Genomic DNA, 60,948 nt, shown 5'->3' with positions numbered 1-60,948 from the left:
AAGCTACAACCACCACTGTTTAAGAATCCAAGATTTATTTTAATTCCCCTTTTTCTTTTTGCTTAGGTATAAACATCCAAATGATCTTTAAAGGGGAGAAGCTGGATGGAGAGTATCCGCTGTCATCTTATGGGATCCAAAACATGTCTACCATTCAGACACTGCAGATAGTGCCTGGGGGATAATAATGTGAAATGTAATGTAAAAATATTTCCTCCTCTTTACACTCTATATATACATTAATATATATATGCACACACACATATATATGTATATGTATGTATATATGTATATATATGTATATATTACTCTCCTTCATAGGGTCCTGAGGGGTCCTTACCGGTTGCTACAGCAGACTTCCTACGCGCCTCCCCAAAACGCAGCTTCAACGATGCTTAGCAATCATTTTTCTTAATAAATTGTTTAAATGAATCATGTTGTGGGTGCTGTCCTTGTTAGTGAAACATATATTATAGCACTGCAGGAATGAGCTGAATTTAAAATTCAGACTTTGAAGCTTTGCAATTGACTGACTCACACATACACATATACATGTTGACACACAACATAATGCAGTGAAAAGAAGCTACATAGGTACATGAAGATTTTTTCCAGGTGTAAAACTCTAGACTCTAGACATAGAGTCTGAGATATCAAGCTAAAGGAATGTGGATAGGTGGATCTGGTGGCTAACCATGTCAAAGACAGCTACACATCTAGCTGCAATAGAGCTGAGAGCTAACCAGCTAGCAGCTCTAGCTGAACACAGTTATTCCGACAGGAGAGCAGTCTTTGTAGAGTGACCCCACTTAAAGCCAGACTGACTTGGATCATACAGGTTGTTTTTAGATTCAGAGACTGTGTGGATGTTAGAGGGCAGAGATTGTTCAGAGAGGAAGATAGTGAGGAACAGAGTGTGTCTGTAGCCCCACTGACTAGGCCTGGTAGCCAAACCCTTGGAAAGTTGAGTTGATTCGGATGATTTGGCAGAAGGAGGCCAACTGCAGGGGAACATGAGGATGTAGTGGTAAGAAGACTGTGAATCATGTCAAATTGAGAGTATTGTGCCGTTTGTGTGTGGGAGGGGTGGAGACCTGTTTGAGGTCGAATGAGGACAGAAGTGACAGGAAGTCAAGTGCTTGGTGTGATGGAAATAATTAACCTCCGTGAGAAAAAACAGAGCAAGCAAAAGTATTGAAGATTCTTTAATAAATTTATAAACAAAACAGAATTACACTCTTGCAAGGGTGAGTCAGAGCAGTGTTCAAAACTGACAAAGGGGAAAGTTGGATATTTGTATTTATATCTAAGTGAAAGTGACCTAACCTGGCAGAGGAGGTTAGTGAGACAATAAAAATATAAAACAAAGTGCGCCTTGCAAATTAGGTAGGAGGTCTCTGAAATGTCATGCGCAAATATTTGAATAAGACAAAAATAAAAGAACCGGATAAGAGATGGTGCTGTGGTTAACGTGTGTGGGTGCAAGTGCGCTAGGTCAAAAGTGCACTTGCACTAACATTGGTGCAGAGTCAAAAGTCTACATGCAAAATATTTACAAATCACAGAGCAAAACAAACAACAGCTCAAGTACACAACAAACCCACCTACATACAAAAATGAACAGAAAATTGATTCACACATGATTAACTTAAACAATTTCTTAAGAGGAACGATTGCTAGTTCGTCTGCTGTGGACTGTGTTTTGGGGAGGCTCGTAGGAAGTCCGCTGTAGCACCGGGACAACGAGAACCCCCTCAGGACCCTATGAAGGAGAATAAGAGAGTAAGGAAAGGGAGGAGAAAAATGGGGTGGGGGTGCAAGACATATATTTATATATATATATGTATATATATATATATATATATATGTATATATGTGTGTGTGTGTGTGTGTGTGTGTGTGTGTGTGTGTGTGTGTGTGTGTGTGTGTGTGTGTCTGTACACATATACATAGTGTAAAGAAAGACAAGAAGAAAAAAAATGTTTACATTACATTTCATATTTTTATCCCCCAGTCACTATCGGCAGTGTCCGAATGGTAGACATGTTTTGGATCCCATAAGATGACAGCGGATACTCTCCATCCAGCTTCTCCCCTTTAAACATCATCCGGATGTTTTCATCTGAGCAAAAAGAAAAAGGGACATTAAAATAAATCTTGGATCCTTAAACAGTGGTGGTTGTAGCTTGTATGGTGCCCTGGGCGAACCCCTTTCAGCCCCCCCTCACCACCATCACCCAGGGCAGCTGCCCATATCTAAATCCCCCACAGTCCTTAGAGATGATCAGAAGTCACTTACTGACCATATCTGCTCCTAATACAGAACTGATAGAGAAGTGGCCTATAAAGACATTCCTCTACAGATGATCAGTATAACCTGGATGATGTTACAATCATACGCAGGATACATTTTGCTCTGTTGGCCGATTACACATTTTGATGTGAGACTGTGTCGTTCTGTGTAATTAAACAATAAAATAAATTCATAACTACCTGCATACCTTACTATTATGTAATTAAAGATATATGTATATTAGGCCATTACATGACATGTTTTCATCCTCTAATCACAATACAGGCCTTCCATAGCTGTTCACATGAGGGAGGTAAGTTATGAGCTGCTGCAGTACTAGACCATCATGCCTGCTAGCATCTTCAAAAGTGTAGGTCCAGTTGTTTTTATTCAAATTCATACAACGAAGTAGAAGACAAACATTACAGATCCACGGACTGTAAGTGTAACTTGACAGCCAAACACACATGCATAAAAATGACTGTTATAACTGCCATGAGTAAAGGACAAAAATGTTTAATTTAATTGTACAAATAGTACATATGTTTCTATCATATGATTCTTGTCTTGTTTTCTTCCGCTATACCTTCATTTAAGTATTAAGTATTAAATATGTACGGATTTATGGGAGGAAATGACACTGTGTGACAAGTGAGAGGAAGTTACCCCGTAAAAGACAGTTTGTATTACCGTTTTTTTCTAATTTATAAAAACAATCCCAGAATTCGACATACCTTTTCTAGTTCATAGTTTTTCTAATTAAAGAGCCTTTGAACATACCTCTCATCAGTAGTTCTCCAATAATTTTCTCCTTCAGCTGCGTTGCAGTGATCTGCTTCATCTGCTCTTCATTGTCGCACAGGTTGATGCGCTTTCCCAAACCTTTGGGATCAATTACAGTCACATGGATACACATTTTCCCACCGAAGCTGGAAAGTGTGGATTTGAGGCAAAGTTAAGACTGTAAATGTGACGACGTTCTTCAGATGTGTGTGATCTGTAATGAGTGAACCTCATTCATGCAAACAGAAACTAAAACAGCTGCTTTTCTTCAGTGCCTATATACTCAGGCCACACACAATCACATGACTTCTCATAAACAGGAGTGGATTAAACTGAAAAGCTTGGTTGCCATTTGTCCCTAATTTGACTTGAGATTGGCTCAAAACTAGATATACATTTTAGTCTACACTGACAACTGATGTTATAGATGAAAAGAGCAGTTTCACATCTGAACAGAAGGTGGATTTAAAGTGTTATGATGACCCTACGTTACACTCTACACTAAATTTCCCAAGCAGTGATATTAATCGACACTCTATTATTTATTGATAGGAGTTATTGACAATTGGTCCACAAATTGTAACACTTAACATCTTTTCTTGTTTGTGTCTCATAGTTGAATATACACAGAGCTCTGTATTAATGTAACATGCACAAGTTGAACTATAGACTATATCACTATATCATTTCTCTCTGTAAGTGAGTTCTCAAAACCTTAATTTTCTCGTTAAACATATGAAAAAGTGCAAGTGAATGAAGAATATTTCAAGAATATTTCAGTCAGAAGTTACATATCAGGCTGTTTTGGCTCAGCTGTTTAGTGTTTATGGGAACATCATAACGCCATAGACACGTTTTGTTTCATGGGAAATTCCAAGCCTTAGAAAACCCCTTCGCTAGAAATAAAACAAGGAAAGGAAGGGGGAAAAAAGAATAAAATCGATTGATGACAGACCTTGATAAGAAAAACAACTGGAATCTTCTTAAAACACTGGATCATTTTCTCACATATAGGGAAATGCTTGGAATTACAAACAAAAATGAATAAATAAAGATATCTTTGTAGTTAAAGTGACACTTTGACACATTAGACACGTTGAGCCACCTCTTCTGCCATCTTCACTTCATGTGGAGTCAACAGGCGGATATGCAGACAGCATCACTCGGTTATTGCAACCCACTTTATTGTTGGAGGAGGGGGATTACATGCTGCCTTCAAATGCTCATCGTAAATGCCATTATTATTTGGAATCTGTATTTTTGACGGTAGCCTATATTGAAAATGCTGTGCTGTCAACTGACAATCATTGATCATCATCTGTTCGTTTCTCTTTCTGTCCTATCTGAAAGTCATAAAGATTACACAAGTCATTAAGACTACTTAGGCCCTAAATTATATGGGATTACCGAAACCATCGTGAATTAAAGTAATTGTAGACAATTATTCTAAACTTTGAAACATTCCTTCCCTGCAGGTGTTTATTAAACAGGTAAAAGGCTGCAGAGAGAAACACTGCTGCTCTGGCAGTGATAACTGTGAGGCTGCACAGTGTGCATGTGTGCAGATACGTCACTACAACTGATAAAGCTGACTGACAGCTGATCCAGCTCTGATAAACTCCGGGATTTCCCAGGATCATTTCTTTACAGCAGGAAGTGGCTTTTTTGGCTGTGCTGTTGGATAACTTTCATAGCAATGAGTGGGATCTCATATCTGACCCTGTATCCAATCCTCTTTATACATCCGTGCATCTGACCTCCTAATTGAAAAAAAAGTCAAGTTGAGTGCAGTAAAGTTTTATTGCCGGCAGCAAAACGTGAGACTAACACACAAAGTCCATGAGCAATGATCTAACATTCAATATTAGGCCCTTTTTTATACCTACATACTTGTTGATGTTTGATGGAAAGTACCTTGATCTCCTTCAATAAAATCGTCTCCACCTTCCAACCGAACCTTGACACTATTATTTCCCTTTCATACCTATCCAAGCTTTATATTTTGGCACACAAGATATCATCCCCACCTGCTAAACTCTCTCTGACACTGATTATCTCTCCACCACGACCATCCTGGCTAATACTGACTACTTTTCTTTTTTTACACACACATTTTCTGCTGACACTATTATTTTCAAACCCCTCTGCATTAGATTAAAACAAAAAACAAAAGAAAACAACATTCCACAATTATATATTTTGTATTTTCTCTTATTGCATTTTCAAAAAAGAATGTAAAAGTGATATACAGTACTGTGCAAAAGTCATAGGCCACCACCATCATACAAACAGAAAATACAGAAACGAACCTGGCTCTCTTAAACCTAAATGGTATGGAGCCTCAATTAATAATAATATTTAATAATTAATTAAAACATTTTACATCTGTGTGTTATAATACAGCAAACTCAATCAGTAGCTACGCTTTAAACCAGCCAGTGTAGAATAAACATATTTCATTCTTAACCATTCATCTTGAGCTTTAGTACAGTTATCATTAAATGCAATTATCATTATGATTATGAATATAATATTTACACCACACTTGTTCATGTTACACTCAGACTACAGCCATGTAGACTGATCCGAAACACTCTGTTAAAGCAGCAGTAAGGCTACAGATGAGACTACTCCCTTTTTAAGATGTAGGCCTAAAAGTCAAAGGTTCAAGCAGCTACATTTCCACTAAACACATCTAAGTTAAACATGGATAAACTTTAATCTACATGATCATATAGCCTATGCACTAAAACTGTGGCTCCAAGTTACACTTTATTTTATTATTTATTTATTTGTTTATTTATTCATTTATTTATTTCTATGCAACTACTAAATAAACTAATAAACTACTACTACTATTAAGGTTTGCAGTCCTCATACAATGCAGTACAATTTAATTCTGCACGTGTAAAAAAAAAAATTGCCCTAGTCAACCAAAATCCTGATGTCTGTTCTAAGGCACTCCAATTATGTGTGTGTGTGTGTGTGTGTGCGTGTGTGTGTGTGTGTGTGTGTGTGTGTGTGTGAGAGAGAGAGAGAGAGAGAGAGAGAGAGAGAGAGAGAGAGAGAGAGAGAGAGAGAGATAGAGAGAGAGTGAGTGAGTGAGAGTGAGTGAAAGGGAGAGAGAGAGAGACAGCGCTGTTTGGAGGGATATGATGTAGCCTACACAGCCTTGCATTTCAGTTTTAAGGTTCAGGGTATATAATGTGTCAGCTCCGGGATTCGGGTCTTTATGGGCAATTATCTCTTTGAGGTAGACTACAGTACAGTGATCTTTGTCATCTGTTCTTCATTGTCGCACAGATTGATAATATCTCCTCTCCTCTGGCTCCAAATATATTTAGTTGTATTCTCATGTTCCCACTGAGTCTGTGCAGTGTGGATTAAATTGTTCAGATTAAAATGCTAGTCTGTAACAAACGATCCTGATACATGCAAACAGAAACTAAAACACAGCGCTGCATTTCAGCAGTGTTATCGAGCCACTCAGAGTCACGTGACCTCAAAGTCGAGTGGATTAAACCGAACACCATTTTTGTCATCCGTCCTTACTATGAAGGAGGAAATCGGCAGGTCTAACTCAAGATGGGCTCAAAACATACAAAAAGGAAACATCCACCGATAACGCTTACTAAATTTGTAAAGAGAGATTTCACACCTGAAGAGATGATGAACGAAAAGTGTTTTGACCCTGAAGACTCCACACTTAGATTTGTTGATCGGGAGGATGAAATGGATTGTAAGTACTCATCGATTGATTATACTTTTCCTGAACAGTGATCTTTATGGAGTTGAATTTACTGTCAATTGGTCCACAATTATAACACTTAACATCTTTTCTTGTGTCTCATAGTTTTGTGTAATGACTACAAGTCTCTCAGAGCTCTGATGTCCTGTGATCATTCTGTCACTCCGATGTCTCTCACTGACTGGTGTCGCTACCTGTTGGATCAGGTTGGTAAATGTTGATTATTATTGTAGACGATTACCTTCATTGCGAATTTGAAATAAGTTTGAAATAAGTTATCTGTTACACATTAATTAACTTAAGTAATATTAATGAATGGCAGTAGCACCATTTGTTCATACATTTCTCAAATGTTAATAAACAAGTGTAGTTTCATGCAGAACTACAACACAAACAGCAAATATCTCCGTCTTATCAAGTTATTTCTCTATAAGTTAGTCCGCAAAACATTAATTTAAGTGTTAGAGGAGTACGAATATTTCAACCTGGCTCCGGTGTTTAAGATGTTTTAGGAGAAATTGGTTTCTGTATTTGAAAGAAGGAAGAAAAGAAGACAATGAAATGACTTGTATTACAGCTGACTGATGACAGAAGTTGATTTGTGTAATAAACCAGCTGAAATCTTCTCATCACACTGGATGATTTTCTCACTTGTTTAAGAAAATGTTTAAAATTACAAACCCAAATTAATTGATAAGAAAGAGATCTTTGCAATCAGTTTTCTGCACAACATTCAAGTGAATCAGGCTGTATCTCTATACATTAAAGTTCATATTTTTTTTTACATGTGAAGGTTTTGTTTTGACTGATTTTCTTTTTAATACTAAAGGGTGAGACCACATTTGTTTGTGGCCAACCTGACTGTGGTGCTGTGTGGTCCTTTGATGAGGTTTGTAAAATGGCTCTTCTGACCCCTGAAGAATTGAAGGAGTTTGAAGAGAAAATGCTCATCAACTCCAAGGATGTCCTTGAAGTTGAACCAGTAAAAAGCGAATACACATTGAGAATGGATACTACAGATGTAATGAACGATTTCACACCTGAAGAGATGATGAACGAAAAGTGTTATGACCCTGAAGACTCCACACTTATATTTGTTGATGAGGAAGATGAAATGGACTGTAAGTACTCATCAGATGATTGATTATACATTTCCTGAGCAGTGATCTTAATCAAGTCTATAATTTACTGTTACGAGCTACTGACAATGTCCTGAGAGACAATCGGTCCACAGATTATAACACTTAACATCTTTTCTTGTGTGTCTCATAGTTTTGTGTAATGACTACAAGTCTCTCAGAGCTCTGATGTCCTGTGATCATTCTGTCACTCCGATGTCTCTCACTGACTGGTGTCGCTACCTGTTGGATGAGGTTGGTAAATGTTGATTATTATTGAAATAGGCACAAACAGACAGCTAATATCTCCATCTTATCAAGTCATTTCTCTATAATTTAGTCCACAAAACATTTATTTTCTTGTCAAACAATTGAAGAAGTGTTTAGTGGAGTACGAATATTTCAGCCTGGCTCCAGTGTTTAAAATGTTTTAGGAGAAATTGGTTTCTGTATTTGAAAGAAAAAAGAAAGAAGACAATGACATTACAGCTGACTGATGACAGAAGTTGATTTGTATAATAAACCAGCTGAAATCTTCTCATCACACTGGATGATTTTCTCACTTGTTTAAGAAAATGTTTAAAATTACAAACACAAATTAATTGATAAGAAAGAGATGAGATAATCAGTTTTCTGCACAACATTCAAGTAAATCAGGCTGTATCTCTATACATTAAAGTTCTTATTGTTTTACATGTGAAGGTTTTGTTTTGACTGATTTACTTTTTAATACCAAAGGGTGAGACCACATTTGTGTGTGGTCAAACTGACTGTGGTGCTGTATGGTCGTATGAGGAGGTTCGTAAAATGGCTCTTCTGACCCCTGAAGAAATGAAGGAGTTTGAAGAGAAAATGCTCAACAACTCTAAGGATTTCAAACCAGTAAGTATTTAAATTATGCAATTTTAAAATATTTTTTCTACGGAGCCCCTCTGGTGACATGGTAAAAAAAAAAAAAAAAAAGATTGTGGCCACAATATAGCTATAACGTTCTCACAAAATACTAATTAATAATATTAATATCATTCCTGGACAGCTGGGTAAGCAAATCAAGGGCACCTTCTCTAAGGTCTAAGGTAGAGGCATTCGAGGGGCTAAAGCTACATGATTTAGGTTGGGAATGAGCTACAAAGACATTCTGAAAAGCCTGGCATTGCAAGGAACCATCATTACCGAGACACATTTAAACAGGATATTGAGAGTCAGGTTCTAGAGAAGGTGCACTTAAGGTGCAAATACTTATTTCATGGCCACAAATTAGTATTTTGCACACACGTTATAGGGGCTCCGTAGTTTTCATACCATATTTGCTGTTATTTAAAAGCAGTTATACATAAAAAAACCCAAAAACTTGTCTTTCTTTTCATAACCCAATTTAACAGTGTCCTGGCTGCAACTCTTCTGTGGAGAGAGCTGATCTGAATGATCTGAGTGTCCTCTGCTCAGTGTGCACAGCTGAGAAAAAGAAGGACTACAGATTCTGCTGGCAGTGTTTGAGGGAGTGGAAAGGTCCAACTCCACGTTCAGACCGCTGTGATAATGATGGCTGCATCAATGATACACTTGAAACACTGAGAAAGTGTCCAGAGATCATCTTTGAGGATGTGAAGGAGGTCACTGGATGTCCTTCTATCCGAGCCTGTCCCACATGTGGTAAACTGGTGGAGCACAGCAGCAAACAATGTAAAAACATCGTCTGTCCCCGATGTCGTGTGCAGTTCTGCTTTGTGTGTCTAAAGGTCACTGAAGAATGTTTGGCTACAAGTGACTATTATGAACCTTGCTCTGATGGAGTTGCCCCCAGACAAACCTCTGTACCTGTGTGGCAGAGGAGATAATCTCAATAACACCAGACTGTTTCTGTTGATGCAACACTGTGGTCTATGTTAAATGTGCCTATGTGTGTTTTACTGGAGAGAAAATTGCAACATTGGCCATCATCATCATCATCATCATCATCATCATCATCATAACAGCTGTTAGTTTGAATGTAAGGCACCGAATAATGAAATATTCCTGCTTCTATTGTGATAGGAGGACAGATAACATGATTCAATATGAAATGAGAACTGTGGGAATGTTTGGTGTTATAGTATATTAAACATCAGTCAATCATTGTCACATCAGTTGTGATGATATACAGTGGGGTTCAAAAGTCTGAGACAGCTTTCCCATTCACTTAGATGGTCTCAGACATTTTGACCCCACTGTTTTGGTAAAATCACTGTAAACTAAATCTGAATAGTGCAGAAAGAAATGCAACAGTTAACTAAAGATAAGCAATTACGTGTCAAACATATTTACATATTTATGATTTGTTTCAGTATATTAAATGAAAGAGTCTAGACCTGCTCTATGTGAAAAGTGCCTTGAGATGTCTTTTGTTATGATTTGGTTTGATTTTGATCTCTTCTTCCAAGCACAATATATTTTACAATCGGTTAAAGTGAGCCAGCATGCTCAATACAGTGACTGAAATTTGTCATCATCAATCATCAACTTTTTAGACATTTACACTTGTGCTTTTCCTACTGTCTTCCAGAAAAAGAAACTATCCATTGGACAGTAAGGTGGACACTTTTCCATCCATAATCTGCATGTATTACTCTTTTTTTAGCATGCATTATTATTATTGCTATTATTAACCATAGGCTACTTCTGAATAGTTGAAGTTCCTGCTTTTGTTGCAGGCATGTCAGATCATATTATCATTTGTTTGAACTACCAGAAGCTAGCACGAGATATTTTGGCCTACCACTACCTATAATAATGGCTGACATTTTTGGTGGTAAATCATGATTTCAGTTGTGTGATGTTCTTAATTGATTTACAGACCTGAAGGACACACATACATAAAAACATCCAGATATACAGAGATGTCTTCTTTCATATCTTAGGTAGAGTAACATCAACAGGGTGCATGTGTATGATAAAATAAGGTTATGAAACAACTTTACCAGATAGAATTATTATTACTATTATTATTATTATTGTATATTACTATTATTATTATTATATATTACTATTATTATTATTATTATATATTATTTTTTATTATTATTATTAGTAGTAGTAGTAGAAGTAGTATCATTATGGCCTCCTTCAATGCTCATTGGGTTTATAATTGTTTTTTTAGTCACTATCAATGCTTCTTGCAGTTATTGTGACGGCTCAATATGAAAGTGAAACGTTTAATTTGAAGAGAAATGCGGAAACATAACTAGGCTTTTGTGTCGTGAAAGCAGGTGTTAAACAAGCATGTAACCACATGACCTTGACACGCTGTCTAACCTCATACTGTTGTGACTGTATCATGAGGAAGTGCTTCATTTCGAAAAAACCTGCTCTGACTTTTGGTTGAAAATGTCAAACAGTTGGAAAGTTTGCATGTAGGTAATGTCCTCACAGTACCTGTCGCTGTCCAAATAAAGAACATGGTAAACTATTAGAGGCATCTGTTACTCAATCATAACTATATTTTGGTCGACTGACATTGCTACGTTAATGATTCATGATAACATCGTCTCTTTTCAGTTGTTTCAGTGATCCTGAAACTATAACTTCTAAATTAAATTAGGCCATCATAAATTATATTATTTACATCTGCGCATTTCCTGTTACATTATATCTTGGTATCCATAGACAGTAATGTGAACATTTTCTATCATACCCTATCATACCTTCCTATAGGCTACTAGTTGACATACTTTTGGTGCTAAATTGTCCTTGTCTTATCAATATGTTTCTGGAAGTGTTTGCAATAAAGAATTTCATCGAAACTTTAACTTCCCAAAAGTGCAATATTTAGCCTAAAGGTTGAATATGGAGAATGGGCAGAACACCGCCATCTAGTGTCTCGAGATCGTAGTCGCAACAACCAAAAGTAATTCCAGCAGTCAGGTCCGGTGCCGAGTGCGTCAGTCGATTAGCCAGCGTCATGTCAAGTGATGAATCATACAGGGTAACGACTAATTTCGACCAATTAATTATACAACAGTATTTAACGTTAGCCAGTCTTCAACTGGAAGTCTTTCTTTGACTGGTGTGTAATCGATTAGCTTGCTGGCTCCCAACTCAAAACGATTCCTCGTTTCTGTAGCCTGATCAGCGTGAGCAGACCAGCAGCTTCCACAGCAGTGACAGTGAGGCTGAAGGCAGATGGAGAGATGGAGAGACTGAGGTTTGCACAAAGATAGAAGTCAGACGTGGTGTGGTGATAATGAATATAGAGATCGGTAAACTGATAAATATACTGGCAAAATATAGTATGGTCATAAAGCGGAACTAACGTTGCCAACATTGTTACATTGTAATCCAAATTTGGACTTGTAGCTGGGTTCTTAAAAATACAGCTTTTTAAATATTCTTTAGGCCACAGCTTCTCTAGTAATCATAAATTGTCTGCCAGTAAGTTGCACACAGTGAGAATAAACCACATCCTCCTCTGAACATTAGTTTCATTATATGATGGCCTGCTCTCAGTAAGCTACTCAGCCCACTACATTTTTCTCTATTGTCTATTTCTCTTTTTCTATAATGGTTTTAGTTTCTTCCAAACAGCCACCTGTTACTGGTGTGAATATCACTCAAAGTGTCTGTGAGTTTATAGACACAAAGAGCAGTGTGTAAAAATAGGCTACACAAAGAAAATAACAATTTATAATGTGATCCAATCACTAGAAACAAAGTTCATACACATTAAACTTTAACATCAACAGGAAGAGATTTTGTTATAAAATGAGATTTCACAGATATAAAAGGAGCCAAGTAATAGGCTAAGATTAGAATGAAATATTATAAGGAGAGGTAACTTCAGGTACTTTTTCTGCTTAGGCGTGACTTTCACTTCTCATTGGAAAATATAAGTATGTTTTTTTCAGTGACTGTAAATGCTCCTTGCTGTTTAGTAGATCTGAAAAGTTGTTATAGATTAGTAGATAAATGGCGCCATCTCTTGGATTAGACTGCATGTCATAAAACTTTTGGTTGAATTGTATTGACATTTTAAAATCTCATCCTAAGAATAAGTTAGATAGTTGTGCTTTTTATACCACTAGGTGGCACAACAAGTGTTAATGAAGGAGGTCAACAGGTCAAAGTTAAGCAGAATGAAACCAGCTAACCCAAACTGTAATGTCCCCATATAAAGATGCACGGTTTCTACTGCACTGTAACTTTTTTAAATTCTGCATGTTCAACAAAATAATCAGGAATATACAGCAAATATTTGTTATATGTTACAGCACTGGGATTCACACTTCAAGCAGCAAACCCTTAAAGATGCATTTTTTCTGATCAGCTTTAGATAAACATTATTGATACAGTGCAGCACTTTTATTATAACACATGAACAGAAAGAGTCTGCAATCTAACCACCAAACCTGTGATTAATGGATAACCGTCTGACAGCCAAAGGTTCCTTACATATAATTCACTGTTACAGGTTGAATCACATTCATTTGTGGTTTAAAGTAAATCTTTATCCCAATTTACAAGTTACAAACATTTTTATCTTGTAGTCATTATAAGCCACATCATGACGTTTTTGAGACAGATACTACCTCACTAGGAACAATTGTATTAATTAATTAAAGTGGATGTTTGTGCAGTGTTACCCGGCTTATCAGTAAATGACTTACCAAAAACACTATTGCCAGTATTGACTACAGACAAGTTCAAATATGCAGTTAAATAACTGAATACCTGAGTAAAGGAGGAGGAAGTGCATCTAACTTTTGTAGGTTTTGCTATGTATTTTTAGTGGAAAAATACATTGTCTTACCTTGGTGAGACAAGATGTGTCACCAAGGTAAGACAATGTATTTTTCCACTGAAAATGTTTCGTTCATCTGTTTCGTTTAAAGACTTTCCCTTTAAAGTCATGCTCTATAATATTTATGCTATAATTGTTTCATGCACATCAATTTAAATCTTTAAGGGGGATGTGGGTCAGTTTTTCCCATATATGTTAATTTCCAGCATAGATATTTGCATTATTCATCCTTCTCAATGGACTCTGCTTTTTGCCTTTATTTACATAGTAACTGGCAGATCTGAGCTGCTTACAGGAAACAGGGAGAGAGAGAGAGGGAATGACCTGCAGCAAAGGTCCCTGGCTGGGTCCAGGGATGCAGATTAAAGGATATTAGGATTCAGTTTTCTGCCCTGACAGGTTTTGTCTGTATGCTGACGTTACTCCCTCACATGATGTCAACACATTTTCTATCACAAGGTTAATGACATGCCTGTAGTTGCATGTTTTCAAAAGAAACCGCAATTTGTTATCATGTAACTGTTTTTGTCAGTGATCCCTTCCAGACTTCACCCTCAGTCCAGGATGGGACCTGGTCTTCCTTCAGACCTCCTACAGAGGTCACTGTAGTCACAGCGCTCTGTTTCACTGCTGCTGTGTGTCTCCTGGTTGCAGTCATGGTGTCTTACAGGAAATGCTGCTCCTACAGGGTCAGGATCCACACTGAGGATCATGGTGGTGATCTGGAGCTGTGAAAACCTTTTAATGTAAACCTTCACTGTTGAGTCTTCAATAAATTACTTTGTTGTTTAACTTATTATTTTGAAATGAAACAGAAATAATTTATTCAATCAAATAGTATATTTTCACTTTTTATTTAACAGCAAATTGAGCAAAGTTAAATGACAAAGGAGCCGTGAAACAGAATAATAATAATAAACAACAAACATTGACATAAACGGTAGAAATAGATGTGATAAATAACAGGTAATTTAAAAAGTCTGTGCTGCTAAATGTGTCAGATTTACAGTATATGTTACATTTCATCACCTTAATTTCAAATAAACAGCAATGATGATGATGATGATGATGATGATGATGATGGCCACAGTGTTTCACAAAACAACAAAAGTACAGTGTGGTGTTATTGAGATTATTTTTTCTGCCACACAGGTATGGAGGTTTGTCTCGGGGCGACACCGCTGGAGCAAGGTTCAAAATATGAAAGTGTTTTAAGTGAACACTCTTTAGTGACCTTCAGACACACAAAGCAGAACCCCACCTTACATCGGGAACAGACAATGTTTTTACAGTTTTGTGTGTTATGCTTCACGCTTAGGCCACAGGTGGGACAGGCTCGTATGGAGGGACAATCAGTGACCCCCTTCACATTCTTAAAGATGATGTCTGGACACGTTCTCAGTGTTTCAAGTAGAGCATTGCAGCCATCATTATCACAGCGGTCTGATCGTAGAATTGGACCTTTCCATTCCCTCAAACACTGCCAGCAGAATCTGTAGTCCTTCTTTTTCTCAGCTGTGCACACTGAGCAGCGGACACTGAGATCACTGAGGCTAGTTCTCACCACACGACACTTGCAGCCAGGACACTGTTAAATGATGTTTTATAAAAAGAAAGAAACCAGCAATATATTTTAATTTAAAACTTCATTTTCTTTTTTCTTTTACAGCAAATATGGTATGAAAACAGGTTTATTAAAATACTTACTGATTTGATTTTAAACAGAACCTCACAATTTTTAAACATCTTCTCTTCAAACTCCTTCATTTCTTCAGGAGTCAGAAGAGCCATTTTACGAACCTCCTCATACGGCCATTCAGCATTACAGTTAGTTTGACCACACACAAATCTGGTCTCACCCTGAGTATTACAAAGAAAATCAGTCAAAACAAAAACTTCATGTGTTTGTAAGTGTCTAAAATAAAGTACTGACTGCTGTACAGAAAACTTTCTCTACGACAAAAATCTCTTTCTTAATCAATTAGCCTGTTGTTTGTAATTCAAATTATTTTCTTGAATGAGAAAATCATCAAGTGTGATAACAATATTTCAGCTCATCTGTCTTTCTTATTTCAAGATACAGACATATTTATTGTGTCGACATATAGCTAGGTTGAGTTATGCTTTCACGCTTTTTACACGTTAGACAAAAAAATTAACGTTTTGAGGACTCAACTGTAGAGCAATTATTTGATAAGACGGAGATTTTCGCTGTTCATTTAAATTCTATTTGTGCATGCTGCATCAAAATGCGGAACTGTAGCATAAAATCCTATATGTGTGTAGGCCTATATTTAATTTCGTGATCAATATAACAATGTACAATATTTAACAATAATCAACATTTACTAACCTCATCCAACAGGTAGCGACACCAGTCAGTGAGAGACATCGGAGTGACAGAATGACCACAGGACATCAGCGCTCTGAGAGAGGTGTAGTCATTACACAAAACTATGAGACACACACAAGAAAGGTTAAGTTTTACAATTAATGGACCGATTGTTTCTCAGAGAACTTCTTAATTAAGATCACGAATCAAGAATTTAGAAATAGGCATCTGATGAGTACTTACAATCCATTTCATCCTCCCGATCGACAAATGTAAGTGTGGAGTCTTTAGGGTCAAACCACTTCTGATGATCTTTCATGTTCTCCAGTTGCTCGAAAAAACGAGCCAAGATTTTCACCGGTATGGCCATGAGTGACTGTAGCTCACTAATTTTCTCCTTCAGAGTAAGGACAGACGACAAAGGGTTTCTGTTTTATCCACTCGTTTTTTCAAAAAGTCACGTGACTCTGCGTGACGCAAACCATTGCGAAAACGCCTTTAAACGCAGCCCGGTTTTCGTTTCTGTAGTATCAGGATTGCTTGTACCTGAACACACACTTCTCAAGAACATCTGCACATTTACAATCAGACTCAGTGGTAAAATGAGATTCCAGGTGACTGTTTTCGACCCGGCAGGAAAGGAGAATATCGTCACTTTGTGCGAAAGTGAAGAGCAGATGAAGACGATGACTGTGGGCCAAATGAAGAAGATAATTCTTGAACAATTCACATTGAAAGGTACGTTTTACATGCATTTTAATTTTAAATGAATCCAGGGGCTGAAGCGTTAGAAAAATGTAGGACATTCAATACTGTAGGCTATATTTACTGAACAGCTGGCACACACCCAATAAATAAAAGCACAGCCCCCCAATTAGAGGAAAAATAAGTATTTTCAACAGTAACAAAATTATACAAGTAGACCTACCTATAATTAAGGCAGGAAATACCGAAAACCTCAACAGAAGAACAAACACAAAAAAACAACAAATAATTTAAAAGAAGTAGAAAAAACTGCAGTAATGACAACCTGGTGAATTTACAATAAGTGGTTTGTATGTAGCCTACTAAAAGTGATACACTTGGGTAAAGTTAGAAAGAGATTGGCAGATTCGAACTTCAGCGATCAATAGCTCATAAACGAAACATTGTTCGAACATAAAAAAATGCCTCTTTCCTATCGTAGTAAGGTAGACTATTGACTACAAACTCATTTTCGCCAAAACGAGTCGTCCAGGAAATAGGCTACTAAGTGCAGTACCAAAGCGAAAAATATTGAATGTCTCCACTTTTATTCACTGTAGATAAAAAAGGGGGAGATAATAAATAACTGGACTGTTAATGTGTACCATACTGAGACAAACAGCGCACAGTGTTAGTGTTTTAACTGGAAGGTGACAAATTCACTCCACATACCAACGGTCACCTGCTAATCACACTACAACAGTTATTGTTGCAAAATGTGCTTGTGTATAATACTTCAATATCATCACTGTCATGTGCTGTCATTCCATTGATTTCCCTTCAATAGCATCAATATTATACACAGGAGTCTTCACTATATTCACTCCACACAACAAGGGTCACAACAAGCGTTATTATACACTGTATACACACCAAAATCATGATACACAACAAGGGTCACCTGATAATCATACTACAACAGTCATTTCAGAAAAATGGGTTTTTGCATATTTTTGGGGAATTTTATTGTGAAAAATCGTCAATAGCGTTAATATTACACACTGTATACTCACCAAAATCATGATACACAACAAGAGTCACCTAATCATCATACTACAGCAGTTATTTCAGAAAAATGTGTTTTGTTTTTTGGGGGGGAATTTAATTGTGAAAAATCGTCAATAGCGTTAATATTATACAGTGTAGGATGACCAAAGTCAAAATAATCTTGAAGTGAGGCCATGCAATACAAACACATAAGCTGTGCTGCTAAATTTGCACAACTGAAACATCTGTACATAGTTTTTCATTATTTGATAGGTGATGGCAATCTACCCATTTATTAAGCTTTTCAAAGGACTCTGACTCAGATGTGAGCTCCTTTTACAGTATTGACAGTATTGTCTGAAACGATAAACACCTTTTTTTTCAGAACTGGGTATATATTTGAATTTAAATATTTGCAACATGGGCATTGGTGTTCTCCTTAGGTCTACTATATTTTCTTATTGGTGGATAATATTTGACTTTGAATATAAAAAAAATAGCTTGAGGAAAAATTATTAATATATATTTTAACATGTGTTTATTTGACATTTAACTTAGTTGGTTTGATATTTATGGTTAAGTCAGAGTATCGCATAGGCCAGCAGAAATAAAGCATACAGTATGAAACAGACGGATACCAGCAAGGCAGTGGGGAACAAATTGCAGAAAGGATGCTATTTCCAATCTTCCTGTGTTACTATATTTTTTGATTCTTGAGAACAGATCTGAGATATTAGTTCCCTTACAGTAGCCATTTTTGTTTTTATTTCATTAAAGGTAAAAATTGGGTTTGTAGATATATTAAGTAATAAAGAATAAGATCTGTGTAATAACTATTCAAGGAGTGTTTATTTTGCATAATTTGTTATGTTTTTTAATTGTACTGTATCAAAACTAAATTCACGATGTTTTAAGCCACTGCTTTGAGTGACTGAATGTGTGTGTGTGTATTCTTGAAGATTAAAAAAGTGAACAAGTTTTGATGGCTTTTTCTTTATGTAGGTGATATGTTTTTGTACAAGACAGATAGACCATAGAGAACATTAGAGGTCCACACTGTTTAACAAATAACAAGATACTTTATTAATACTGAAATAACTTGTAACCATTACAACAATGAGAATTACAAAAAACCTGTCAAAAGTCATACACATATTTTCACTTATTTGTCAGTACAAAAAATGTAAGTCCACAAACATTGTTTTTATTTTGGAATTATTATGCATCAATAAACCATTCAAATTGAACCCCAAATTAATACACTAACTAACCATTGGAACCATTGGAGAACCACTAACCATTGGAGAAGAAAACTTTCATCATTCTTTGAAGAAGCAGTTTTGAATACTGTACATGAGGTAGATTGTGTATTTGAGTCTGTAGGTCAAATAATGAAAGTAACCTACACCAATTTCAAACTTTGTGAAGAGCACTCAAAGCAAAACCAATCTGGTCTACATTTAGTCATGGGTCTCCAGGTGTTTTATCTGATGTAAATGTGGTCCCATTACACTTTAACATTGAGAAATAATAGCCAAATGAGTAATGTTGTTTTATTACAAAGATGAGAACCCTGGTAGATTTGGAGAGACTACAGTGTATAATATTGACGATATTGAAGATTTTTAAATATAAAAAATCCCCAAAATTATATCAAAACTAATTTTCCCAAAATAAATGTTGTAGTATGATTATCAGGTGACCCTTGTTGTGTAGCATGATTTTAGTGAGTATACAGTGTATAATATTAACACTATTGACGATATTTCAAAATAAAATTCCCCAAAAATATGCAAAAAATGTTTTTCCTGAAATGACTGTTGTAGTATGATTATCAGGTGACTCTTGTTGTGTAGCATGATTTTGGTGAGTATACAGTGTATAATATTAACGCTATTGACGACTGTTCACAATAAAATTCCCCAAAACTATGCAAAAAGATTTTTTATGAAATAACTGTTGTAGTGTGATTATCAGGTGACCCTTGGTATGTGGAGTGAATTTGGTGAGACTACAGTGAATAAAAGTGGAGACATTCAATATTTTTTATCTTTGGTACTGCACTTTGTAGACGGTCCCTGAGCGCTCGCCTCTCCGCCCGCAGCGCATAGAGAGCAATGTATTTCCTGCAGCCTGGAGGACGACTCGTTTTGGCGAAAATGAGTTTGTAGTCAATAGTCTACCTTACCACGATAGGAAAGAGGCATTTTTTTATGTTTTAATAATGTTTCGTTTATGAGCTATTGATCACTGAAGTTCGAATCTGCCAATCTCTTTTTAACTTTACCCAAGTGGGGAACAGTCCCTTACAAACTCCCCAAGACTATGATTGTCTTCCTCATCCAGTCAGTTTTGTAATATTGTGAGACGTGCAGAATACAAAGTATGTGTGTGTATACATATACATACATATATATATATATATATATTACATTGCAAACATAATGGGAAACTCTTAGCTGGGTTACGTGTAGTCTTTGAATTATCTTATTAAATGTTTTTCAATTTAGAAAAAAAATAAAATAATGATCTTATATTATGGGTCTCACAGGATTTATTTTAAACCATGTAATTTTCTTTGCATTCATTCAAATGTTTCACCACATCTCATCATCTGCCCCCAAGAATGTTAGTAGGGATATTAACAAACATTTGGTCATAATATAATTACAAATTTCTTTCTTAAAGAAGAAGCTTTCAATAGTATTGTTTCCAAGTGATTCATGTACAAGGTGTCATATATTGGTATGGATTAGATGTAAATGGTAAATAAAAAAAAAGAGGAAGGTTGAATTCAGTTGTTGAAGTTGTGAAAAGGATTGATAGTTTTAATGTTATGGGGATATGATACCCTAACCGTAACCCTTTATGAATGTAACATAATACAGGTTATATGCTTACTGAACAGTGCAGGAGTGTGTTTCATGCCCCACACCCCAGACAATATGTCATTTCTGTTTTAAGTGCAACTATTCTGTTTTGATACCACTTTTTCCTTTTGCTTAGTTGAGAACATCCGGATAATATTTACATCTGAGGAACTGGAGGAAACCTCCCTGGTGATGTCCTATGGGATCAAACACATGTCCACCATTCATACAACAATCGAACTGCCCGGAGGCCTCTGATCTGGACAAGAAGAAAAATAACACTGCCATGATTACACCAATCAGGAAATTAATGTTGTTATCTCACAAAAAAGAAAATGTATCGTACAAGCAAATAAAAATGATTCCTTTACAGATGGTCTCTTTGCTTTATGTTAAAAAACTATATGGAAAGCTTGCCATATGCACTTACAAAATGCACTCAAAAATTTGAATATGTATCACATGCCTATTTAATTTGAGCAGCACAACATACCCACACTAAAGTAGGTCAATTACATTTTACTGAATTTTATTTTTAAGGGATCACTAATTAACTGATCTATAAAAAAGCCTGCAAATGTAAGAAAATATATTTACATGAAAATGACAATAAAAGGTAAGTGCAGTGTACCTTCAATTCAGGAGGTCTAGTGTTGATGTTAGCTTAAGGGTCATGTGAAGTATGTTGAGGAGGCATGTTTTTGGTACTGCCTGCAACAAACAAAACCATACTCTGTCAGGTAAATTAATTGATTGCGGTGTGCTATGCAGTTCGAAAGAAGAAAAAAGTCCATTCCCGCACACACTCATCACCTCTATTTATTGAATATGGGTCAATGTTTAATAACGGTTTCTTGGGGAGGCTCACACTCGCGACAACATGATTTATAACATATTGCCAATAAAATAAAAGTAAATTGCAAGAATCCTATATCACACAGGTGAAACAACACACTTCTAATTTGATATTACATATCTAGTGGTCACGTGTCCACAGACCTTTGAGAGACTGTGGTGGTGCAACCTCAGTCTGAGCCTGTAGTGATTTTTGTGCATTTTGAAATTCTTTACATTTTTAAGGCAAATGCATCATTCTGGTGCACTCTGAGAGCAACATTAAGAGGTTATATCTAGAATTTTATTTTGTGCTTTAGTAATTTAACTACTAGTTGTATATAAATGATGATGACACATTCACAGAGCACAGGAAAGAAATGTTACCAGTTAATAAATGTTCCAAACAAACCATATAAAAAACTAATGTCCATATTTTACCTCTGAAACAAAAAAATCAGAAGTGATTATCCAAGTTAAACTAGTTCATTACTGAGGAACATAAAAAAACTTTGACATTTTCAGTTAATATTTTTTTCTACATTGTTTCAAGTGTTAGGGGTCCCAAGGCTCGTACCACATTAACAAATTATTTTTGTTCTATGATCTACAATCTGAAAAACACAGGTGAGATGTTCAGAGCAATGGAGACGCAAACCATGTACTTCTCTTCCCAATTTTCCTTTTATTGCAAGATGTTGAAAACAAAGTCATATTCAAACTCTATCTCTAGTGCATTGTATCTTTTTGTTTCAATATCCATTTTTTTGGTCCATTAGTATGGTTCCTCTTCCTTTTAACCCTCACATACTGTTCATATTTAGTCTCTACACCAATCCACATTCATAAATTCAGTCATGAATAAATGTTTGATTTATTCATTTTCATCCTCACTCTGAGTTCCCTGTTCCCCATCGTCACTGTGTGTTTCCTGTCACTCACCTATGATATTTTCCCTTTGCAGTTCAGGTTCAGCATGGATCCTTTCACTCTGCTGGATTTCACTCTGGCCAGGGTGGTTTTGCAACTCACAAGCAGTTCTTTGATCTGACCTGTTACTCTCCATTCTGGGGTTTTGCACAGGTATCTGTAGCCAGTTCTGGGGAGCCCTATCCTCTTCCTCTGTCGGTGTGTAAAACATTTCGGTGCTGACACTTTGAAACAGCAAACAGATAAAGCAATAAAAGGAATAACTCACACCACATCCAGGTAGCCAACTCTGTTTATAACATCAGTGGGAGAAGCCAGGGTCTCAGCTCGTCCTCCATCACCTGCTCCTGAAGCTGTAAACCGGGTCGCTCTGGTCCAAGCTGCTTTATCGACTTTTTTTCTTCTAGTTAAAGTGAAAGGATGTGGCGCCCCATGGGAAAACTGAAGGAAGCCCATCAGAGAGAAACTTAGGTCATGTGCTTGTCAAATGTTGAAGAGCTTACATTCGCGCCCCGGGCACCCCGCATCAACCATTCGCCACTGTACGTGGATGATATAATTCTAAGAGTGTAAAAGAAGCAAGGACATCCCTCCCTCCCTTTCTTGATCTAATAACCAGCCTCAGACAGCTTTCCGAGTTTACTATTAACTGGAGAAGAAGTTTGCTGATGCCTCTGTCTGATGGTCTCGGCACTGATTTCCTTGGTAATCCCTTTAAACAACCCTTTAAACTTTCCACTTAAAATTACCCAAAACCCAAAGCTTGTTTTCAAACTTTCAAACTATTTTTTGATTTGATTGAAAATCTTAACACTATGATAGATAAATGGAAACTTCTCTCTCTCTCTTAAATAGGGCGTATTAATATTATCAAGATGGTAGTACTCCCCAAATTTATTTATCTCTTTCAAAACATCCCTATTTTTCTAAAGTCCTCTTTGTTGATTGATTCCAATGTTACGCCCTTTATTTGGGCTAACAAGCCTCCCTGAAATTCCAAGGCACACTTACAGAAGCCCACAGCTGAGCGTGGACTAAGTCTTCCTGTCTTTCGACATTACTATTGGGCCTGTAATGCCAGAGCATTTTTATTTGTTTCTTTTCCAGTTATGCTGACAAACATGTGATCTGCTACACAACAGTGGAAATATCAGACGTAGCAAACTCAGAATGCTATAAAGAGAAATGTCACAAACCCATATATAGTATACAAATAAATATCTAGGTAAATGCATTTAAAGAAAGAAAGAAAGAAAGAAAGAAGAAGGGGAAAAAAATTAAATAAATAAAATCAAAAGGGTGGTACTATGCTCTTCTTGTCCCTTTCTTCTTGTGTCCACTGAGATCGCAACCCATGTCTTCCCTCGTATTCAGTCCATTTTTGCCAGTGCTGATCCAGCGTCCCTGCTTTCATTCTTAGATAGCGAGTTTGTCTTTCCATGGAGTATATCTCCTCTACAATGTCCAAGCACTGTCCTGGGCTTGGAGGGTCAACTTTCAACCAGCTTCTTGTGATGGCCTTTTTGCATTGCCAGTATCAAGACCTTGAGAAGATAGGTGTCCTTATTTTGAACAATGTCCTCAAACCCCATGTACATAGTCCTGGGGTCCATGGGAACCTTATATCTTAGAATCTCTTCTACTTAGTAAAAAAGAAGTAAGCACATGAGAAAACACCCGCAAAGAATATTAAGTCAGAGGTGAACTATTTACCCCCTAACACAAGGAGAAACATAAGGAAGATTGGAACAAGAAATGGTGGAGCTCCTTAATGAAGTTAGTTTTAGTTGTTTACAGTCAGTTGTTAACATTAACAAATGAAGAATTGAAAAGGATCACCAATGCTAACCTGGAGACAACATTCATCTCAAAACTGGATCAGTACACCCAAAAAACAATGTCCTTGGTGTTCTCAAGAGGAGGAGCTGCAAAAGTAATGATTCAGTGCATAAGAAACATGCTGCTAGAGGTAATTGAGTATATTTTACATAGTTCATTTCAAAAAGGAAAATACTAGTTTTTCTAGTAGGTGATATTGGGTTAGTTTCGAGCTGTGCTGTTGAGTGTCACCAGAGAAAATTTGACAGGTGGCCAGAAATACGATTTCAAATTCATACAAAAAATGCTCATTGACTGTCTGATGTGTTAAAAGGCAACAGTTTGCAATGCTAAATGGATAATATAGCATATGTTGTTTACAGTTCAGTCAGTGCCCAAGTTGCTCAGAAAAAAATATAATTGCATATTGCCAATGAAGTGATGAAGATTGTTGTATCCAGAGGTGCCACGATGTCTGGTCCAGCCAGTGCAAAGATCTTGATAGAGGGAATAGAAGTCCTGGAAGACCTGGATGTATGTTTCATCTTCAAGAGGGCAAAATAACCATACTGACCATTTTGGCAAAAACAAACAAAAACCCAACAACTGATAACTGTTCATGTGTTGTTCACACAAAAAGCAGATATCTAAATCACTAGATATTATTTTAGGCTGTAGTAACTTTGGTCATGTAAAGTCTAAATAATGCACTGTACATTTCTTGATGCCCAGCTGGTTTCTGATGTTTAATGTGTAAACTGCATTTTTCCTATTTAAGTCTTCAAATAAGTTTGTAAGATGAAGCTCAAAAGACTTTCACCAGTGTTCCAAGTGTCTTTTTCTTATGCACCCTAGTACTGTCTCTTCTGTAAATATGTGGACAGATTGGCAGTAAAACTAATAAGATTTGGACTTTGAACTATTTCTATTCTGCATTATATTCACTGTAAAAACATGATTTTTAAAAATCTTGAAATAAATGATTAGGCTGCCTTTTATCTGTGAATGTTAATAATGGCGTAAGATTACTTACAACATAAAGCAACATGTAGCTTCTGAGTTTTCAGTGAAGTTCATGAAGCCAAGTGGCAGAGACAGAGTCTAACTTCAGCACCATTAAACATTAATCAAAGGAGATTAGAAGTCAGGTGAATTCCTGTAAATGTGCAAGAGACTGAAAGTGAAAATCAAATTTTAGTACACTTTTGCAATGACTCAAGTCATCAATGTGCAGATCTAGATCTAGATATATGTCCTTGAACGAAGAGTTCTATCAAAGTACAGATAACATTATCTTAGGAGGCGTGTTACACCAGGATACATCATTGTACCACAAATGATCACCTTTACAATTCAAAGGAAGTTGACAAAATTGGAATGTAATAAACATATTTAATAGAAAAACATAAAGATATGCCAGCAATATCTGTAAAATAAGTAAATTAGGCAACTTGGATTAAATATATGGCTGCAAAGATGAGTACACCCTTGATTCAAACAAGAAGATACTATTCTATACAGTGATAACACAATGCACATAAAATAGAAATCAAAGCAAAATCTATGATTTAGCATATATAATAATGATACAATAGTAATATATGAATATGTTGTTCACTATGAGACTTCACCCCCAGCCCAGGATGGGACCTGGTCTTCCCTCAGACCTCCTATAGAGGCCAATGTCGGCACGGTGCCAGGCACTGGGGCACCCTGGGACCGGAAGGGTCCCCCGTTACGCCCACTTCAACGCGCGATCATTAGTATTTCATTATCAATTACTTTTTCACAATGGCAGTCTACATTGTTGCCTACAAGTTATAATAGTTATCTTATAAGAGAGCTGAGTGGTAGGGTTAGGGTTACATCCCTATATCACACAACACATACGATCAAAAACCGAGCACAGAGCAAAAAAGGATGCACACGCAATCATTTGATTAGAACCATGGACAGCGATGCTGTATTGCATCCCTACATCACACATAGCCTACGATCAAAAACAAAACACAAAAAGCCTATTCAGCTGAACAGAAAACTATACTTCCCTAACCACAGCACAACAATAATCAGAAAGTAAACACAGGTGATGGACACATAATCCTGGCACAGTAGCCATTTGCAACCACAAGCTGATAAGCCATCTCCAAATATGACAGTAAGCCGATCAATTGCCATATAACGTCACCAATATCGTTAAAATGACTAATGTTAGCAGCATCCGGATCTGGAGATGGTTTAAAAAATACATCCAGTTCCGGTAATTTGGAGGTCACGCGCATCCAGCTCTTTTCTTTTTTTTGCACCACTTTTAAGATTCAAGATTCAATACTTTATTCTCATGTCGACATAGTCGAGTGGAATTTGTTTCAGTAGGTCTCACAAATACACAAACATTCACTCTCAGCATTCCAAGATAAAAAAGTGCATAAATTAGATAATTAAAATACAAGTAAGAGTAAAATAAATAAAACAGAAAAACAGTAGTCTACTAAGGCACCTGCTGAGGTATGGGGTGCTGTTTGTAAAGCGGCTCACGCTGAAAATAACAGCAACATTTTGTCACATTTAGCTTCAAACAATGTTTAAAAAACTGGTGTGAATTTTTTTTGAGAGTCACTTTTTTGCACATTTACAACAATATTTGTCAACTTAGAGATATTTTAAATATTTAAATCCAAATGTTAAATGTTAAATTTAAATGTTAAATCTAAATCTAAATCTAAATGTTAAATCTAAATGTTACATTTAAATATTAAATCTACATCTAAATCTAAATCTAAATGTTTTGAGTGAAACTAAATATTTAGCTAATATGCAAATTCAAATGCCGGTAACAGGAAGTACCAAAATAAAAGCTTGAGGAGGTCAGAGTGTGTTTATTCACACCAGTTTTTTAAACATTGTTTGAAGCTAAATGTGACAAAATGTTGCTGTTATTTTCAGCGTGAGCCACTTTACAAACCCCATATAGAGCAGCTGAATAAAGTGCATGATGCGATAAAAAAAAAAAAAAAAAAAAAAAAAAAAAATCATACATAAAACTATTGGCTATTAAAAAGTCGTAGGCTACAGCTTGGGTGTACAAGCAGTTCTTAAAACTTGTTCTTGCTTTTATGCTTCTTAGTCTCCTGTTTGTTGCTGGAATACGAGCGGGAGGCTGCACGGGTTGTTTTATTTTGAAAGTGGACGGAAGTTTTATTATGCCGATTGTGTGTCTGACTCCTCGCCGGTGACGGACCCGAGGCCTGTACTACGACGCTGGATTAACCTATCCAGGATCTCTCTCCGTTAGCTGGGTTGATTTATCCAGATATTTGCAGTCTAGGATAAGCTGGTTATCAACTCGGTAAATCAACCCAGGGTTTTCCAATCTGGATCTCTGCACGTTCACATAAAGGGGAGGTGTTTGCAGCGTCTGACCAATCACAAACATGGAGAAACCCTGCAGAGCAGCCTACTTTACCATGGAGGAGCAGACAATTATTATTCATAAATATGAAGAATTCAATCACATCATCCAGGCCAAAAGCAACACTGTTGCTGCAGCAAAAGCCAGGAAGGAATGCTGGCAGAAAATTGCCGACTCTGTTAATGTGTAAATTCATGAGATCATACAATATTAATTTATCAGACATATAAACGGACAGCACTCTGATCACACAATGTCACTTTATTACGGCACAGACGTTTGGGGCAGATCGCTTCCTCAGTGCCCTTCCTCTCATAAGAGACATTAAGTTAGTTTAATATTCAACATTCAAAATACAAACCTATTATGCGCTTCAACCATTTGAGTGAATGATTTCAAACCAACTGTATAACATACAGAATAATATCCCTCATGTGCCTCAAGGCTTATTTTACAAATATATATTTTCGTCAATTTTTTACAATTACAATAAATAAATACAGTTATTATGCTCCCTGACACTTTGATCTCAGGATGTCAAACCTACAGAATAATATCCCCCACGTGCCTCAATGATTATTTTTTAAATATATTTTGGCCAATTAAAAAATTGCATCTATCCCTAAAAGCTCATTCTCCTCTCGCGATCCGCACCAATGTTGACAGCCAGGATCTTTTAAGAATGGGCAGGTCATTTTCTAAGAGAACTGATTGGTCAGGAGGTGGTGCTTTTGTACTCATTGATCTCTTATTCAGAACATAACCTGCTCCGGAGCAGGTTATCCGTTCAGCATAAGTTACCATGGTGATTTATCCCGGTAAGAAGTGAACCAGCTTCGTAGTACGGAAAACCCAGAGTTAACCCTGAAGTTACCTCGATAAGAGAAAATCCAGCTTCGTAGTACAGGCCTCTGGTGGAAATTGGGTTTAAGCCACATCCTCCTCTGTACTAGTTTCATTATGTGATGGCCAGCTGTCTGTAAGTATTACCAGTACTTTTTTCTATAAATCTTTTAAGTCCTTCCAATAAGACATGTGTTTTAAATTGCAGACATTTATTAACTTAATTAAATATTACTTAATTATTAACTTAATTTTGTAATTAGCCTAGTATTAACAGTCTTACAAACAGGTGAATATCATTGGAAGCGCCATTGTATGCAATGCAAAACAAATATACAGTGACGAATCATTTACTGAATTTGTTGTTGTTTTTTAAAAAATGTATGCCTATCATTCATTGGAAATATGAATGATATTTGAAAAAAGCGTGCAGTCAAATACTTTGGCGACTGATACTGTGAAGTTCAGGTTGCAAACGCTGAAAACAACAATCATTTTGGTTTTAGTTTAGTTCACTGAGTTTACAGACACGGGGAGCAGTGGGTCTGAAAAGATTAAAAACAGAAAACAACTAATTGATAATGTTATCTGATCCCTATTAACCAACTGAGAACAAAATACTCTGAACAGGGAGTTTTCGTGAAGGAAATTTGATTTCAGAACAGCTTAATGAATTTTACCAGATGATTTCTTAACAAGTATGAGATAGCCTATAAAAAGGAGTCATAATAATAAAATTAGGCTACAGTCAAATCCCAAATTCAAAGCGTGCATCCAAATGATGTGACAAATTAAATACAGGCACTTTTTACTTTGGTGTGACTCCTACACGTCTTATTGGAAAATATTAAGTTTTTTCATTGACTGTCAATGCTTTTTGCAGCTTGGTAGAGCTGGAACATCTGTATAGTAAACAGATGGCGCCACCTCTTGGACTATAGCGTGCATGCCATAAGACCTTTGGACTGCCTACATTTTATCTCAATGTATATTATTAGTTAGAAAGTCCAGCATTGTATTATGCAGGAAAAAAAGCAAATACAGTTGCACCGGTCTGTGTGCCTGTGGGCGTGTTGGTCTCAAAATGAAGTGTGGTCAGGCGCAGGCACGTGCACACATAGGGCCCTTTTTGCCTCGTATTAAAAAGTGCCTTGTGTGTGTGTGTGTGTGTGTGTGTTTTAATAACATTAATTCAGTCCTGTTAGTGATGTAAAAAAACAAACAAATGGCGGTACAAAAACTCCACGGTATTCTACCGTACCCATTTTCTTGTAATACGGGGTTGTTGTGTGTGTTGAGCCGCTGCTTCTCTGTCCGTTGCGGCTCCGCTCGGTCACAGAGCCGAGAGGGAGAGAGACAGGAAATCGTGAACAAAATACAAAATAAAACACCAGAGGCCTGTACTACGAAGCTGGATTTTCTCTTATCGAGGTAACTTCAGGGTTAACTCTGGGTTTTCCGTACTACGAAGCTGGTTCACTTCTTACCGGGGTAAATCACCATGGTAACTTATGCTGAACGGCTAACCTGCTCCGGAGCAGGTTATGTTCTGGATAAGAGATCAACGAGTACAAAAGCACCACCTCCTGACCAATCAGCTCTCTTAGAAAATGACCTGCCCATTCTTAAAAGATCCTGTCAACATTGGTGCGGATCGCGAGAGGAGAATGAGCTTTTAGGGATAGATGCAATTTTTTAATTGGCCAAAATATATATTTAAAAAATAATCATTGAGGCACGTGGGGGATATTATTCTGTAGGTTTGACATCCTGAGATCAAAGTGTCAGGGAGCATAATAACTGTATTTATTTATTGTAATTGGAAAAAATTGACGAAAATATATATTTGTAAAATAAGCCTTGAGGCACATGAGGGATATTAGTCTGTATGTTATACAGTTGGTTTGATATCATTCACTCAAATGGTTGAAGCGCATAATAGGTTTGTATTTTGAATGTTGAATATTAAACTAACTTAATGTCTCTTATGAGAGGAAGGGCACTGAGGAAGCGATCTGCCCCAAACGTCTGTGCCGTAATAAAGTGGCATTGTGTGATCAGAGTGCTGTCCGTTTATATGTCTGATAAATTAATATTGTATGATCTCATGAATTTACACATTAACAGAGTCGGCAATTTTCTGCCAGCATTCCTTCCTGGCTTTTGCTGCAGCAACAGTGTTGCTTTTGGCCTGGATGATGTGATTGAATTCTTCATATTTATGAATAATAATTGTCTGCTCCTCCATGGTAGTCTGCTCTGCAGGGTTTCTCCATGTTTGTGATTGGTCAGACGCTGCAAACACCTCCCCTTTATGTGAACGTGCAGAGATCCAGATTGGAAAACCCTGGGTTGATTTACCGAGTTGATAACCAGCTTATCCTAGACTGCAAATATCTGGATAAGTCAACCCAGCTAACGGAGAGAGATCCTGGATAGGTTAATCCAGCTTCGTAGTACAGGCCTCGGAGGTAATTGAACCCAGGGTTTTCCAGTCTGGATCTCTGCGCGCTCACATAAAGGGGAGGTGTTTGCAGCGTCTGACCAATCACAAACATGCAGAAACCCTGCAGCGCAGACTACTTTACCATGGAGGAGCAGACAATTATTCTTCAACAATATGAAGAATTCCATCACATCATCCAAGCCAAAAGCAACACTGTTTATGGTGACAAAAAAATATCACAACCTTCTCTATTGGTGGATAGTATCGAGCTGACAGATAAAAAAGTGCGACAACAAGCATATTCGCCAAGTATTTAAGAAAAGCAGTAGCCAGAGGCAAGTTTTTCTGGAGATCAAATATTGAAAACATTAATTTAGAAAAGAGTTTGGCTTTTGCTTAATAATTATTGCATAACAAGCAAAGCTAAAGAAATAATGTTTCAAAATTCTACACAAAATTTTTCCCACAAATGATCTGATTGACTAGAGTTAATGTGTACTGATGTTGCTTGCTCCTTTGCCAACACCTGTTCCCGGTATGTGAAATTAAAAAAAAAAAAGAAAAGTGGAGTGATCTGGAGCCTTACCTTTTAAAACCCCCAACCTTGCATACCCTAAAATTAGTGGATAATAAAACCCATTCAGCTGGTGGACATGAAAAAATCTAACTCACCAATCACGTTTCTGCTCCAATACCTGTATAGGCAGTAGTTCCTGTGCAATGAGTCTGGGGTCAGACTAGCCATTGACAACACCCCTTCATAACAAGATTGAAAGATTGAAATGTGTTCCACAACATTTCAACCCCCCAAAAAGGATATTCTGTACCCTCACCCTCAAATAATCAATTTTATGTTATATTACTTTTTTAATGGAGTAAGTAATCTATTGCTTTTCTTTCACAGAGTCAGATTAGCAAAATGTTGAAGAGAAAGAGGCAGACAAAGTCTGTCAAAGAACCACACGGTGAAGGCATTTCGGTAAAGAATACTGATGTGAATATAGTAACGAACAGTGGAGGCCAAGATGCACAGGTAAATTTGTGTATAGATGAAAACAGGGAAAGAGAAAAGAATGACGTTACCTCAAATCTGGAAGGACCAAACCACTGCAGTAAACAGACAGAGGAAATAAAGACAGAGACAGAAACTACCACAGGTAAGGAAAAGCAGATAAGTTGGAAAAGGGTATGGCAGACCACTTTGTTTTGCTACCAATCATTAACCAGTCATTCAATTTAATTATGAGCAATCACCTCATTTACCATCGCCATTGATTAAATGGCTTTGGACCATCTATCAGTTATAAGTTTAACCTCCCTTATGTCATTGAATCCAATGATGCACAATATGTTTCCAACTCTAAGAATAATTAGTTTTTCTTAATTATCAGGTATTTTATCTGTTCTATCAGCAATTGTACAGGTCTTACATAAAGAAATGGGTTTGTAGTAAGTAATGGTCACCTGTTGCACGTGCTATCACTTTAAGAGTAACATATTTTTTTTAATGGATTACTGAATAAATGACTTTCTTCCACTTCAACAAAGGCAATTCTCCCATTTTCTTTTTCTTAAGTTCTCCAACCACCGAGACCTCACGGCCTGCATAATCAGGGAGCCACATGTTACCTCAACAGTGTCCTACAAGTTCTCTTCATGACAACAGAGATCCATGACAGGTTTGAAATAGCTGATTTCCTTTGTAGCAGATATAAGTAGAAAGAGAATAATTAGAACATAAACAAAATCTTATCTAAAAGAGACCTTTGTTGTCCTACCCATCTCAATCTCTGCTTGTTTCCTGCCTGTGTGTTCGACTCAGTATCATGAAATCTCATTAAATAATCACAAACTTTTGTGTACATGGACACACATTTTTATGGAATCCCCCGGGGGTCACATGGTAGGAAAAAAAAGTGTAAAACCTTTGTACACAAATTGGAACAGGGATTAAGTCATGATGGTTGATGGTTCATAGGCTTTCAAAAAGGTATTCAGGGATTGAAACCCCCATGACCCTAAGAAGCTTTCAGATTTTAGATTCAGATAGACTTATTATTGTTATTATTATTATTATTATTATTACTTTCAGTTTAGAAACAACACTACTTGGTTAATTCAAAATATATGTAGAATAGAATAGAATAGAATAGAATAGTCTTTATTGTCATTGTGTATATATACAACAAAATTGAAAGTAATCTTTAGCTTTGCAACTCATCTTAAAAAACTATGAAATATATCTATTATGTACACAATGAAAAATGAATGCAATATAAACTGAGCTTTATAGTTTCCATTTTGATCATGACACACATGGCTTTCAAACTAATACAAATTATTTAAATTCTAATGATCTTTCAGCTGTCACAGGGAGCACAGAAGCCGTGTTGTTTGTTATTTTTACTAAGGCTATTTATTATTATTATTTTTGTTATTATCACTAAAAAGGAGATATGGGTTCTCCAGGAAACTGGTTGGATAAGAGCGGCAAGGTAGGGATAATGTGTCCCGGTAAGAGAACACAGAGGCGGTCAGATAGATGTATCCTTCATTTATTTAGCTGTGGTCTGCAACAATAATACAAACAAATAAACAATCATTTTACTATCATATAAACAGTAAACTAGCTTAACACTGTACTAGCTTAATATTAGTTGTACAAACAATAATGTAATAATCATTAAACATCACCTAATAATCACACTCACCACTTCTCATTTACACACAGCAGGAAAACAGGAAAATGATGTGAAGGAAAACTCTGCTCTTGACCGCATGGAAGAAAGGAAAACACTAACGGAGCAGAAGCATGCACACAGGTGGTGCATTCAGGAACGTCAGTAAAACTGAGACACATTCGATAACGTGGGACAAATAAGTTCTCCATACAAACACGCTATAAACAACTAAATCTCTCTTGAACAATGTGGGCTTTCGAACACAGCCGCCCCCGACTGTCAACATTGACAGTTGAATCCAAGGTAGAAAGGTCACTCAGGTAAGTAAGTCCTCGGTTTCCTCATCTTCAAGCTTGGGGAGTTGGACCAAGCGAGCTACTGGTCGAATGTATGTCCGATCCTTGACCTTCACAGCAGCAGTCCGAATACGCCCATCAGCTCCAGGATAAGTATCCGTCACCTTACCGACGGGCCATGAAGCTCGTGGGAGTTGGGGATCCACGATGAGCACCACTTGGTTTGGCATGAGGCATTTCCCATCCTTCTGCCACTTCTGTCGCTTCTGTAAAGTAGGCAAGTAGTGACTAATGAACTTGGACCAGAAGTGGTCAACAAGGACTTGACTATGTCTCCATCTGCGATTTCCAAGGGTGTTGCTTAGGTCATAAACTGCTTGAGGGAGTGAGGCATCGTAGCATCCCATCAGCAGAATGCTAGGTGTAATGGGATCCGGATCTGCTATGTCTGATGAAACATAACCAAGAGGCTTAGCATTCAAGATGCCTTCCACTTCCACTAGCACTGTCTGGAGCACCGTTTCAGATACAGTCTGGTCTTTAAGTACAACCTTGAGGGCAGTCTTTACAGACCTTACCTCTCTCTCCCATGCTCCACCAAAGTGGGGAGCACTGGGAGGATTGAAGCAGAAGGTGATCTGCTGTTCTGCCAGCTGTTCCTTTAGAGAAGGAGTCATCGCTTCAAAGGCTTCACGTAGCTCTCTAGCTCCACCGACAAAGTTTGTCCCATTGTCGGACAGGAGCTCAAAGGGTTTGCCTCTTCTGGCTATGAAACGACGCAATGACATCAAGACATTGAGGCTGTCAAGGAGGTCCAAATGCACGCATCTGGTTGTCATGCACTTGAAGACTATGCCCCAGCGTTTCTCGGTTCGTCGTCCAATCTTCACCGTGAATGGTCCGAAGCAATCGACACCAGTCGAATAAAAGGGTGGCTTATACAGCCGTAGACGAGCTGGTGGCAAATCCGCCATCTTAGGGACTGAAGGATTGGCTCGCCATGACTGACAATGCATACAGTGGTTTTGGTACCTCTTGACCGCTTCCCTACCACGCAGAATCCAAAATCGGCGACGCAGTTCAGCCAGGACTCTCTCTGGTCCAGGGTGCAGGAGCGTTTCGTCGAAGTCCTGGATGATGAGCTTAGTCAGAGGATGCTTTGGGTCTAGTAAGACCGGGTGGATTGCATCTGTCTCTAGCTGTTCAGCTCTTCGGAGTCTCCCACCGACTCTAAGGAGTCCTGTCTCCTTATCATACTCAGGAGATAGTGAGCCCAGCCGGCTATGGGATGGTAGGGGTCGGTCTGACATGAGAGCCTTAACCTCCTCGGGGAATGACATAGACTGGGCTTGCTTTAGATGGAGATTCTCTGCTTTGATGTAATCAGCTGCCTCAATAGATGAACTGATGCCTGGATCAGCCGCCCCGTGCAGGGATCGCACTGTTGCTTGCATGAGGTCCTTCCATGTAGAGAACAAGCTGACATCAGGAAGCTGAAGAGAGGGGTCAACAGTCACATGTGCGCAGAAAGAGGACTTCTTCAGTTCACTATCCTCTGGCCCTGGATAGACAGATGGACTGATAGGCCAATGATCCTCAGAACAATGAAGGAAGTCAGGACCTTGGTGCCAACGGTGTGGTCGGGAGAGTTCCTTTAAGGTCTTGCCACGCGTGATGTCGTCAGCGGGGTTATTGGCACTGTCCACGTACCTCCAGTTGCTCACATCTGTAAGGTTCTGGATCTCGGCCACACGAGTGCCCACAAAAACCTTGTAACTACAAGATTCTGACTGGATCCAGTGGAGGACTGTTGTGGAGTCCGACCAGAGTGTGACCTTCCTGATAGGTAAGGTGAGCTCAGTTTGGATGACACGAGCTAGTTGAGCACCAGTGAGCGCAGCACTCAACTCCAACCGAGGGATGGATAGTTGCTTCTTTGGTGCCACACGGGATCTGGCTAGGATGAAAGCAACATGAATTTCCCCTTGATCATCCTCCGTTCGCAAATAGATAACAGACCCGTATGCTCTCTCAGAAGCGTCGCAGAAAATATGGAGATCTCGGATAGATGTAGGAGAGTCTGCGGAGGCTGGTGCATAGCATCTTGGGATTTCCATCTGAGCCAGGTCGGGAATTTCCTGTTCCCATGTTAACCATCTGTCTCGCAGGCTCTGTGGTTGAATTGGGTCATCCCAACCGATTCTTTCCTTCCAAAGGTCCTGGACAAGAATCTTGGCTCTTGTTGTAAATGGAACAATGTACCCTAACGGGTCGTACTGACATGCAAGTACCTTGTAAACGGTCCTTAACGTGGGTTCTGTTCTCTCTGCTGGTCTGTGTTTGTACTTCAGTGAGTCGCGGAGGCAGTCCCATCGCAATCCAAGAGTTGGTTCCTGTAGGTCTGTACTGGATTGGGAGAGCCATAGCTCACTGCTCTCAGACCGTACATCAGGTGGAAGATGCTCAATGACAGCTGGAACGTTGCTAGCCCACTGGCGTATCTCAAAACCGCCGGAGTGGAGCAGCTGGCACAGCCTGTCTACCAGGTCCTTAGCTTCCTCTTTTGAATGTGTACTGTGGAGACAGTTATCCACGTAGAATGACTGCTCAACACAGTCCGCGAGGTCGCTGTTGGTTTCCTGAACGTGCCGCTGCAGGGCGTAGATGGCACAACTAGGACTGCAAGTAGTGCCAAACGGTAGGACTTGCCATTCATAGATCTTTGGCTCCTCCGTCCTCTGCATCCCCCGCCAGATGAAACGCAGGACTGGTTTGTCAGTTGGCAATAAGCGTATCTGGTGGAACATACCCTTTATGTCTCCACTCACTGCCACTGGATACTGCCGGAACCGAATGAGGACTCCGAGCAACGATGGGCCTAAAGTAGGTCCGGGCAGGAGAAGGTTGTTGAGGGACTTCCCGTCGTACTGGAAAGAACAGTTAAAGACTATTCTGTTCTTGTTGTTATGCCGCACCATATGGTGAGGGATGAACCAAGACTCGGGGGTTGACATAGCTGCCTCTGGTGGCACAACTGCTACATAGCCCATCTTTTCGAGCTTCTGGATCTCCTGGCAGTATACCTTGGCTCGTTCTGGTTCTTTGGCAAGTCTCCGCTCTGTACTTCGGAGGCTAGGTAACACTGCGTCCATAGGAGCCTGAAGGTTTGGAGAGTTGGCTCGACGAAGCAATGGCGTGGCATATCTCTGTATCCCACCAACAGTGACCCTGATGGTGGACGTCTGAAGAAGGTTCAGGGCTTGCTGGTCTTGCTTTGACCGGGTTGCTTGCTTCTCACTCATAAAGGGGAGAGTGTCAATCTGCCATAGCCGCTCTACGTTCTGTAGGAGCTCACAGGTAGGCGTGACCGTTGCGGTGAACAAGCATTGCTGTTCGGATGAAGCTATGTGCTCCGTGCTGGTGGGACCTTGGAGCGACCAACCACGTTTGGTGTGGACTGCAATGGGTCCTCCTGGTGGGCCCAAATGCACCGGCTCTATAGGTGCAAGGAGATGAGGCATGTCAGATCCGATGAGCAACAGAGGTTGGCCATGGTCGACAGGAGGCAGAGGTAAGTTGCGGAGGTGTTTATACCTCCGTTGGAGGATTGACACTGGATAAGAGTGTTATGACAAGCCTAGATTGTCAGATGTGAATGCTTGACGTACGTGATGCTTCTCAGCAGGTTCGATCGGGGAAGATACATGAAAAGTCACTGAAGCACCGTGCAGCTGCACTACGTCCTGGTGAACAGTCCTGATGGTAAGCGTTTCAGGATGTAATGTGAGGTTCAGATGTTGGACAGCTGATGGCAGGATGATGCTTCGCTCAGAGCCATCGTCCAGGACTGCGTAAGTCTCTAAGACTCAGTTCCCATTGTGAAGTAGGACTTTCACGATTTTCAGCATCACCTTGGGGGATCTGTTTGGTCTATCTAAGTACACCTTTGTCGTGGGGGCAGTCACCATCAGCACACTCTTCTGTGTTTGCTGAACTGCATCATGTAGTATAGTCAGATGCTGCTCCTTGCAGACATTGCAAGGTCGCTTGAGGGTACAAACGTCAGGCTTGTGAGGTCGTCCACACCTCCAGCACCGTTGCCCGTCCGTTAACCAATCCACCATCTGTGCTGTGGTCAACGTCTTGAACTTGAGGCAACCGTTTAAGAAATGCTCTTTGTTGTTGCAGTGTGGGCAGTATGGTTGAGGTTTGGATGAAGGCCTAGGCTGGGCAGGCCGTCCTATGGAGCCTCGCTGATCACTAGCAGCCAGGAAGAATGCTGTGGGTTTCTCCTTTGGTATACTGAGAGGCCGTTGATCCCTTTTGGTTGGCTTGGGAGCCTCATAGTGGTAGAGTGAAGCTGCTCTACCTGCGATGCGCTTGGCTTGAGATTTCATCTGTAGCCAGGAGCTCAGATCTGGTAAAGTATAGGTTTGGTCAGTTCCTGTCCGAAGAATGCCTTGGTTCAGACAATATTCTACGAACCCATCGCGATAACTTGGCGGCATCTTGCTCAGCAGTCGGTCAACGTGGGATCCACATCTTAGCTCGTAGCCGTTCTGTCCCTCCAGAGTCCTAAGCATGCCTACTAGTGACTGGATCGACAAGGCGAACTCATCAAAGGCTTCAGAGTCTCAAAACCTGATGGCTGGGGCGTTCAGGATTGCGCCTAATTCACTTTGGACGAACTGGCGGGGTTGACCATACTTGTCTTGTAGAGCTTGCATAGCCATGGTGTACGGCTTAAGGTCGTGCATGTATGCTTTAGCGAGTTGGAGTGCACTATGAAGTTTCAAGTGTCCCAGGAGCACCTGATACTTGTACTGCTCATTGAGGTGCTGATGGCTATTTAACAAGTTGTCAAGGGCCATCTTCAGTAGGGCAAAGTCGCTTTCTTTACCACTCTCAAATATGGGGATCATCGGTTTCGGGATGCCATAGGACGAAGCGAGGATTGGAGAAACATCGGGCACTTGTGGACTGGGTTGAGTCAAAGCTGGAGTGGCGTATGACAGTGTTTTTACAGGGTGAATGAAGGCATTCGGCTGGTGGTAGTTTGCTGCCACCGAGCTAATAGGTAGGGTCGCAGGAGGATGAGCTAGTTGCAGCAAGGGAGATGAAGCCAACATTATTGGAGGTGGAGCTACACGTTGAGTAGCAGGAGGAAGAGCCGTGTCTCGAACGGGAGGCGGAGCCACGCGTTGCGCTGGGAGCAGAGGCAGCGCTACGTGTTGCACTGGAGGCGGGGCCACCTGGAGCGGAGGCGGAGCTACAGCACCCTCTGGCGGTGGAGTCACGTGTAGCGGAGGCAGAGCCATGGGTAGCGCCGGAGGCGGAGCCACTTGAGCCTCTGGAGGCAGAGCGACCGACACTAGTGAATGAGTTGAATGGGCAGGAGAGGCTCTTGCACCATCTGGTTCTTGTGCTTTCTCTTTAAGAAGAGATGTAACCATCTTAGCTATTTCCAGATCGTTAGCTCTCTTCTTTATTTGTCGCCGTTGTTCAAGTTGCTTTGTTAATGATTCTCGGGTGCTAAGAACTTCCTCCTGTAGCTTTTGGGCCTCTCTGGCTTGAGCTTGAAGTCGCTGATACTCTACTTGGACGAGTTGGTCCTCTTCCACCTGCTGCTGCAACTCCTCAAGCTCTATCTGCTTTACTCGCTCTTCCAGCTGGGCTGCCTCAAGGTCTGAGAGAGATGGGAATGTCCTTTGGGATGCACGTGAGTACCTTGTGAGTCTGGAATTGGAGGTCCGGGAAGAACGTGTTCGCTCACTGTGTGAATGTCTGGTGGAGGGAGCTGGCTGTGTGGCTTGGTTTTGTCCCTCTGGAGGGAGAGTTGCAACCACGTAGTCGCTCAGGTATGATGGAGGGTGTCGTTCCCTCTGTGAAACACGTTGGGGTGCAGGTTCAGTCTGTGCATCCATGTTTGTTGGTTCCATACCTTGATTGATGCTCTGATCCGGCTCGAAGGACCATAAAAAGGAGATATGGGTTCTCCAGGAAACTGGTTGGATAAGAGCGGCAAGGTAGGGATAATGTGTCCCGGTAAGAGAACACAGAGGCGGTCAGATAGATGTATCCTTCATTTATTTAGCTGTGGTCTGCAACAATAATGCAAACAAATAAACAATCATTTTACTATCATATAAACAGTAAACTAGCTTAACACTGTACTAGCTTAATATTAGTTGTACAAACAATAATGTAATAATCATTAAACATCACCTAATAATCACACTCACCACTTCTCATTTACACACAGCAGGAAAACAGGAAAATGATGGGAAGGAAAACTCTGCTCTTGACCGCATGGAAGAAAGGAAAACACTAACGGAGCAGAAGCATGCACACAGGTGGTGCATTCAGGAACGTCAGTAAAACTGAGACACATTCGATAACGTGGGACAAATAAGTTCTCCATACAAACACGCTATAAACAACTAAATCTCTCTTGAACAATGTGGGCTTTCGAACAATCACAACTGGTAATGAATGGTGAGGTTGTGGAACCACTTTATTCAGCTGCTAGAGGATCGACTGACTTAAAAAGATATTTAATTTATCTAGCACACAATCTCTTGGTCAAGAGATGTCATTGTTTCTGACCTACATGAAACTGTAAACGATTTTCATGTAAATGTACAGTAAAGAACTGGCAGTTCTGTAATCTGTTTTTACAGTTTGCTATTGTAATACTGAGCTACAGTAAATTACTGCATTTTCCTAATTTTACAGTAACCTACTGGCAGCTGGATTGCTGTTATTTCACTGTAAAATTAGCATTTGTTTGCATCTACGTGTAGCTGCAAAATACAGTTTAAACTATTTATGTATTACTTTCACAGTATTTTAAAGTTAACTAAATTGTTCAAACATACATTAATGTACATCTGCTTGATTTTTTGAACCTAATATTGGTTTAGCAGGTCACATGTATAGTAATAATCACATATGTATTATGTATCTCCTCAAAATCTCTGTACAAAGCTGAATACAGGCACAGAAGACAAACGATAAGAACATGTTTGAGTGAAGAAGAGAGCTAATTCAAATGTTGTTGTCTTTTTAAGAAGTTGGACATTGCACATGCCAAATAATTACATGCTAACGCTAACAAAAACACGAGTGATAATAGTTTTAAAAAAAACAAAAACAAATCAGACAAAGCAACACATATTCGGTGCTCACCAGGTCCCAACTGACAGGAAAAAAATATAAAAAGATTATTCTAATTGAAATACAAATACAGTTTGAAACTCATGCTGAGTGTCATGAAAAAAATATTGTGTCCACATACATGAATACTTTTTCACAAACTGCAGTAAGACTGAGTTGGCCTGTTTTATAAAGCAATTCAAACATATAAAACTTCACCAGTGGTCATGTTAACACAAACAGCAAAAAGTCATGTCATGTTGAGAGTCAAGAAAACAAATGGAATTGTTTTTGCCATGAAAGTAGGTTGGCCTGTTTTATAAATTCATTCATATAGACTTCTCCAAATTAAAAAAAACTCCAGTCAAACACAAATCAGCATCTTAATGCAAACAATAGATACAAGTGAACAAGTATAATTCACTGATAAACTACTCTCTCCCTCAAGGTTGGATGCAGAATTGGAAACAGATCACCAGCTGATAAACATCTTTAAAGAGTTGAAACAAACAACATGTGGAACAAAAGCTATCACAGACACATTTGGGATTAAAAATGGTGAGTTGGACAATGATAAATAATAATCAAACAGTAAGATATATATATTTATATATATATATATCCATTAAAAATTCAGTGAAGGTTTTGATGAAATTAATAATCAGAATAAGTTTGTTGTATTCTTTTAAAGTTTATGAACAGCGTGATGCAGCTGAATGCCTGGAGATGATTTTACGCAAGATTAGTGAACAATCTTCTGAGGTGAGCACTTAAAAACATCGAAAACTCAAGAAAAATATGATCTCCCCAGACTTTTTCAGGTACCTTTAGGTTCAAGACTTCATTACTGAAAAACAATACTGATGCTACAATATCTGCAGTAGAGCTTACTCCTCCTAGGCCCAGTGAAGAAATCTATTACTCGTTTCTACAATGTTTTAAGCCAGACTGATGTGATACATTTGCAGGATGTCATGCAGACATGGCAAAGTGAACTTGGTATTAACACTGATGAGGATAAATGAAATGAAATATCAGTATGCAACGGAGCCAGACTTGCAAACGAAATTCTGCATTGTTAGCACATTTCTCTCTTTGCTCCTGGGCTGTCTCAGTCAAGATACTATTATTGATGCTTGTTCTGCCAAACTGTATGATGTATTTACATATGCAACAAGGAAGAATATCTTTTTGTCCTGGATAAGTGACAAACCACCTACTAAAACAAATGAGCACAAGATAATCATGGAATGTTTTCCTCTTGAATACCTGACCTGTCTGCCTCACTCTGCGGACGAACAGTTCATGAAGATTTAGACTCCATATCTCCACTTATCTAATTTTACTGTGGCTTCAGCACGTTCGAACATTGGGCCACATGCAAGAAACACTCATACTCACAGATTCATTCTTAAGTCATGTGTATGAGTGATTTATGAGGATTTGCCACATTCATCAATGTTTGTGAGTTGAGTGTTGCAGACCTCTCATACCTGTCACATACAACCAATGTGCCGTTCTCCGAAGCAATAAAACATGACTTGTTGCTGTCTTACCGTCAAGGAGACTACTTTTGAGGGCATCATTCATGTTAATTTACTATACTGTTAATAACTATTCTCAGGATTTGTATGTTTTTTGCTTTTGTTTTTATCTCCAAAAGCGGTGGGATGGGGGGATTCCTATCCATCGTATTGCTGAAATATATCTTACATGTATGTCATACATAACTGTCACTGTGGTCCGATGCTGATTGTCCAGACCAATGTTGTGCTGAGCTTTTTGGGTTTTGTTATTGTGTTTACTGTGTCTATAAGAAAAAGAAACAAACATTGGAAACAATAATTTACAGGTGAACAAATCAACTTGTAGAGTGATGATGTCTATTCATTTTAAGGCTTTCAAAGGAGCGCTCACACTCACAACAAAATGCTCTGAAGGCCACAATATCAACAAAGAGACAAATACATTCTGGACTCTTCAAGTGTCGCTGTCAAAAGATCTGGATGAAAACTGCAGTGTGGTGAGCAGAAATTAAAGATCAGAGCTCTAGTTTTGTATATTTATGTGATCTGAGCTTTCTAATTGATTTCGTAAAATGTGTTAAAACATTTATGTTTTTACAGGAAAAGAGATTTGAAGGAATATTTCAACCTAAATCATTCAACGAGGTGTACTGCAAAGACTGTAATACGCTTACAGGTGCAAACAAAGTGAGTTTGACTTTGAATACAAATTGTAGGCAGATCAAATTTTAAATATGAATCACATGAACACATTTCATGTTACTTTACAATACTGTGATCAAAGGACATAGTGTTTATTAATGTTTCTTGTGTTTTTTAGGAATGTGAGATGGTGAAATCTCCTCAAATTTTGACTCTACTCTTGAAGAGATTTGACTTTGACTACTACACCATGTCACATGTCAAGTCAGACTGCTATGTGGATGTACCACACACATTACAGATAAAGGCAAGGAGAAGTAACTATATTATATGATTCATATCTGAATAATGATGTGCCTTATATTTGCTTTTAAACCCCTTTGATATTCCTGACTGTGTTCTTCACTGTAGAAAAAGAAGTATGAACTTTATGGAACAGTGGATCACATTGGCAGTACAAGAGGAGGACATTACACAGCCACCATCCTGCCCAAAGGGGAAGAAACCTGGTACATGTTTAATGACACCAGTGTCTATGAGGTAAAGTAGATTTTACTTCATCCACTCTATTAGTATAGCACATTTCCAAAAACCACAACAACAGAAAGATAAATTGATAAAACATATATGGAAATTTATTGACATTGTTTATTTTTGTTGAATGGTGTAGGCTGAAGAACCCAGCAAGTAAGTTTCATGAAATCTATTATATTAAATCTCAAATATATTACATTATCTATCCAGGAGTGTGTCATTAAAGTTGTAAACCTTTGTTGTTCTGTGCTAAAAATGAATCCAAAATTGTTGTTCACCAGCTCCAGCACTGCATGTCTACTCATGTACAGAGGTAGGATCACAAAAATACATAATCATTAACAAAAAGCTATGACTGTAATATTAGATCATTGCTAAATATATAATTTTTCCTCCACTTTAAAGCCATAATAAAGGGTCAGAATGATCTGAAAGAGGAGATGAAAGAAAAAGAGGGTAAAGACAGTTCTCCACAAGCACCGAAAGGAAAAATTGTGGATCACGAAAGAAGAAGTGTAGGAGAACTCAACACAGATGTTGAAGAAAATCAGCAGGTGGGACAAAGTGAAGAGGATAAGGTACAGGTGAGACAACATGGAAAGAAAGAAGTATTTACACATGAGGCTAGGAGGGGAGGATAATGCAGAAAGTGGAAAGACCGACATTATCAGTCAGAGAAAAATGTCATAACTCAAACATGAAAATCAATACATTTAAAACATGATACACTAACATAGTTATCAGCATAACCTGTTGAATCATAACGACCCATATTCAAACAGAATGTAGCTGCATCATGCTATATCTATCAATCAATCAATCAATCAATCAATCAATCAATCAAGAAAACTGTACAGAGCAAAATGCAACATTCCTTCAGGCTGGACGAGGCACACTTGAGAGCTGAGAACCATAATGACCACGGTATAGACCACATTATAGACTTCATTGAAAGGGTGAATTAAAGGCAGTTTTAACACAAATATTCTCTCTGAAGGACAGTTTATACTGGTTGAAAAAAAAAGCATATAAAACAATTTGTTTAAAAAAAAAGTCAGTGGTGAAAAGCTTGCTCCTTTGAAGACATTTAGCATAAACATATTGTTTCTAACCAAAGAATATGCTATATGTAACTGTTTTTCAGATATCTCTCATCCAGAGCATGTCATGAAGCTCAAAGAACTTTTTAAAAAAAGCATTAAAAATTGGGATGGAAAGGAGCGCATCTTTAAAGACTAGAAATTATGGCTAAAAATGATGGAAGGCAAAGTTTGACGGTACAGACAAAACCACACAGCTATAAAGTCTTACCTTAAAAGACATCACAAAAGTTGCAGGTAGCACATGATTTCCATTCAAATGTTTACACAGAGATTTAGCTCATTATTTATTTATTTATTTGCTGGGGTCTCACCTATTACAGCCTGTAAAAACCTGATGGTGATAGAGTTGTTGTGTAGTGTTAGCGTCTGTGTGTATAGCAGGTTTAGTCTTGTGCTTTGACTTACATTTGTTGCATTTGTTTTCACTTTACATCTGGATGACAAATTGTGTCTATAGCTATACATTCCTTACCAATTTTCCTCCTTTGAATGTGTTTATGTCTGACACCTGGACTGCTTCTGTATGTTTCTCATTGCTCCTTCAACTTTTCAACATTGAATTGGTTGTGTCTTCTTTACTTTCTCTTTGTTTTTCTTTCACTACCACTGCATCCTACACTTCTTCCTCACATCTGTCTCCTCTCTGCAAGTTTCCTCTCTCACTCTGAAATACAAAAGGCCTTTAAAAGTCTAAAAGAGCATGAAGCAGAACTTTAACTACAATGGTGTTATTTAAAGTAATTGTGGACAAACGACAAGGTGTGAATACATCAGCAGCCTGGATTTACAAACTATCAAGCTACATGAACATTACTGTCATGTAAAGAAGCAGCACATCCATGTGCACAGAGAGACCAATGATGTTGTGAAACAATTGTCTGAAGTATTTTAATTGTTCCAAACGGAGATGTTAATGAATAAATATTCCACTTTTTAGGATTCTTTAATGCATTTTACCCAATAAAAATAAGAACAAATGTATTGTGATTATTAGCCACTGGATTTTATTCTGATATATATGACAGATTGTGCCTATAAAAATATTTCCTAAAACATTAATTTATCCAGATACACATATCAATTCCTTACCAGTTTCTGATTTAAATGTATTTATGTCTCTCCACCTGACGCTGGGGCTGCCTCTATATGTTGCTGTTTGCCCTTTAATAGCCATGAAGTGATGCACAGTCTGCGTTAAACTAAACATAAATTACTCCCTGAGAACCTTACTACCTAAACTAATGAGATAATTAATGACCTTAACTTGGAAAAACACTTAGAAAACAAGTAAATATAAAAGATACTTAATACTAGGAGTTTACTGGGCTGCATTAAAGGTCATTTACAGGAACTTCAGACATTCAGGCCAAAGAGGCAGGTGCTCGAGCACCTTCCCTCTCCCTCCAACCTCTGCAGTCTCCTGGCGCTGTTTGCATGTTCTGTGTTGCATTGGTGCTTTGTGTGTTTGTTTTGCACTGTGTGTGTAGGACAGGGTGGAAATTACAACCATGCTGGAGTTTTATTTTCTCTTCACTCCTTTTTTCTGTTGCTGTATTCTCTTTTTATTTGTCTTGCATCTCAAATATCTTTTTTCACTTAAGGAGGCTGGACATCTTCAACAGCGCTGGATGCAGACTGATGGTGGGGAGAGCAGGGAGAAAGTAAGAGGTTCTGCTACTCATGACAGTGCCAATGGTTCCTCGTCCTTCTCACCTAACAGCCACTCCCATAACAATGGAGGCCATGGGAGCCGAGGCCCCAACGACAACACTGGACATGGTGAGCACCTCTGATTTAAAGTCAGATATTGTAAAAACAAAACTTATGTTAGATATCTTTGTTTGAGAGATCTCCTGAGTAGGAATGTACTATCCAATGACTTGCCACATTGAATATTTGTCCCTATTTTAACAGAAGCTATATTCATTGAGCACTTGTTGTTCTCTATATTCTTCCAACCTTCTTGTGTCTGTCTCTCTGTCCAGTGGCGGTTTTTGCTATGGGCAATGTGGGCAACCGCCCAGGGCGCAATCTACTTGGGGGCGCACGAGCGCCCTCAAAAAAAAAAGGGGGGGGGGGGGAAAGTCCGTCCTCAAAAAAAGAAAAAAAGGCAGTTTTCTAGACTAATACCGCTCATTTCCACATCAAGTTGGTGCAGTGGGCAATGAGGCGCCCCTACTATCACGTCAACTTGCTGCTGAGAGTCACGTATACAGGCTGTGTTTGTCAGAAGAAAAGGCAAAGGGGAGGGGGAGGGGGGGTCAACTTGCGACTGCAGAGGCTGTGAGCAGGTTGTGGTTGTGAGTCTCACTCTCAGCGGAAAAGCAAAGGGGGGGGGGGGGGGGTAGACTGACCTGTGTTATGATCCCAGGCCACACAACACAAACTGCTGCTTCCAAATAAATTGTAATACATTTATAAAACATTTATATAATACAGAACTGTTATAGCTACATGTAAGTTATTGGATTATGTGAAAATGCAATAAATAAATAACTTTAAACCTGCACGTTCATGTGGTCAAGCACTCCCTGATAGCAATCTAATCACCCAGAAAACATTTTAATGCCAGTTGTAAAAAGGGTGAAAGTCTGTCAGATTACGTTAATTATTAGTATTTTTCATGTATTTATTTTATTTTATTCATTTGTATGATGACGGATGTGTGTAATTTACTTTGGTGTTTACATACTATATTTCATTTATTTATCTTATTTTTTGTGTGATGAAGGATTTGTGGGGAGGGGCGCCAATAGTTGGTCCGCCCAGGGCGCAAAACTAGCCTGGACCGCCTCTGTCTCTGTCCTCTGGTTTGTCTTTTTGACTCTTCTAGTCAACAAGCCTGCAAAGGATCAGGACAGGTGAATTCTGTTTCATAATCAAACCCAAAAATGTACAAAATGTTCAGTTGTTGCATTTCTCAGTGGAAGTTGTTGTGGAATAACAGTGCCTCTTCAACTCCTGTACCTTGTAGGACACAACCAGCAAATGTGCAACCGGGGACTAGATCTCCACTGTCTAATGACCAGGTAAAAAACATTGGAAAACACTTAGGAAACAAGAAAATATAAAAGATACTTAATACTAGGAGTTTACTGGGCTGCATTAAAGGTCATTTACAGGAACTTCAGACATTCAGGCCAAAGGGGCAGGTGCTCGAGCACCTTATAATTGTATGTAACATTTAGGCCAAAAATTAAAAAACACACTAGCTTTCTGTGCAGAATTAAAGGCTGTCTTTATTAACTTTTATTACTGCATTTGATAACACATATATTCTGTATCATAAAAACTACAATGATTCATTTGTTTATTTTTCTGTATGAAAAAGGTTAAAAGGTTAAATTTATTCATCCATAACAGCATTGAAATTATAGTGCTCCTGTCCTAATCAACCATTACTGAAGTGCAGTAAATAAATACGTGCATGTAAATTAAAAAAATAATTTCCAAGCTTACTTTCATACAAAGTTCTGGTTGAAGTATTGTATCCGCTACAGGATAAAAGAGTGAGAATATCATTTAGTATGTGAGAAAGCTGGTTTCAACCTGCCAGTGTGTGCAGTAAGAAACTCCAAACTGTCCAAATACAATGGATGTCCCTCATCCTGCATAATCATACAGAACATGGGAGAGTTCACTGTCCTCTCACAAGGTATAGAAGAAATAATTATCTCATGATATTCATCATAAACCTCTACTGCTAAAGCTTCAAAACCACTTCACATCTCTTCTTAACAAGTGCAGGTAGTATGCACCTTTTAAATGCCTGCCAGGGGTCTTCACTGAGAAGGTGTTTATTAACATTGTATACTTGTTAAACTGTGATGAAGCTGATTTCAAATGCAAACAACATGAATTTATTTTTCAGGTGGATGGCATTAAGAATTTTTTTAGCACCTCAAACATCAATGGAGAGAACCGGATGTATTGTGACACATCTGATGCTACTCTCGTGAGTATATCAACTCTATAATTGTGCAATGACACCATTAAGAGTTAATTATATTTTAGAGGAATTACATAATAATTAACACAATAACAAATGTTGGGGACTGTTTTTCATTCAGAGATCTGTAATGACACATCATCCAGATGTTTTGGTGCTGCTTTTGAAGAGGTTTGAATTTGACTACAGTTGCATGGCCTATGCCAAAATCAAATGCACAGTGGATGTTCCCTCCACCCTACAGATACCAGAGGTATGCTTAATATTTTACAGTTTTATCATAACACTTTTTTTCCATTCCTATCCTAAAGCCTGTTATTTTTCTCCATTGTTGATCAGAACCAGACATATGAACTGTATGAGGTTGTGCATCATTTTGGAGATCTGAGAAGTGGAAATTACACTACAACAATCAAGTCTGATGATGGCAGATGGTATAACTTTGATAATACCAGAGTCTCAGTGGTAAGATCGATAACTTCAACTCTGTTGAAGTTGTTCCCAAATCATAGTTAACACTTTTGTGACAATTATTTAATCATTTAATCTTTAGTTACTCTTTTCATCAACAGCATCATCAGCCATTCCAGATGGATAACCAGGTGGAGAAGTAAGTGTCTCCATCTTTTATTTCCCATCATACATTTTGCTGAATATGAAAATAACCTCACTTCCTTTCTGTGTTTTCTTTTTTTAGATCGAAGAGTGCTTACCTGCTTTTTTACAAGAAAAAGAAAAGTAAGAGGCATACATTTTCATTATGCTTACATATGTGTATGTGTGAATGACCACCTCAAATTGTTTGGTGCCTTGTCTGAATTTATTTTATTCCTACTTTCTAGTGGAGGATGCAGATACTTGTACTCAAGATACCAATGAGTGTCCACTCCTGAAGGCCTACCACTAGACATCAATGATAACAACCAACGTCAAGATGCTGAAAAGAGAAGAGAGAAGCATGAGAGTGAGGGAGAAGCAGAAATGAGTAATGACACTGCTGAGTTCGGTGAGAAAGAGAGCAGAGACATGGACAGTTCTGAGTCTGGGGGGGGGGGGGGGGGGGGAATTATGAAGGATGATGCAGAGGACATTGGAAGAAAGACGGGAGCTGAACTGAGAGAAGTGCTCTCTGAAGGAACTAATCTTGATGAGAATTTGGAAGTTCAGAGTAATGGCAGAGGAGGACTAGATGGTGATACACAGAAGAGACCATGTGAGGATTTGGTAGGAGATGAACAATTTGGAAAGGGGACAAAGACCTCCTCAAACTATCTCACCAAGTATGATCATAAAATAGTACAGTACAGTAACAGTGCTGGTCTATCAAATGCAGAAGAGATACAAAATGAGCCTACAACAGGATTACTGTTTGTAAAGACGGAAGCTCGACTGAGAGAAGTGCTCTCTGAAGGAACTAACCTTGATGAGAATTTAGAGGTTCAGAGTAAAGAAAAAGGTAGAAGATGATGGTGGCATCTCAAACATTCACCGAAGTCAGACAAAAAGAAGAATCAAGGATAACTCCTTGCTTCTGTATTTTGAGCAAAGGGAAAAATGTCACATTAAGATGAACTACACATGATTTCACAGGGCTTCAGGTTCATAGTGTAGAGCTACAAGATTCTTGTATTTTTGAGCTTTTGATTGATGCTTAACACGTTTGCTGTGTATTCAACAGATATCAGTTAGCTATCATGTCGTGACTGTAATATATTTTCCTGCTGATTATTTTTGTGTGATGTATTTTGACTTTCTGATCATAACTGTTTATTCTTTGTTCCGTTTACTTAGTTTTTTTAAATTAATTTCCTGTTTGGCACAGGACTGTTTTGTGTGTGTAGAGCAGCAAATATAAAATCTTTTAATGAGTTACTTTTACTATAAATTGACTTGCTGTATTATTACATCTGTCTGATAACAACAGTGTGGACCTACACTACATTCTTGTTCAGTTCTGACTCTCACACTGAACACTGTATATTTGTTTTGCATCACATACAATTACGCTGATATGAATGGTATTCATTGTTTCATAAGACAGTTCAAACCAATCACAAAGTATATGATAATAAATATCTGCAATTCAAAACAAGTGTCTGTTTGGAGGAAATTAAAAGTATTACAGGAAAGATCGCTTTCTACATTTCTACATGAACAGTCCAGAGAAAAATCGGGTAGTAGGCTACTTTACTGACCAGTAACATTCAGAGGAGGATGTGACTTATACTCTCACTGTCTCCAACTTCTTGGCCGACAGTTGAGCTCTTATGTTAGCCAATTAGATTAGCAGTAGCCTATTGAATATTAGGAAAGCTTCATTTTGAGAACTCTGCGGCAAGGCCATATTAAAACTGTATATTTTTTAAAGTAACCTCTCGTAATTTTGACAGTTTTGACAGATGGTCAAAACTGTGAATGAGATGGTAGTCTCATTCTTTTGACTGAAGAGAGAGACATGTTTGCAAATGAATTTGGACACAAATAAAAAAACTAATTTCATTACTCACTTCATTTCAATCAGAAGAGACAAGAGAATGGAACATAATTGTGTTTATTATATATAGAAATATAAATGATAGTCATAAAATCTTTGGCGCTTGGACTCCACAAGGACATCAACCCTGAACAGCTGTCAGTTCGATACCCCCATGGAGTCCAGATGGTGATGGCTGATGACTTCGGATGGGACTGCTGATCCCAGGAAGACTGAGCGGAGATGGGGAGGTGGATGGTCACGCATAACAGCTGCATGGCAGGTCCATTCTGAGACCCTTTCTAGTCCTCAGTTAGGCTATGTTACAATCAGCATCTTCAACCATATTGCAGTACTTTTCACATAAAACATTTTCCACACTTATTTCTGAAGAAGCATATAGCAGCCTTGGTTAATTATTGTTTCACTTCATCTTGTTGTTTAGAATATATGAATTATAGGCTACTGCCCCGTGGACTGTCACACATTCAGGGTTTCTCACTATCCTTGTTATTCATATACGGTATGTGCCAGATGCTGGCGCAGACAGTGTTTGGCATACATAGAAAACAACATGAATGTGTCAGCCTTACAGTCACCTAGTCTTTTTTCCTGGGATTTAAACACAATATAGTAAATGAACTGCATCTAGTCTTCTGACCACAGCATGTTTACAGTACAAAGTAACTACATTCACTCATTCACACGCCAATTGCACAGCCTTCAAGAGCAATTTGGAGTTCATTATCTTGCCCAAGGACAGTCTGACATGCGGTCTGGCCTTAATGAGACAGCAGCCCCTAAGTAGAAAAACACAGGTGTAATTAATAAAAATGTATGATGGCTAAATTGACCTTAACCACAGTGTTGTTGCAATACTAACACCATCATTTTATATGTACAGAATAGGAAAGCATACAGTAACAATGATGACAGGCCCATTTTGAATGCACTAGTCAGTAGTGTTAAATAATACAAGTCCTGCGTTCTTTTTTCAAACCACAATATACTACTGTGATGTTGTGCTGTGTGAGTTAAGCGGCTGAGATATGCTGGTAGGCAAGTTTTCTGGTAGGCATAACTGTGGCAGTGTTTTTTAAAGTCTGTGTTTTTCCCCCTCTATGTACCCTTTGTACCTTGTCCACATCAGAGGCTTCCAGGAAGTATCAGCAGGGTGTGAATGGTGGACATGTGTTGGATCCCATAAGATGACAGAAGGGACAATTCCTCTAGTATCTCAGCTCTAAAGATTATCCAGATATCATCTAAGCAAAAGAAAAAAGTGGTATTAATGTAGCCTAAATCTTGGATCCTTAAACATGATCAGAAGTCTCATACTAAGAATACTTAATACACTTAATATGGTAATGATATAATGAGAGTCTTTCTGGGATGTAGCCCATCAAATATGTTACTGAATGACAGATGATATTGACTACTACCACTACTACTACTAATATAAATTGTTATCATTATTATGATTATTATGATTATGATTATGATTATGATTATGATTATTACTATTATTATTATTATTATTATTATTATTATTATTATTATTATTATTATTATTTAAAATTATGATCATCAGTCGGGTCTAATTAAAGAGCCTTTAAACGTACCTGTAGACAGGGTCAGTTCTTGAACAATTTTCTCTCTCAGGTGCCGTGCAGTCATCTCCTTCATCTGCTCTACATTGTCACAAAGATCGATGATTTTTTCCTGTTGTCTGGGTCCAACTACATTCAGCTGGATACACATTTCTTCAGATACGTGTGACCTGGTACAAAGCGATCCTGATACAACAGAAACTAAAACACAGGATGCATTTCATTAGTGTGTGCGTACCTTGAGCCACGCCTGACTTTGAAAGACGAGAGAGGACGGAACTGACAAGCTTTCTGCCACAGAATCTGTCTTTATTCTGTGGAAGAAAATCAGTGGACTATACTGTACAAACTCAAGATGGCCTCAAAACATACACAAAGAAAAAGTGCATCAACAAGTGATGTTACAGATCTTAGGAGCGATTTCAAATCCGAGGGGAAGATGAATGAAAAGTGTTATTGCTCTTGTCCCAACATGATACATTTTGGGACAGGAGGAGAAAGAGCAGGGAAAGTGTTATGACCCTGGAGACTCCACACTTACATTTGTCGACCAGGAAGATGAAATGGATTGTAAGTAGACTACTCATCAGATGATTATTTCTAAATTTCCCAAGCAGTGATCTTAATTGACAGTCAATGGTTTACTGCTAGTGACAAACTCAAGAGAGACAATCGGTCCACAAATTGTAACACTATTATTTTCTTGTGTGTGTTTCATAGTTTTGTTTAATGACTACAAGTCTCTCAGAGCTCTGATGTCCTGTGTTCATTCCGTCACTCCGATGTCTCTCACTGACTGGTGCCGCTACTTGTTGGATGAGGTTGGTGATTTGTATGACAAACTTGCATAAATCTTCTTTTTCTATGTTCTCATTTCTTTAAGAAAATGCTTAAAATTACAAACAAAAAAGAATTGTTAAAGAGTTCTTTGTAGCCAAAGTTGTCGATAAGTATTCAGGTAAATCAGGGCTATATTTCTGACAGTTATCTGTAGATTATTATAAAAACACATGAAGGTTTTGTTCTGACTGATTTTGTTTTTAATACCCAAGGGTGGGCGCCGATTTAAGTGTGGAATACAGGAATGCTATAATGCTGAATGGACATATGAGGAGGTTCGTAAAATGGCTCTTCTGACTCCTGAAGAAATGAAGGAGTTTGAAGAGAGAAAATGTTTAACAACTCTAAGGATTTCTTTAATGTCAAATCTGTAAGTATTTGAATCGCATAATTTTAAAACCTGATTTAATTTCATCCGTCCTGTAATAAAAAAAAAAAAAAGCTATACAAAAAAACCTGCTCCCTTTCTTTTTATAAAACATAATTTAACAGTGTCCTGGCTGCAAGTCTCGTGTGGTGAGAGCTGATCTGAATAATCTGAGCGTCCGCTGCCCAGTGTGCACAGCTGAGAAACAGAGGATCTACACATTCTGCTGGCAGTGTTTGAGGGAATGGAAAGGTCCAGCTCCACGTTCAGACCGCTGTGATAATGATGACTGTATCAATTACCCAGTTGAAATACTGAAAAAGTGTCCAGAGATCATCTTTGAGGATGTGATCAGGGCACTAGCTGTCCCTGCATCCGTGCCTGTCCCACCTGTGGCAAACTGGTGGGACATAACACAAAACACAGCAAAAACATCATCTGTCCCAGGTGTAAAGTGGAGTTCTGTTTTGTGTGTCTGAAGTTGAGTAAAGTTGAGTCACCCCCAGACAAACCTCCATACCTGTATGGCAGAGTAAGTAATAGCAACAATACCATTACCACTATCATCTTTCATTCATGTCGCTATATCGAGTAACAATCTGTTGAATTTATATTGTATTGCAAACTCATCATTACATTTATTTATACATCATTTATTAGTAGTTAATAAAATCCATAAAACTCAATCAATTGTGTATGTCTATTCTTTTGAGTGATACTGGGGATCTATTGAACCGTGGAGCCACAAAATTCAGAAATTTGACTGATTCAGAAATTTGACTGATTTATCCTTCTCCTGATATGTGCATCAATACAATTCTGTCTCTGAGGTCTACAGACAATTCCTTTGACTTCATGGCTTGGTTTCTACTCTGACATGCACTGTCAACAGTGGGACCTTATATAGAAGGTGTTTACCTTTCCAAATCATGTCCAATCAATTGAATTTACTACAGGTGGACTCCAGTCAAGTTATAGAAACATCTCAAGGATGATCAGTGGAAACAGGATGTCCCTGAGCTCCACTTTGAGTGAAGCATGTTAGAAAAACTGAAGAGACAGAGACATATCATTCCAGAAATTGAGGAATTGTCCATTCCATCACCAGACATAAAGGCAGACACTCAAGAATCAAAAGTACAATCCCTCTTAAGGATTTTAGCTGTTTTTGATTGTTCATTAAATGTTATACATGTAATAATCCTTATAACTTCCCCTAATGGGTCCTGATTGCTCAACGAGAGACGCCTTTCAGCATTTACTTTACATGGATTCACAAATGTCTACCACTTATCATATTAGCAACTTTCTGGCAGTGATAATAGTGTTAATACAATAATGGTTTTACCAACTTGGCTTCTTAATGTTTGTGATGTAAATGTTTGTCTTCCATGTATTAAAGCAAAATAGTAAATTACCACTATGTGACACATTTAAAATTATATACATTTTTTTTTTGATTTTTATTTTTATTTACGTGTCTTGCACCCTGGGGTGCCCAGCCCAAATGGACTTACAAGACACTGAAACAGTAGAAAAAAAGCACAAATAGTAACAAAAGAAAACCAGATTACGGGAGAACAGGCATTATAGAAACTAAACATATAGATTGTCCTGACGCTTTTTCCAGGCTTCGGTTACATATTTAGCCAACTTAAAAACATTACAATTAAATAGCCAGTCCATTTTGATATCATCAGAGCACCAGAACATTTCAGGGTTTTTAACAGACATGTCAGTAAATAAAGGAGTTCTCAAATCATCATACAAAGGACAGTATAAAAGAAAGTGTGATTCGTTTTCAATTTCATTAAGTTCACATAGCTCACATAACCTTTCATCTTCTACCATATTTTTAAATCTACCAACTTCTAGCTTCAGAGGGAGGATTCCTGATCTCAGCTGTGCTACTAAAGACCTTTGATTTCTTGATAAGTTTGCTTTAACATAAGGTTCAGGGCCATAATTATGTTTGATTTGAATATATGTTCGTAATTTGGGCTTTAATAAAATATCATTTGACCATTTTATCTTAAATAAAGCAAATAGTTTCTCACTAAATGAGGCTATTGAACAAGTTAAATTATTACTATACATAAACTGTAAATCAACCTCTTCAAATAAAGCTAATATTTCTTTAGCCCACGGGGAGCCGTTTAATTTACTCCAAATAAAAACTTTCTTATTGACCCTGTCTTCTGACATATTGAGTAAACGATTCCATAATCTAATCATCTCACATTTACGTCTTATAGAACCAGGAAGCCAGCCCATGTCACCTTGAACAGCCAAAATCGGAGCAAACTTATGAACACCTAGGAAACAGCGAGCAGCTCTGTTCTCTATGGAATCTGCAGTTTTAGATTCCTTGAATCCCCAGACCCCTGATGCATAATTTAATATAGGAGAAACACAAGCGTCATTAAGTTGTGAGTAGGTAGAATATCCAAGAGTTTTACATATCTTAAATTTACTGACCACAGATCCTAATGCCCTCCCAGCTGAATTTGCTAACAACTTAATTCCTGGTTCCATCATCATGAACTCATCAAAAGTAAATCCTAAATATTTATATGTAGATGTATATTCCAATTTTACTTCCCCAAAGATAATATTTTCTTCTTCTTGGAGTGCCTTTTTTTCTAAAATGAATAATCTGGGTTTTACTTTGGTTTATTAATAATCTCCATCTGTGGCACCATGTCATGAGAAGATTCAACATTTTCTGTAAATCATCTTCTGATTCAGCTAGGAGAGCAATATCATCTGCGTACAACAGAATTCCAACAGTTAGATTGTCCATGTGTATACCCAGATTTGATTCTTTGATGTTGTGGGCCAAATCATTAACATAAATAGCAAATAGATTAGGAGAAAGAATATCACCCTGTTTAACACCAAAAGGGGTACTAAACCAATCTGTCTGCATATTATTTATCTCTATACAGGCAACAGGACAACTATACATTGATTTAAGTGCTTTATAGAATCTACCATTCACCCCCGCTTGTAAAAGTTTTAGAGCAAGTAGATCTCTATGAATCCAGTCAAAAGCTTTTTGGAAATCTATAAAACATACAAATGTTGATTTACCTGCTGAAAGTCTTGTTCTAACAATAGTAGAAACAGAATGAATATGGTCAATACAAGCTCGATTTTTCCTAAAACCATTCTGCTCATCAACTAAATATTCTACAGCTTCTATATACTGGGTCTAAACTAAATTTACAGCACTTTAACGAAGTGCTGCTTGGATTAGAAATTAAACGTAAATTAAATTGATTCGTATTGTCTATGGCCTGCTCTTCTGCATGTGCTCTCTCCGGAAGTTGTCACTAGGAATCTATACAACTTTTTTTTCACTTATGAATTTAAAATGAGTTAAAATGAATGAATGTGTGTTTTGTACAACCTCAATTTCAAAAAAGTTGTGATGCTGTGTAAAATGTAAATGAAAACAGAATGCAATGATTTGGTTTGCAAAATGTTCCTTCAGCCATTTCTTTTTAGTACCACTTACTTTTCCAGCCTTTTGTTGCCCCGTCCCAACTTTTTTTAGATGTGTTGCTGCCATCAAATTCAAATTAAGCATATATTTTTTTCATGAAACAGTAAAATTTCTTAGTTTCAACAGTTGAAATGTTTTTTATGTTCTATTATGAATAAAATATGGGTTTATGAGATTAGCAAATCATTGCATTCTGTTTTTATTTACATTTTACACAGCATCCCAACTTTTTTGGAATTGGGTTTTATTTAGGCATGAATTACTGCAAAAGTGCATTATCAAAAAACATAAAGTGCTAAAATGATTTTAATGGACAGGAGGAGTCTGCAATCTAATCACCAACTTGTGATTAATGGATAACTGCTGCTCCAGCTAAACCAAAGCCTTCATACATACTTCATAGGAACTGCTTGAATCACATGTATTTAAGGTTTTAATTACATTACATTTTTATTCCAATTTCCAAAATATGTAGTTACTCTCATTTTCATCTTGAAGTCATGACAAGCCACAAACATGTTTTATCACATAATTTTTTTGCATCATTTTAAGCCAATGACTCAGAGGGAATAATGTTATACATTACTAATTTAAAATACATATAATAAAGTGAATGTTGGTGCATCTTTACTAGGCTCATTATAAAATGATTATATAACAATTATGAAAACCATCCATCAATCAATCAATCAATCTTTATTTGTATAGCGCCAAATCACAACAAAGTCATCTCAAGGCACTTTACACATAGAGCAGGTCTAAACCGAACTCTTCAGGTTTAATTTTGATGAGCAACCGTGGCAAGAAAAAACCTAATTTTAATGTCAAGAAACCTCAGGCAGAACCAGACTCAGAGTGGGAGAACATCTGCCTCGACCGGTTGTGGATGAGAGGAGAGAAAGGAAGGATAGAGGAGAGAGAAGCACAATGAAAATCAACAATGAAGCTAGAAGGTCCGGGACTGGAATCTGTCATCCGGACGTCTATACAGGCCCAGATTACCTGTGAGACCAGAAAGCACAGACAACTCCGGGGAAGAAGTTTAGGTTATCGAATGCAATTAATAGTACATGAATGTTAATGGATATAGATGGATGAATAGAGAGAGAGGAGGAGAGAGGAGCTCAGTGCATCATGGGGGTCCCCCAGCAGTCTAAGCCTATAGCAGCATAAACTAGGACCAAGACAAGCCTGGCCGGCCCTAACTATAAGCTTTATCAAAAAGGAAAGTTTTAAGCCTACTCTTAAACGTAGAGAGGGTGTCTACCCCCCCCCCCCCCCCCCCCCGGAAATTACACAGCAGTGCCACTATTTACCTAGGACAACCTTAATTAGAAGTGCATTTTGCTGCCATTAAAATCACTGAATTCCTTGAGGAAAATCTGACTCTAATTTACGTTAAGCATGACAAGATTTATGTGAATTGAAGTTGATGTTTTGGGATTACATGGAAGTCAGGTATGCAGATTACACATCTGCTGTTAACCAACATGGGCAAGATTGATCAGTCTGGATCTTTGCAAGTAAGTATCATTACCATAAATTAAAGAAAATATGAAGATGCCGTAACTACAATTTTGATGTAAATGATGAATACCAAGGTTTTGAGAATGGACACCTCTGGTACACCACAAAATAGCAACATTTAAATTCAGAGAATTGTTGCAGACAATCTCCAAATGTAGGATGAATCTACAAGGATTTTGAAAGATTATGTGTGCCGTTTAAGAGAAGAGAAACTTCATGAATGTCATCATTGTTTGGGAGGATACAAAACAAGAACGAGGATGTAGTTATAAAATATTCTCTCAGTGTTTGGTAACCAAACCAAGAATGTAATCGTTCTGCATTCTGATGGTGGGTGGAAACAACAAGCATCGAGTACAACTTTGTTCGTTTTATCTTTCTCAAGCCAAAAATACTTTGAATGTTTTCATTCAGAACATGAAAGAGAAACTCTGTACATCTATTTTTGGGACTGTCTCAGCAACTTAATCATGGGGCTACAGTGCTCTGCAGAGCTCTTTTGCAAAAGTCAAAGGCAAATCATCTTTGCCCATATGGCACATCTTTTGATTTTTTTGTTCTGTAACAGAGGAAAATAAAATAATGTAGAATTAAAATATGCCTAATAATATGATTTTGTTTTATTTTTCAGTTTTATGACACAACCAAAACAACATACATAAACACTAAGACATACACATGCACCCATGAAGCAAGTACTAAACATCTGACCAGCTACAATATGTTTGCCTCGTTTCTTCAGGACCACACTTGGGGTAGGGCAGGAAACCTACAGTATCTTTAGGTCATATGAATGCATGTTTACAAAACAAAACATTTTTATATAATGAGGATGTGACTCTTTGTCTCGATGATTACCTCTGGTTACCACCTGGGGCCTGTTTCAAGAAGCAGGTTCAACAACGTTTATGGCGCTTTTCCACTATACAGTTCTCAACTTGACTCAACTTGGTTTTTTTTACATTTCCATTAGCCTACCTGGTACCTGGTACTTTTTTAGTACCTGCTCTGCTGAGGTTCCAAGTGAGCCGAGCCGATACTAAATGTGACGTCAACAGACTGCCGGCCACTGATTGGTCAGAGAGTCTTCACTGGAAGAGTCGTGAGCCGTCCCAGAATCAAACCCGGCATTTTTAAATACCGGCAACAGTGTTACAGTCATTCGGCAATTTTGTTGCTTTGTGTGTGACAAAAAGCCACATACAGCAGCAAGTACACGACTGCCTCCATGTCCTCTATTGTTTATGTGTTGCATATAAAACAAAGTCATGGCAGTATCGCTGAGCCGTGCTATGACGACCCTGCCCATGTTGAGTAGGTACTTTTTTGTAATGGAAAAGGTCGTTCCTGGAACCGTACCGAGTCGAGTCGAGCCAAGTAGTGCTGGAACTATGAAGTGGAAAAGCACTATAAGTCACTACCTTGACATAGACGAAGGACAGAACGCCCTTTTGTTCTGGGCATTGAACATGAAGACTCTTCCTTCATTCTTCCGAGTGGCCATCAGAGTCTTGGCAGTGCCTGCGTCCAGTGCTCCAGTGGAGCGGGTTTTCAGCCATGGTGGCATCATACTACATCCCCATCTACACAAATGACTGACAGACTTTTGGCCAATTTGATCTTTTGCACATGTACACACACACACACACACACACACACACACACCTACACACACACACACACACACACACACACACACACACACACACACACACACAGCCAGACATATGAGATGAGATAAATACAAGACAGGATAGAAAATGCTTAAAAGTTATAGTGCAATATGCTATGGAAATACAATGTCAG

General features: G+C 38.2%; 2 protein-coding genes, 2 long non-coding RNA genes and 1 pseudogene across 5 annotated transcripts; 3 read left to right on the top strand and 2 right to left on the bottom strand.

Moving 5' to 3' along the window:
* Window positions 1–1,253: 1,253 nt before the first annotated feature.
* On the bottom strand, window positions 1,254–3,300 carry LOC128384028 (uncharacterized). The gene is made up of 3 exons (XR_008324022.1): window positions 3,074–3,300; window positions 1,993–2,122; window positions 1,254–1,762 (listed from the first exon to the last, which is right to left on the bottom strand). It is a non-coding gene; the product is annotated as an uncharacterized LOC128384028 (long non-coding RNA).
* A 3,355-nt stretch (window positions 3,301–6,655) lies between these two features.
* Window positions 6,656–9,937, top strand: LOC128384023 (E3 ubiquitin-protein ligase RNF144A-like). Of its 2 annotated transcripts, none has more exons than XM_053343605.1 (4): window positions 6,656–6,815; window positions 6,930–7,030; window positions 8,681–8,824; window positions 9,325–9,937. In XM_053343605.1, the coding sequence occupies exons 1-4, from the start codon at window positions 6,662–6,664 to the stop codon at window positions 9,778–9,780; spliced, it is 855 nt and encodes a 284-aa protein (XP_053199580.1). In that variant the 5' UTR covers window positions 6,656–6,661; the 3' UTR covers window positions 9,781–9,937. The 2 variants fall into 2 exon arrangements, with proteins under 2 accessions (XP_053199580.1, XP_053199579.1); XM_053343604.1 differs by lacking the exons at window positions 6,656–6,815; window positions 6,930–7,030 and adding exons at window positions 7,903–7,945; window positions 8,097–8,197.
* A 4,910-nt stretch (window positions 9,938–14,847) lies between these two features.
* LOC128383486 (probable E3 ubiquitin-protein ligase RNF144A-A) lies at window positions 14,848–15,542 on the bottom strand (the record flags this gene model as incomplete). Its single annotated transcript, XM_053343100.1, has 2 exons — window positions 14,848–15,303; window positions 15,423–15,542. Coding segments are annotated over 2 exons (576 nt in total), but the record flags the coding sequence as incomplete, so codon positions are not given.
* A 33,673-nt stretch (window positions 15,543–49,215) lies between these two features.
* On the top strand, window positions 49,216–49,777 carry LOC128384029 (uncharacterized). The gene is made up of 4 exons (XR_008324023.1): window positions 49,216–49,282; window positions 49,390–49,427; window positions 49,515–49,555; window positions 49,660–49,777. It is a non-coding gene; the product is annotated as an uncharacterized LOC128384029 (long non-coding RNA).
* A 108-nt stretch (window positions 49,778–49,885) lies between these two features.
* Window positions 49,886–56,470, top strand: LOC128383485 (uncharacterized; annotated as a pseudogene).
* Window positions 56,471–60,948: the final 4,478 nt, after the last annotated feature.

The sequence above is a fragment of the Scomber japonicus genome, chromosome 22 (genome assembly GCF_027409825.1).
Source record: "Scomber japonicus isolate fScoJap1 chromosome 22, fScoJap1.pri, whole genome shotgun sequence".
Taxonomy (NCBI): Eukaryota; Metazoa; Chordata; class Actinopteri; order Scombriformes; family Scombridae; genus Scomber; species Scomber japonicus.
Note: the sequence above shows the minus strand (reverse complement) of the source record. Positions and strands in the feature narration are given on the sequence as shown.

Bases quoted from the DNA above. Each gene is read 5' to 3' on its own strand.
- LOC128384023 (XM_053343605.1), top strand. From the start codon at position 6,662: ATGGGCTCAAAACATACAAAAAGGAAACATCCACCGATAACGCTTACT. The intron at 7,031-8,680 runs GTTGGTAAATGT...TTAATACCAAAG, and splicing joins GTCGCTACCTGTTGGATCAG to GGTGAGACCACATTTGTGTG. The intron at 8,825-9,324 runs GTAAGTATTTAA...CCAATTTAACAG, and splicing joins ACTCTAAGGATTTCAAACCA to TGTCCTGGCTGCAACTCTTC.